General features: G+C 45.1%; 2 protein-coding genes across 32 annotated transcripts in view; both read right to left on the bottom strand.

Annotated features, from left to right (window-relative positions):
- phex (phosphate regulating endopeptidase homolog, X-linked) overlaps positions 1-5,866 on the bottom strand; it is a 26,855-nt gene extending 20,989 nt beyond the window's left edge. For 30 of the 31 annotated variants that reach the window (XR_006762758.1, XR_006762765.1, XR_006762769.1 and 27 more), the window contains exons 1-6: positions 5,377-5,866; positions 4,546-4,602; positions 4,313-4,474; positions 4,144-4,227; positions 3,704-3,930; positions 832-900 (exon numbers count right to left, since the gene is read on the bottom strand). Coding sequence is in view for 4 of the 31 variants with exons in the window: in XM_045711066.1 (XP_045567022.1) it covers positions 832-900; positions 3,704-3,930; positions 4,144-4,227; positions 4,313-4,474; positions 4,546-4,602; positions 5,377-5,500 (723 nt within the window). In the remaining 27 variants the exon portion in view is untranslated. The remainder of the gene's footprint in view (positions 1-831; positions 901-3,703; positions 3,931-4,143; positions 4,228-4,312; positions 4,475-4,545; positions 4,603-5,376) is intronic. The other variant, XM_045711065.1, reaches the window with a different exon arrangement.
- Positions 5,867-12,516: 6,650 nt separating this feature from the next.
- mbtps2 (membrane-bound transcription factor peptidase, site 2) lies at positions 12,517-70,312 on the bottom strand. The gene is made up of 11 exons (XM_045711070.1): positions 70,040-70,312; positions 60,460-60,608; positions 59,289-59,427; positions 58,960-59,063; positions 57,890-58,017; positions 57,231-57,349; positions 55,209-55,389; positions 53,214-53,305; positions 30,106-30,328; positions 29,886-29,961; positions 12,517-13,337 (listed from the first exon to the last, which is right to left on the bottom strand). Exons 1-11 carry the CDS (start codon positions 70,112-70,114, stop codon positions 13,115-13,117), a joined length of 1,509 nt encoding a protein of 502 aa, XP_045567026.1. The 5' UTR covers positions 70,115-70,312; the 3' UTR covers positions 12,517-13,114.
- Between the last annotated feature and the right edge of the window lie 1,777 nt (positions 70,313-72,089).

Below are 72,089 nucleotides of genomic sequence, written 5' to 3'. Positions count from 1 at the left end.
TCACCATGAGGGTTAGGAGAGCACTACGATACTACACACATCAACATAGGAGAGCACTACGATACTACACACATCAACATAGGAGAGCACTACAATACTGCACACATCAACATGAGGTTTAGGAGAGCACTACGATACTGCACACATCAACATGAGGTTTAGGAGAGCACTACGATACTACACACATCACCATGAGGGTTAGGAGAGCACTACGATACTACACACATCACCATGAGGGTTAGGAGAGCACTACGACACTACACACATCAACATGAGGTTTAGGAGAGCACTACGATACTGCACACATCAACATGAGGGTTAGGAGAGCACTACGATACTACACACATCAACATAGGAGAGCACTACGATACTACACACATCACCATGAGGGTTAGGAGAGCACTACGATACTACACACATCAACATGAGGGTTAGGAGAGCACTACGATACTGCACACATCAACATGAGGTTTAGGAGAGCACTACAATACTACACACATCAACATAGGAGAGCACTACAATACTACACACATCAACATAGGAGAGCACTACGATACTGCACACATCAACATGAGTTTTAGGAGAGCACTACGATACTGCACACATCAACATAGGAGAGCACTACAATACTACACACATCAACATGAGGTTTAGGAGAGCACTTCGATACTGCACACATCAACATAGGAGAGCACTACAATACTACACACAAACGTAGACATAGATCCATATGTTATACATTAATAATTTATTTCTACAGGGCACCGTTATCGGTTGAAGCATAACGTATAAATATGCAATTAAAGTTTAAGAAAGCTTTTATTGACTTACTGCCTGAGCGCTGGTGGTGTTGGTGATGTAATCTTCTCTGGAGGAGAGAGACAGAGAGGCCTGGTCCAACTACAGAGACAGAAAGATACGTTATTACAAGGCCTGGTCCAACTACAGAATAATAACCCATTACAAGGCCTGGTCCAACTACAGAGACAGAAAGATACGTTATTACAAGGCCTGGTCCAACTACAGAATAATAACCCATTACAAGGCCTGGCCCGACTACAGAATAATAACCCATTACAAGGCCTGGTCCGACTACAGAATAATAACCCATTACAAGGCCTGGTCCAACTACAGAATAATAACCCATTACAAGGCCTGGTCCGACTACAGAATAATAACCCATTACAAGGCCTGGTCCAACTACAGAGACAGAATGATACGTTATTACAAGGCCTGGTCCAACTACAGAATAATAACCCATTACAAGGCCTGGTCCGACTACAGAATAATAACCCATTACAAGGCCTGGTCCAACTACAGAGACAGAACGATACGTTATTACAAGGCCTGGTCCAACTACAGAATAATAACCCATTACAAGGCCTGGTCCAACTACAGAATAATAACCTATTACAAGGCCTGGTCCAACTACAGAGACAGAATGATACGTTATTACAAGGCCTGGTCCAACTACAGAATAATAACCCATTACAAGGCCTGGTCCAACTACAGAGACAGAAAGATACGTTATTACAAGGCCTGGTCCAACTACAGAATAATAACCCATTACAAGGCCTGGCCCGACTACAGAATAATAACCCATTACAAGGCCTGGCCCGACTACAGAATAATAACCCATTACAAGGCCTGGTCCAACTACAGAATAATAACCCATTACAAGGCCTGGTCCGACTACAGAATAATAACCCATTACAAGGCCTGGTCCAACTACAGAGACAGAACGATACGTTATTACAAGGCCTGGTCCAACTACAGAATAATAACCCATTACAAGGCCTGGTCCGACTACAGAATAATAACCCATTACAAGGCCTGGTCCAACTACAGAGACAGAACGATACGTTATTACAAGGCCTGGTCCAACTACAGAATAATAACCCATTACAAGGCCTGGTCCAACTACAGAATAATAACCTATTACAAGGCCTGGTCCAACTACAGAGACAGAATGATACGTTATTACAAGGCCTGGTCTAACTACAGAATAATAACCCATTACAAGGCCTGGTCCGACTACAGAATAATAACCTATTACAAGGCCTGGTCCAACTACAGAGACAGAATGATACGTTATTACAAGGCCTGGTCCAACTACAGAAAGATACGTTATTACAAGGCCTGGTCCAACTACAGAATAACAACCCATTACAAGGCCTGGTCCGACTACAGAATAATAACCTATTACAAGGCCTGGTCCAACTACAGAGACAGAATGATACGTTATTACAAGGCCTGGTCCAACTACAGAATAATAACCCATTACAAGGCCTGGCCCGACTACAGAATAATAACCTATTACAAGGCCCGGTCCGACTACAGAATAATAACCTATTACAAGGCCTGGTCCGACTACAGAGACAGAACGATACGTTATTACAACGCCTGGTCCAACTACAGAATAATAACCCATTACAAGGCCTGGCCTGACTACAGAGACAGAACGATATGTTATTACAAGGCCTGGTCCGACTACAGAATAATAACCCATTACAAGGCCTGGTCCAACTACAGAGACAGAACGATACGTTATTACAAGGCCTGGTCCGACTACAGAAAGATACGTTATTACAAGGCCTGGTCCAACTACAGAGACAGAACGATACGTTATTACAAGGCCTTGTCCATTTTCTTAAAAGTGGGGTTACATGTTGATCAACTTTCAAAGCAGAATAACTTTCCCATTGTTCCTCAAATGCAGTGTATGATATACCATGCTTGGTCCTTATACAGAATGGTAGGTTATACAAGGCCTGGTCCAACTACAGAGACAGAATGATACGTTATTACAAGGCCTGGTCTAACTACAGAATAATAACCCATTACAAGGCCTGGTCCGACTACAGAATAATAACCTATTACAAGGCCTGGTCCAACTACAGAGACAGAATGATACGTTATTACAAGGCCTGGTCCAACTACAGAGACGTTATTACAAGGCCTGGTCCAACTACAGAATAACAACCCATTACAAGGCCTGGTCCGACTACAGAGATAATAACCTATTACAAGGCCTGGTCCAACTACAGAGACAGAATGATACGTTATTACAAGGCCTGGTCCGACTACAGAATAACAACCCATTACAAGGCCTGGCCCAACTACAGAATAACAACCCATTACAAGGCCCGGTCCGACTACAGAATAACAACCTATTACAAGGCCTGGTCCGACTACAGAGACAGAACGATACGTTATTACAAGGCCTGGTCCGACTACAGAATAATAACCCATTACAAGGCCTGGCCTAACTACAGAGACAGAACGATACGTTATTACAAGGCCTGGTCCGACTACAGAATAATACCCTATTACAAGGCCTGGTCCAACTACAGAGACAGAACGATACGTTATTACAAGGCCTGGTCCGACTACAGAAAGATACGTTATTACAAGGCCTGGTCCAACTACAGAGACAGAACGATACGTTATTACAAGGCCTTGTCCATTTTCTTAAAAGTGGGGTTACATGTTGATCAACTTTCAAAGCAGAATAACTTTCCCATTGTTCCTCAAATGCAGTGTATGATATACCATGCTTGGTCCTTATACAGAATGGTAAGTTATACAAGGCCTAGTCCAACTACATGATAATAAGTTAATGCTATCTATGTTTACAGAAGCCTGGGAGCTGTCTTGGTTTATACAGTCAAACTGAAAACACACACATTTAGTCAGGGGGCACCTTAATTATGTAGCTGGTGGAGTTCTTGTCATCTGGGGCGATGTATAAGCGAATCAGAACACTCTTGCTGTGTTGGTTCCTAATCTGAGCCAATGTCTGCAGCAGGTCCCATCGTCCCGGTGACCAGAGCCACTCCCCCTCAAGCCCCTCCCCCAGGACGGGCCAGTGGAACTCAGGCTGCTGTAAAAGCTTCAACAGAGGACCACTGTCCACTTTCTCCAATATAGCTACACACAGAGACACACAGACACAAACACACACTTTGTACCACTATAGCACTTGTTTTTCATGTAACATCTCGGCTTCCTCGTGTGTGTGTGTGTGTGTGTGTGTGTGTGTGTGTGTGTGTGTGTGTGTGTGTGTGTGTGTGTGTGTGTGTGTGTGTGTGTGTGTGTGTGTGTGTGTGTGTGTGTGTGTGTGTGTGTGTGTGTGTAGGTTACCTTCGTCCATACAGGAGCGGTAGAACACCTTGGCCTTCCTGACAGCTTCTATCTCATCTGAGTCTGACGGAGCCTCCAGCAAGTCTACAACTCAGACAACATTTAGAGGTGGGGGGAGTGTAGTCACGGTATGAGAGTGTGTATGGGCTCATCTCGTTCTCTCTCTCACCTTTGAGTTTGATATCAACGTGCTGGCGTAACCAAGGATAGACGCCGTATGAAGAGAAGTCTTCAGGAATAGGGTTGTCTCTCAGCCAGCCACCACAGGAGAACCCATAGAAGTCATCACAGGGAGACACAGCCTGGTCCATCTTACTGAGGATAGATCCAGCTACACACACATTACAAGCTGATTGCAACATTCTACATGCAACAATTTCCTGTAAGGTGGGTGGGGCCTACCTGCTTCAATACATTCTGGAGTTAAGCAGAAGACATCCTGATTGGCTCTCTGGGAAACTGAGGAAAAGGATGAGACCTGATGAAGATTACAACACCCCCCCCCCACCCACCCAAACAGAATCATAAACAGACATATACAGTATGTCCTGAAACAATCCCACAACCACCTGACCCCTCTCTCACTCCTTCCCTGTATGGTGTCCCCCATGCCCTGAAAATCCCCCCCCCCCCCACACAGTCATCAGCTTCCCTGTATGATGTCCCCCATGCCCTGAAAATCCCCCCCCACACAGTCATCAGCTGTTTACGGTTTGAGTGTCACGGAGAAAGCTGACTCCATTTTAATAACACATATGCCAAATAGCTTACACACACATGCACGCACACGCACACACACACACACACACACACACACACACACACACACACACACACCTTAAAAAGAACCAAATTAAATCAAATAGCCATTGTCTATTCACTTGCATGACCAGAGACAGGAGTGTGTGTACTGTATCTACAGAAACATATATCATTAAAACAACATTTCACCACAAAAATGTTGGCTTCATACAACAACAAGGACATAATAGTTACCACTTCTACCCCACCCTCACACACACACACACACACACACACACACACACACACACACACACACACACACACACACACACACACACACACACACACACACACACACACACACACACACACACACACACCTCCCTCAACCACTCCAGTTACTGCAACACCAGCTTTTTCCAAGACTAAACTCACTCAGGGAAAGAGGTTGTGTGTAACTCTGTGTGAAACAGTAGTGTGTCTACTCACCCAGTATGACAGCAAGCAGCAGAGCGATGCAGAAACACACACACGCGGCCAGCGCAGCCTTTAGGACCCGACTGTTTCCTTGTTCTGGTTTAGGAACACACACACCCAGATGCTCCATCTCCATGTCTCCAAACAAAACAGACGCACACACTACCTCACTTTCAGCCACCTCTTTGTCCGTCTCCAAATCTATATCTCTCTCTTTCTCCCTCTCTCCCTCTCTGTCTCTCTCCCTCCTTCCCTCTCTGTGTCTGTCTCCGTATGTCTCTCTCCCTCCCTCTCTGTGTGTCTCTCTCCCTCCTTCCCTCTCTGTGTATGTGTCCGTATGTCTCTCTCCCTCCTTCCCTCTCTGTGTCTGTCTCCGTATGTCTCTCTCTCTCTCTCTTACTGAGTCGGCCTCTTTATCTCTCTCTCTCTCCGTAACTCTCTCTCTGTCTCCGTATCTCTCTAGCCATAATCCTCTCCAAACTGTGGTTCAACCTACTTCTGTCTGACTCTCCTGCTCAAAGTGGACTCCCCCTCCCTCCCTCCCTCTGTCTCCTCCCTCTTTATCTTTCCCACATTTCCCCTCCCTCTATGCTCCCTGAGATACTTACCAGAAACAGCTCAATCACCTTCTGCTGGAACCATGTGGAGAGTTACTCACCTTCTGCTGGAACCATGTGGAGAGTTACACACCTTCTGCTGGAACCATGTGGAGAGTTACACACCTTCTGCTGGAACCATGTGGAGAGTTACCTTCTGCTGGAACCATGTGGAGAGTTACTCCTTCTGCTGGAACCATGTGGAGAGTTACTCACCTTCTGCTGGAACCATGTGGAGAGTTACCTTCTGCTGGAACCATGTGGAGAGTTACCTTCTGCTGGAACCATGTGGAGAGTTACCTTCTGCTGGAACCATGTGGAGAGTTACCTTCTGGTGGAACCATGTGGAGAGTTACTCACCTTCTGCTGGAACCATGTGGAGAGTTACTCACCTTCTGCTGGAACCATGTGGAGAGTTACTCACCTTCTGCTGGAACCATGTGGAGAGTTACACACCTTCTGCTGGAACCATGTGGAGAGTTACCTTCTGCTGGAACCATGTGGAGAGTTACCTTCTGCTGGAACCATGTGGAGAGTTACCTTCTGGTGGAACCATGTGGAGAGTTACCTTCTGGTGGAACCATGTGGAGAGTTACTCACCTTCTGCTGGAACCATGTGGAGAGTTACTCACCTTCTGCTGGAACCATGTGGAGAGTTACACACCTTCTGCTGGAACCATGTGGAGAGTTACTCACCTTCTGCTGGAACCATGTGGAGAGTTACCTTCTGCTGGAACCATGTGGAGAGTTACTCACCTTCTGCTGGAACCATGTGGAGAGTTACCTTCTGCTGGAACCATGTGGAGAGTTACCTTCTGCTGGAACCATGTGGAGAGTTACCTTCTGCTGGAACCATGTGGAGAGTTACCTTCTGGTGGAACCATGTGGAGAGTTACCTTCTGGTGGAACCATGTGGAGAGTTACTCACCTTCTGCTGGAACCATGTGGAGAGTTACTCACCTTCTGCTGGAACCATGTGGAGAGTTACACACCTTCTGCTGGAACCATGTGGAGAGTTACTCACCTTCTGCTGGAACCATGTGGAGAGTTACCTTCTGCTGGAACCATGTGGAGAGTTACCTTCTGCTGGAACCATGTGGAGAGTTACCTTCTGGTGGAACCATGTGGAGAGTTACTCACCTTCTGCTGGAACCATGTGGAGAGTTACTCACCTTCTGCTGGAACCATGTGGAGAGTTACCTTCTGGTGGAACCATGTGGAGAGTTACACACCTTCTGCTGGAACCATGTGGAGAGTTACACACCTTCTGCTGGAACCATGTGAAGCGTTACTCACCTTCTGCTGGAACTAGGGAGGGGCATTTGAAATTATTTCACTATTCAAATAATATCAAGATTTTAAGAAATCCGGATTCTCGAAATAGATGCGTTTTAAGAAAGAAAAAACGTTTATTTAAACTTCAATGGAGACTTGCTCATGTAACTCTGGAGAGCACTGGTGCAGTGCTCTGCTTGGGACAGTCTGTGTGTGGGACAGTCTGTGTGTGGGACAGTCTGTGTGTGGGACAGAGGTAAAGAGAGAGAGAGGAGAGGAGCCGGTGTGTGTGTGACAGTCTCTGTGTGGGACAGAGGGAAAGAGAGACAAAGTAGCCAAACTGACTTGCACTAGTTAGAACCTATGACAGCAACAAGTTTGTCTATCATACCATCTGGTAGTATCTTTCTTGACTGCATCAAATTGTTGTAGAGAAGCTAGCTAGCTAGCTACAGCAGTCAGCTAGCTAGCTACAGTAGTCAGCTAGCTAATGTAGTGCCGCTAATTGAGCCATTTTAGCTGCGCTCCCGTACTTGTCTATAACAACTCCGTTCAGGGCCACCAGAAAATGTGTGGTGAGGCGGCATCATCACGTTTGATTTAGTTTAATAAAATATACTGCTCAAAAAAATAAAGGGAACACTTAAACAACACATCCTAGATCTGAATGAAAGAAATAATCTTATTAAATACTTTTTTCTTTACATAGTTGAATGTGCTGACAACAAAATCACACAAAAATAATCAATGTAAATCCAATTTATCAACCCATGGAGGTCTGGATTTGGAGTCACACTCAAAATTAAAGTGGAAAACCACACTACAGGCTGATCCAACTTTGATGTAATGTCCTTAAAACAAGTCAAAATGAGGCTGAGTAGTGTGTGTGGCCTCCACGTGCCTGTATGACCTCCCTACAACGCCTGGGCATGCTCCTGATGAGGTGGCGGATGGTCTCCTGAGGGATCTCCTCCCAGACCTGGACTAAAGCATCCGCCAACTCCTGGACAGTCTGTGGTGCAACGTGGCGTTGGTGGATGGAGCGAGACATGATGTCCCGGATGTGCTCAATTGGATTCAGGTCTGGGGAACGGGCGGGCCAGTCCATAGCATCAATGCCTTCCTCTTGCAGGAACTGCTGACACACTCCAGCCACATGAGGTCTAACATTGTCTTGCATTAGGAGGAACCCAGGGCCAACCGCACCAGCATATGGTCTCACAAGGGGTCTGAGGATCTCATCTCGGTACCTAATGGCAGTCAGGCTACCTCTGGCGAGCACATGGAGGGCTGTGCAGCCCCCCAAAGAAATGCCACCCCACACCATGACTGACCCACCGCCAAACCGGTCATGCTGGAGGATGTTGCAGGCAGCAAAACGTTCTCCACGGCGTCTCCAGACTCTGTCACGTCTGTCACATGTGCTCAGTGAGAACCTGCTTTCATCTGTGAAGGGCACAGGGCGCCAGTGGCGAATTTGCCAATCTTGGTGTTCTCTGGCAAATGCCAAACGCCCTGCACGGTGTTGGGCTGTAAGCACAACCCCCACCTGTGGACGTCGGGCCCTCATACCACCCTCATGGAGTCTGTTTCTGACCGTTTGAGCAGACACATGCACATTTGTGGCCTGCTGGAGGTCATTTTGCAGGGCTCTGGCAGTGCTTCTCCTGCCCCTCCTTGCACAAAGGCGGAGGTAGCGGTCCTGCTGCTGGGTTGTTGCCCTCCTACGGCCTCCTCCACCCTCTCCTGATGTACTGGCCTGTCTCCTGGTAGCGCCTCCATGCTCTGGACACTACGCTGACAGACACAGCAAACCTTCTTGCCACAGCTCGCATTGATGTGCCATCCTGGATGAGCTGCACTACCTGAGCCACTTGTGTGGGTTGTAGACTCCGTCTCATTCTACCACTAGAGTGAAAGCACCGCCAGCATTCAAAAGTGACCAAAACATCAGCCAGGAAGCATAGGAACTGAGAAGTGGTCTGTGGTCCCCACCTGCAGAACCACTCCTTTATTGGGGGTGTCTTGCTAATTGGCTATAATTTCCACCTGTTGTCTATTCCATTTGCACAACAGCATGTGAAATTTATTGTCAATCAGTGTTGCTTCCTAAGTGGACAGTTTGATTTCACAGAAGTGTGATTGACTTGGAGTTACATTGTGTTGTTTAAGTGTTCCCTTTATTTTTTTGAGCAGTATATATCAATGCAAAATGTTAAAATGATGAGCAAAGTGCTGTTTTGTAGACCGATTTGCCGGATGATTTGTCAACTCGCACACAATACCTCTGCCCTTCACATCGGAGTACTGCACTCCTGACAGACACAAGCAAAAACTCTTCCATAAATCTATTAGCCGACAGTATATTCATAAACACCAGCCATCTGACATGCTGGATTATTGTTCAGTCGTATCAACTGCTACTAAGAACAGCAGCTGCTGCCTAGCAGGCTCTGTTAGATGTCCCTCTGGCCAGCTCTGTTAGATGTCCCTCTGGCCAGCTCTGTTAGATGTCCCTCTGGCCAGCTCTGTTAGATGTCCCTCTGGCCAGCTCTGTTAGATGTCCCTCTGGCCAGCTCTGTTAGATGTCCCTCTGGCCAGCTCTGTTAGATGTCCCTCTGGCCAGCTCTGTTAGATGTCCCTCTGGCCAGCTCTGTTAGATGTCCCTCTGGCCAGCTCTGTTAGATGTCCCTCTGGCCAGCTCTGTTAGATGTCCCTCTGGCCAGCTCTGTTAGATGTCCCTCTGGCCAGCTCTGTTAGATGTCCCTCTGGCCAGCTCTGTTAGATGTCCCTCTGGCCAGGGTAAACCAATCGGTAATGTGTATTTATAACCCATTTGTGAGAAAATGTGAACGGGATCAAATTTGGTAATTTCTTCAAACTTGGGCTGTCTAGGCTACCTAGACCTTTTCAATCCTAAATGATTAACTGCAATGGATCAATAAACACAAAAGCAGACTGAGTTCATGTTTAGTTAGGCCTACAGTTGCATAGGGCCTGGACAACACGATGCAATCATGGATAAAGCAAGATCAGCCCTGTGAGTTTTACTGTCCAATCATGTTGCTTTCTCTGTGTATAGGAAACCCCCCTAGTCCTTCTTTAAAATATAATTCATATGAACAAGTACAAAGCTGCTGCAGTTTGACAGGCTTTTCATCCTCCCTAAGGCCAGGAGCTTTTTTTACACCATGTGACCTGATTATAAAAACCCTGGTCCCATTATTGCCCACACAATACTATCGCATAGCTAACTAAAAAGCAAACCTTTGATTCCTCTCTGATAGGACAACACTGGATTCCACATGTCTTCTTTTTAACCACTCACTGGAGAAAGAAAATCTAAATAGCTTTGGCATTCCTCTATGTCTGACAGGAAGAACACCACTCCACTAGATCCAGTATTCATTATGTCTGACAGGAAGAACACCACTCCACTAGATCCAGTATTCATTATGTCTGACAGGAAGAACACCACTCCACTAGATCCAGTATTCATTATGTCTGACAGGAAGAACACCACTCCACTAGATCCAGTATGTCTGACAGGAAGAACACCACTCCACTAGATCCAGTATGTCTGACAGGAAGAACACCACTCCACTAGATCCAGTATGTCTGACAGGAAGAACACCACTCCACTAGATCCAGTATGTCTGACAGAAAGAACACCACTCCACTAGATCCAGTATTCATTATGTCTGACAGGAAGAACACCACTCCACTAGATCCAGTATGTCTGACAGGAAGAACACCACTCCACTAGATCCAGTATTCATTATGTCTGACAGGAAGAACACCACTCCACTAGATCCAGTATGTCTGACAGGAAGAACACCACTCCACTAGATCCAGTATGTCTGACAGGAAGAACACCACTCCACTAGATCCAGTATTCAATATGTCTGAAGGCTGTTCACTACTGGAGAGGCCCAGTGGTCGATATAGGTCAAATAGAGACAATTAGACATACTGTGCACTTTTGCATTTCTGTTCTGTACACAGACATTCACTCTCACAGACATTCACTTCTCCTGTTCATTCTACTGTTTCATGCATGTTAAAGAGAGAAAGTGTTTAAACCACTTTCTCTCTCTCTCCCACACACACTCACACCCATGATCATGGGTTGCATAAAATGATGTCTAACAGCATGTGTCTGTGCGTGCAATGTTGTGTGTGAGTCTACCTTCAGAGAGTGTGTCTGTGTGTAGCATCAGAGAGTGTGTGTGTGTGTAGCATCAGAGAGTGTGTCTGTGTGTAGCATCAGAGAGTGTGTCTGTGTGTAGCATCAGAGTGTGTCTGTGTGTAGCATCAGTGTGTCTGTGTGTAGAATCAGAGAGTGTGTCTGTGTGTAGCATCAGAGAGTGTGTCTGTGTGTAGCATCAGAGAGTGTGTCTGTGTGTAGCATCAGAGAGTGTGTCTGTGTGTAGCATCAGAGAGTGTGTCTGTGTGTAGCATCAGAGAGTGTGTCTGTGTGTAGCATCAGAGAGTGTGTCTGTGTGTAGCATCAGAGAGTGTGTCTGTGTGTAGCATCAGAGAGTGTGTCTGTGTGTAGAATCAGAGAGAAACAAATGGTATTAGCAGATCATATTAACATGACATCTCCCTGTGTTTGCATGTATTTTTTTATTTGTTGTTCTGGACACTGGGATGTTCTGGTCTCAAACTTAATCAGATCTGAAAAGACAGACCAGACTGGTGTAGCCTTAGGATACTAACCATCTACAGACACTAACAGTACAAACACAATACAGAAGGGACCATGGTGTTTCTGCATGAGGGCGGCAGGTAGTTTAGCAGTTAAGAACGTTGGGCCAGTACCCTTAAAAAGACATGACTTCCCTTTGCAACTAAAACCACTCATCAAACACACCTTCAGAAGACAGAGAACTCTTTCACCCCTCTCTCTCTCTCATGTTTATACAAACCTCTATCCAGCCTGTCATGACTCTGAAGGAGGTACACCATCCCCCTACACACTTCACTGTCTGAAACACATACATACACACACACAACTAGATGTGTGCTTATCTTGACAAAGTTAAACACACAGACTGGAGACAGACACATATCTTTGTGGTTAGACAGAAGTAGAATCAGTATTTACTGACATTTGTCTGTGGGATACACACCCCAGTAAATTACACTGTATCACCTAATTAGAAACACACACACACACACACACACACACACACACACACACACACACACACACACACACACACACACACACACACACACAGTCTGGTAGGAATATGAAGAACTGAAAAGTCCATAGTGAGATCATTCCTCTTTATTTCACAGAGAGAGACGGGAGAGAGAAATATATTTCAAATGTCTTTATTCTTTTGGAACTTCTGTGAGTGTAATGTTTAATTTGTATTGTTTATTATCTATTTCACTTGCTTTGGCAATGTTAAAATATGTTTCCCATGCCAATAAAGACCTTGAATTAAATTAAATTGAGAGACAGACAGACAGACACAGACAGAAAGAGAAAGAGCGAGACAAATGGATAAAACAACAATGTATCATGAAATCCCTAGACAGAAACACATACCTCTTCACAGCGCGTGTGACGCCCCCCCCCCACACACACACACACACACACACACACACACACACACACACACACACACACACACACACACACACACACTCCAGAGAGTAGAGAAGGTGCAGCTGAACACAAAATTTCCCCAGCATCCCTTAGTCACCATGTGCACCGCAGTGCCTGATGGGAACTGGAGTCTTTCTCTCAGAGAGGAGCAGGAAGAGACCCACAATGCCTTTGTGCGGAGGCACAGCACCCCGGGAGATAGTCTCTTGGCGTTGGTTGCCATGGAGGCGTTGGTGGTTGGTAGTCATAGCTACCGTTACCGGGCAGTAACCATCCACAGCCCCAGCGCTACATTAGCAGCCAGCAGAGCACTTCCTCCCAGCAACAGGAAAAAGCCAATCAGCTCGCGGTGCTGCCGATCTGTAACCACAGTGACCAGTGTGGCCTCCAGCAGAGCGGAGAGCATCCATTGGCCGTCGAGAGCGAAGCATGGAACAGAGTTGACCACGGCTAACGCTCCAGACAGGGATATAACGTATCTGATAAACACTGGGTTAAGATATATTCAGGACAGATCGACACTACACACACTGGGTTAAGATATATTCAGGAGAGATCGACACTACACACACTGGGTTAAGATATATTCAGGACAGATCGACACTACACACACTGGGTTAAGATATATTCAGGAGAGATCGACACTACACACACTGGGTTAAGATATATTCAGGACAGATCGACACTACACACACTGGGTTAAGATATATTCAGGACAGATCGACACTACACACACTGGGTTAAGATATATTCAGGAGAGATCGACACTACACACACTGGGTTAAGATATATTCAGGACAGATAGACACTACACAAATTGCAAACCGTTCTAGCTACCTACTGTTCTGGAGGAGGCTTGTGGTCAACCCTAACAGGTTGCTAGCTAGTTAGCATGGGGTTGCTAGCGAGTTAGCAGCCATTTTAAGGGCTCCTGAACAATTGTGCAATTTTCTGTGTTTTTTTGGCGCTGATCTTAACTTTTTTTGTACATAATGTTTCCGCCATCTTTTCATATGACCGAAAAGAGCTTCTGTACATCAGAACAGCGATCACTAACCTCCATTTGGTTGAGGTTTTCTATTTCAATGAGTCAGCGGTGAAGTACAGTGCCTTGCAAAAGTATTCATCCCCTTTGGCATTTTTCCTATTTTGTTGCATTACAACCTGTAATTCAAATAGATTTTTATTTGGATTTCATGTGATGGACATACACAAAATAGTCCAAATTGGTGAAGTGAAAAAAATTACTTGATTATAAAATGTAAAAAAAAAAAAAATTAAAATGGAAAAGTGTTGCGTGCATATGTATTCACCCCCTTTGCTATGAAGCTCCTAAATAAGATCTGGTGCAACCAATTACCTTCAGAAGTCACATAATTAGTTAAATAAAGTCCACTTGTGTGCAATCTATGTGTCACATGATCTCAGTATATACACACTTGTTCCGAAAGGCCCCAGAGTCTGCAACACCACTAAGCAAGGGTCACCACCAAGCAAGCGGCACCATGAAGACAAAGGAGCTCTCCAAACAGTTCAGGGTCAAAGTTGTGGAGAAGTACAGATCAGGGTTGAGTTATAAAAAAATATCAGAAACTTTGAACATCCCACTGGGCACCATTAAATCCATTATTAAAAAGTGGAAAGAATATGGCACCACAACAAACCTGCCAAGAGAGGGCCGCCCACCAAAACACACAGACCAGGCAAGGAGGGCATTAATCAGTGAGGCAACAAAGAGACCAAAGATAACCCTGAAGGAGTTGCAAACCTCCACAGTGGAGATGGGAGTATCTGTCCATAGGACCACTTTAACCTCTCTTGGGTAGGGGCCAGTATTTTCACGTCCGGATGAAAAGCGTGCCCAAAGTAAACTGCCTGTTACTCAGGCCCAGAAGCTAGGATATGCATATAATTGGTAGATTTGGATAGAAAACTCTAAAGTTTCTAACTGTTAAAATTATGTCTGTGAGTATAACAGAACTGATATGGCAGGCGAAACCCCGAGGACAAACCATCCCCCCACCAAAAAAATTCAGCCTACCACTGTTTTCAATGGCTGTCACTTTTATTATAAGGTGAAATCCTCCCAGATTGCAGTTCCTAGGGCTTCCACTAGATGTCAACAGTCTTTAGAAAGAGTTTCAGGCTGGTTTTTGGAAAAATGAGCAAGAAATTGTAGTTTTTCTAGGTGGCTCCCATTTTGGCTGTAGTGTTTCCAAGCGCGTGGAAGAGAGCGCGTTCTTTGGTATTTTTCTCCGGTAAAGACAATAACAATTGAAACCCCACCTCTTGAAACCCCACCTGAAACCCCACCTCTTTAAGGAATACCTGGGATAGGATAAAGTAATCCTTCTAACCCCCCCTTAAAAGATTTAGATTCACTATTGTAAAGTGGTTGTTCCACTGGATATTATAAGGTGAATGCACCAATTTGTAAGTCGCTCTGGATAAGAGCGTCTGCTAAAAAAAATGACTTAAATGCAATTCTCTGTCTTAAATTGTATAATTTATTTACGTATTAGGGTACCTAAGGTTTGATTATAAACGTTTTTTGACTTGTTTGGAAAAGTTTATTAGTAATGTTTGGGATTCATTTTGTATGAAACTGGGTGGATTATTGACTGAAGCGCACCATTTAAACTGAGTTTTTATGGATATAAAGAAGAACATTATCGAACAAAAGGACCATTTGTGATGTATCTGGGACCTTTTGGAGTACCAACAGAAGAAGATCAAAGGTAAGGCATTTATTATATCGCTATTTCTGACTTCCGTGGTGCACCTGCCTGGTTGAAATAATTTTTTCATGCTTTTGTATGCGGGGCGCTGTCCTCAGATAATAGCATGGTGTGCTTTCGCCGTAAAGCCTTTTTGAAATCTGACACAGCGGCTAGATTAACAAGAAGTTAAGTTTTATTTTGATGTATTCCACTTGTGATTTTATGAAAGTTAAATATTTATAATTCTGTAGCTTGAATTTCGAGCTCTGCAATTTCACCGGGTGTTGGCCAGGTGGGACGCTACCGTCCCACCTGCCCATAAGAAGTTAACTCGTACACTCCACAGAGCTGGGCTTTACGGAAGAGTGGCCAGAAAAAAAGCCATTGCTTAAAGAAAAAAAATAAGAAAACACATTTGGTGTTCGCCAAAAGGCAAGTGGGAGCCTCCCCAAACATATGGAAGAAGGTACTCTGGTCAGATGAGACTGAAATTTAACTTTTTGGCCATCAAGGAAAATGTCTGGCACAAACCCAACACCTCTCATCACCCCGAGAACACCATCCCCACAGTGAAGCATGGTGGTGGCAGCATCATGCTGTGGGAATGTTTTCATCAGCAGGGACTGTGAAACTGGTCAGAACTGAAGGAATGATGTATGGCGCTAAATACAGGGAAATTCTTGAGGGAGACCTGTTTCAGTCTTCCAGAGATTTGAGGATGGGACCGAGGCTGGGACGGAGGTTCACCTTCCAGCAGGACAATGACCCTAAGCATACTGCTAAAGCAACACTCGAGTGGTTTAAGGGGAAACATTTAAATGTCTTGGAATGGCCTAGTCAAAGCCCAGACCTCAAACCAATTGAGAATCTGTGATATGACTTAAAGATCACTGTACACCAGCAGAACCCATCTGACTTGAAGGAGCTGGAGCAGTTTTGCCTTGAAGAATGGACAAAAATCCCAGTGGCTAGATGTGTCAAGCTTATAGAGACATATCCCAAGAGACTTGCAAATGTAATTGCTTCAATAGGTGGCTCTAAAAAGTATTGACTTTGGGGGGGTGAATAGTTATGCACGCTCAAGTTTTGTTTTTTGTGTTATTTCTTGTTTGTTTCACAACAAAAAATATGTTGCATCTTCAAAGAGGTAGGCATGTTGTGTAAATCAAATGATACAACCCCACCCCAAAAAATCTATTTTAATTCCAGGTTGTAAGGCAACAAAATAGGAAAAATGCCAAGGGGGGTTGAATACTTTCGCAAGCCACTGTACATACTGCCTATCCTGGACAAGACCCAAATCCACGACACTCGAAAAAGGAAGAGGCAGCGTTATAGAGGCAGGCGTGCGGGATACCTGACGAGACTACGTTGGCGAGCAGATAATCCACCTCTACCCTCAGTTCTATTGGCGAATGTGCAATCACTGGAGAATAAACTGGATGAGCTCCCTTCAAGACTATCCTATCAACATGATCTGAATAACTGTAATATGTTTATCTTGAGACGTGGCTGAAGAAGAACATAGTAAATATAAATCTAGCTGTTTTTTTTATATCCATCGGCAGGACAGAACGGCAGCGTCTGGTAAACTCAGAGTGTGTGTCGCTTGGTTAACAACAACTGGTGCACAATCTCTAATATTAAGGAAGTCTGGAGGTTCTGCTCACCTGAGCTAGAATACCACATGATAAGCTGTAGACCATACTATTTACCAAGAGCTGTCTATTTACCACCACAAACCGATGCTGGCACTAAGACCACACTCAACTGGCTGTATAGGGCCATAGGCAAACAAGAAAACGCTCACACAGAGGCGGCGCTCTAATTGTCCGGAGATTTTAATGCAGGAAAACTGAAATCCATTTTACCTAACTTCTACCAGCATGTCAGCTGTGCAACTAAAAGGGGAAAAAACTCGAGATCACATTTATTCCACAATTTATAACATTTTTGACATTTGTTTTTCTGGATTTTTGTTGTTGTTATTCTGTCTCTCACTGTTCATATAAACCTACCATTAAAATTATAGACTGATCATTTCTTTGTCAGTGGGCAAACGTACAAAATCAGCAGGGGATCAAATACTTTTTTCCCCCACTGTAGGCCCCTGGTTCACTCCTGACTTGACTGCCCTTGACCAGCACAAAAACATCCTGTTGCATTAGCATCGAATAGCGATATGCAACTTTTCAGATAAGTCAGGAACCAATATACACAGTCAGTTCGGAAAGCAAAGGCTAGCTTTTCCAAAAGAAATTTGCATCCTGTAGCACCAATTCCAAAAACTTTTGGAACACTGTAAAGCCCATGGAGAATAAGAGCACCTCCTCCCAGCTGCCCACTGCACTGAGGCTGGGAAACACTGTCACCAACGATAAATCTACGATAATCAAGAATTTCAATAAGCAGTTTTCTACGGCCGGCCGTGCTTTCCACCAGGCTACCCCTACCCCGGCCAACAGCTCTGCACCCCCCACAGCAACTTGCCCAAGCCTCCCCCCGCTTCTCCTTCACCCAAATCCAGACAGCTGCAAAATCTGGACCCCTACAAATCAGCTGGGCTAGACAATCTGAACCCTCGCTTTCTAAAATTATCCACAGCAAATGTTGCAACCCCTATTACTAGCCAGTTTAACCTCTCTTTCGTATCATCTGAGATCCCTAAAGATTGGAAAGCTGCAACGGTCATCCCCCTCTTCAAAGGGGGAGACACTCTAGACCCAAACTGTTACAGACCTATATGCATCCTGCCCTGCCTTTCTAAAGTCTTTCGAAAGCCAAGTTAAACAGATCACCGACCCTTTAAAATCCCACCGTACCTTCTCCGCTATGCAATCTGGTTTCTGAGCTGGTCATGGGTGCACCTCAGCCACGCTCAAGGTCCAAAACGATATCATAACCAGCATCGATAAAAGACCGTACTGTGCAGCCGTCTTCATCAACCTGGCCAAAGCTTTCGACTTTGTCAATCACCGCATTCTTATCGGCAGATTCAACAGCCTTGGTTTCTCAAATGACTGCCTCGCCTGGTTCACTAACTACTTCTCAGAAAGAGTTCAGTGTGTCAAATCGGAGGGCCTGTTGTCCGGGCCTCTGGCAGTCTCTATGGGTGTGCCACAGCGTTCAATTCTCAGTCCGACTCTTTTCTCTGTATATATCAATGATGTCGCTCTTGCTGCTGGTGATTCTCTGATCCACCTCTATGTAGACGACACCATTCTGTATACATCTAGCCCTTCTTTGGAAAATGTGTTAACAAACCTCCAAATGAGCTTCAATGCCGTACAACTCTCCTTCCTTGGCCTCCAACTGCTCTTAAATGCTAGCAAAACTAAATGCATGCTCTTCAACCGATCGCTGCCTGCACCAACCCGCACGACTAGCATCACTACTCTGGACTGTTCTGACTTGTTCTGACAACTACAAATACCTAGGTGTCTGGTTAGACTGTAAACTCTCCTAAAAGCTAAGAACCGACACTGTTTGTTGAGATTTTCAACCATGCACTGTTGAGTGGATGGTTGATTCTCCATTTTTGCAAATCTTATAATAAATTGTTGTTTGAAAGAATCTGCAGTCTCTCTTCCTATAGAATTGCTACCACAGTGGACTCTAATCAAGTTGTAGAAACATCAAGGATGATCCATGGAAACAGGACACACGTGAGCTCAATTTCCAGTCTCATCGCAGAGTGAATACGTATGTAAATAAGGTTTTTCTGTTGTTTAAAAAAAAAAAATGTTTTGCATTGTCATTATGGGGTGTGTAGATTGATGAGGGAAAAATGTATTAAATCAATTTTAGAATAAGGCTGTAACGTGACAAAATGTGGAAAAATGAAAGAGGTCTGAATACTTTCCGAAAGTATTGTACATATCCCAACCAGAAGCCTTGGATTACAGGCAACATCCGAACTGAGCTAAAGGCTAGTGCTGCCGCATTCAAAAGAGCGGGACTCTAACCCGGACACTTATAACAAATACTGATATGCCCTCCGACGAACCATGGAACCCTGACCTGTTCACTGGACGTGCTACCTTGTCGCAGACCTGCTGTTTTTGACTTTCTCTCTACCGCACCTGCTGTCTCTAACTCTGAATGATCGGCTATGAAAAGCCAACTGACATTTACTCTGAGGTGCTGACCTGTTGCACCCTCTACAACCACTGTGATTATTATTATTTGACCCTGCTGGTCGTCTATGAACGTTTGAACATCTTGGCAATGTTCTGTTATAATCTCCACCCGGCACAGCCAGAAGAGGACTGGCCACCCCTCATAGCCTGGTTCCTCTCTAGGTTTCTTCCTAGGTTCTGGCCTTTCTAGGGAGTTTTTCCTAGCCACCGTGCTTCTACACCTGCATTGCTTGCTGTTTGGGGTTGTAGGCTGGGTTTCTGTACAGCACTTTGTGACATCAGCTGATGTAAAAAAGGGCTTTATAAATAAATTTGATAGATTAATCGATCAAACAGGCAAAGCGGCAATATAGGACTAAGATCAAATCCTACTACACCAGCTCTGATGCTTGTCAGATGTGCTAGGGCTTGCAAACTATCACCAATGACAAAGGGAAACCCAGCCTTGAGCTGCCCAGTGATGCAAATCTACCAGACGAGTTAAATGCCTTGTATACTTGCTTTGCGGAAAAGCACCAGCTGTTCCGGAAGTCTGAGTCTTCACTGACATTTTCAACCTCTCCCTGACCCAGTCTGTAATACATACATGCAATACCTACTATCGCTCCGTAGCACTCACATCTGTGGCCATGAAATGCTTTGAAAGACTGGTCAAGGCTCACAACACTATCATGCCAGACCCATTCCAATTCGCATACCGACCCAACAGACCCACAGATGTCGCAATCTCTATTGCACTCCACACTGTCCTTTCCCACCTGGACAAAAGGAACAACCACGTGAGAATGCTGTTCATTTACTTCAGCTCATCGTTCAACACCATAGAGCCATCCAAGCTCAACTCTAACACAGAACCCAAACCGGCTGGGCCCGTGCGCCATCGTGCATAAATGTATTTTGTCCCCCCCACACCAAACGTAATCAAAACACGCAGGTTAAAATATCAAAACAAACTCTGAACCAATTATATTACATTTGGGGACAGGTCGAAAAGCATTAAATATTTATGGCAATTTAGCTAGTTAGCTTGCACTTGCTAGCTATTTTGTCCTATTTAGCTAGCTTGCTGTTGCTGGCTAATTTGTCCTGGGATATAAACATTGAGTTGTTATTTTACCTGAAATGCACAAGGTCCTCTACTCCACCAATTAATCCACACATAAAACGGTCAGCCGAATCGTTTCTAGTCATCTCGCATCCTTCCAGGCTTTTTCTTCTCTTGACTTTATATTGTGATTGGCAACTTTCATAAATTAGGTGCATTACCGCCACTGACCTCATTCGTCTTCAGTCACCCACATGTGTATAACCAATGAGGAGACGGCACGTGGGTACCTGCTTCTATAAACCAATGAGGAGATGGGAGAGGCAGGACTTGCAGCGCGATCTGTGTCAGAAATAGAACTGACTTCTATTTTAGCCCTTGGCAATGCAGACGCTAGTTGGCGCACGCGAGCAGTGTGGGTGCAATAATTTAATAATATAGACTTATAAATTTATTTTGAAACACTCGCAACGAGAGCGGTGTAGTCAGCCTGTAAGCTAAGGACCCTGGGACTGAACACCTCCCTCTGTAACTGGATCCTGGACTTCCTGAAGGGACACCCCCAGATGGTGAGGGTAGACAACAACAGATCTGCCACGCTGACCCTCAACACCGCGGCCCCTCAGTGGTGTGTGCTTAGTCCCCTCCTGTACTCCCTGTTCACCCACGACTCCATCACCATCATTAAGTTTGCCAACGACATGGCGGTGGTAGGCCTGGTCACCGACGATGTTGAGAAAGAGGTCAGAGACCTGGCAGTGTGGTGGCAGGACAACGACCTCTCTGTCAACATCAGACAAAGGAGCTGATCGTGGACTACAGGAATGGAGGCCTGAGCATGCCCCCATTTACATCGACGAGGCTGTAGTGGAATGGGTCAAGAGCTTTAAGTTCCTCTGTGTCCACATCACCAAGGACCTATACTACATGGAAAAGGTATGTGGACACCCCTTCAAATTAGTGGATTCGGCTATTTCAGCCACACCCGTTGCTGACAGGTGTATAAAATCAAGCACACAACCATGCAATCTCCATAGAAAATCATTGGCAGTAGAATAGCCTTACTGAAGAGCTTAGTGACTCTCAACGTGGTACCATCGATAGGATGCACATTTCCAACAAGTCAGTTGGTCAAATTTCTGCCCTGCTAGAGCTGCCCTGGTCAATTGTCTGTCCTCGGTTGCAACACTGACGACCGAATTCCAAACTGCCTCTGGAAGCAACGTCAGCATAAGAACTGTTTGTCAGGAGCATCATGAAATGTGTTTCCATGGCCGAGCAGCCGCACACAAGCCTAAGATCACCATGCGTCGGGTGGTGTAAAGCTCGCCACCATTGGACTCTGGAGCAGTGTAAACTCGTTCTCTGGAGTGATGAATCACGCTTCACCATCTGGCAGTCCGACGGATGAATATGGGTTTGGTAGATGCCAGGAGAACGCTACCTGCCCCAATGCATAGTGCCAAATGTAAAGTTTGGTGGAAGAGGAATAATGGTCTGGAGCTGTTTTTCATGGTTCAGGACCCTTAGTTCCAGTGAAGGGAAATCTTAACGCGACAGCATACATTGACATTCTAGACGATTCTGTGCTTCCAACTTTGTGGCAACAGTTTGGGGAAGGCCCTTTCCTGTTTCAGCATGAAAATTCCCCCGTACACAAAGTGGGGTCCATACAGTAATGGTTTGTCGAGCTAGGTGTGGATGAACTTGACTGGCCTGCACAGAGCCCTGACCTCAACCCCATCGAACACCTTTGGTATGAATTGGAACGCTGAAAGGAAGCCTGCCCTAATTGCCCAACATCAGTGGCCAACCTCAATAATACTCGTGACTGAATGGAAGCAAGTCCCCGCAGCAATGTTCCAACATCTAGTGGAAAGCCTTCCCAGAAGAGTGGAGGCTGTTATAGCAACAAAGTGGGGACCAACTCCATATTAATGCCCATGATTTTAAAATGAGATGATTTACGAGCGGGTGTCCACATACTTTTGACCATATAGGGTATCATGGTCTAAACACACCAACACAGTCGTGAAGAGGGCACGACAACGCTTCTTTCCCCTCAAGAGGCTGGCTGAAAAGATTTGGCATGGGCCCTCAGATCCTCCAAAGGTTCTACAGCTACACCATTGAGAGAATCTTGACCGGTTGCATCACAGTTTGGTATGGCATCTGCTTGACATCCAACCACAAGGCACTACAGAGGATAGTTCGTACAGCCCAGTAAATCAATGGGGCCGACACCCTGCCATCCAGAACCTATATACCAGGCGGTGTCAGAGGAAGGCCCTCAAAATTGTCAAAGACTCCAGCCACCCCAGTCATAGACTGTTCTCTCTGCTACCGCACGGCAAGCGGTACCGGAGCGCCAAGTCTGGGTCCAAAAGGCTCCTGAACAGCTTCTACCCCCAAGCCATAAGACTGCTGAACAGTTCATCAAATGGCTACCCAGACTATTTACATTCACCCCCATTTTTTTGTTGCGCTGGCTCTATGCACACCCACTAGACTCTACCCACACACCCACTAGACTGTACCCACACACCCACTAGACTGTACCCACACACCCACTAGACTCTACCCACACACCCCCACTAGACTGTACCCACACACCCCCACTAGACTGTACCCACACACCCCACTAGACTGTACCCACACACACCCACTAGACTGTACCCACACACACCCACTAGACTGTACCCACACACACACCCACTAGACTGTACCCACACACACACCCACTAGACTGTACCCACACACACACCCACTAGACTGTACCCACACACACACCCACTAGACTGTACCCACACACCCACTAGACTCTACCCACACACCCACTAGACTCTACCCACACACCCACTAGACTCTACCCACACACCCACTAGACACTACCCACACACCCACTAGACTGTACCCACACACCCACTAGACTGTACCCACACACACCCACTAGACTCTACCCACACACACCCACTAGACTCTACCCACACACCCACTAGACTGTACCCACACACACCCACTAGACTGTACCCACACACACCCACTAGACTGTACCCACACACACACCCACTAGACTCTACCCACACACCCACTAGACTGTACCCACACACACCCACTAGACTCTACCCACACACCCACTAGACACTACCCACACACCCACTAGACACTACCCACACACCCACTAGACTGTACCCACACACCCACTAGACTGTACCCACACACCCACTAGACTCTACCCACACACACCCACTAGACTGTACCCACACACCCACTAGACTCTACCCACACACCCACTCATACTACACAGACACCCCAACACACCATGGTTTCCGTTAGCCGGTAATAGACGGCTTTTGTCCGATTAAAAAAAGAGATCTAGAGGCAGTATTCATTTTAAAAACATAAACATATACTGCATTCTCTGAAACCTGACCTTATTAATATGATACATGTTATTTAATCATAGCACCACACTGCTCGCGCGTGTCAACGATCGTCTGAGTAGCCAGGCGCTAAAATAGAACTTGGTTATTTGAGCGTCTGCGTTTGGTTCTATTTGTGATGCGCTGCAAGTCCCGCATCTCCCATCTCCTCATTGGTTGTTAGGAGCATAGACCCACGTGGGTGATTGAAAGATGAACTGAGGTCCACACTCCAGTCCAGTTGGTGGTGGTAATGCACCTTAAAGTTGGTTGCCAACCGCCATATAAAGTCCACAGAAGAAGATTCCTGAAGGAGGAGAGATGACTAGAAATTAACTCGGTTTCCCCTTTTATCTGTGGATACATTTTAGGTGTAGAGGACCTTGTGCATTTCAGGTAAAATAACAACCCAATGTTTATATCCCAGGACAAATTACCTAGCAACAGCAAACTAGCTAGCTAAATTGCCATCAATGTTAAATGCTTTTCAACCTGTCTCCAAATGAATATAGTTGGTTCAGAGTTTGTTTTGATATTTCAACCTGTGTCCTGATGGCGTCTGGTGTGGTTGGACAAAATCAACACGCGCACAGTATCCTATTAGATCTCCTCTCTTTCTAAATTTCTAACGGATATTTTCATCTCGGTCGCATAAAACTGCTTGCATGTGAAAACACTTTTGACAATGGTGTTTTCCCACTAATTGCATTATGGAACAAACATTGGCGTGTAGCCTACTGCCTTGTGCACATTGCTGTGCTTACATTGTGAATAATAATATTTTAAGCAACATTTTATGACAATTAGCTTGGCATTAGCTTGGCATTACTAGCGAGTTAACTTGGGTTGCTAGCGAGTTAGTGTGGGATTGCTAGCGAGTTAGTGTGGGATTGCTAGCAAAGCTAGCATGGGGTTAGTAGCGAGTTAGCTTGGGGTTCGCTAATGTACAAAATCAAAGAATCTGTCGGGACTGAATGGCATGGAGGAGGATAACAAGCACCAGTAGTTCCGCTGTTTGGGTTCTCATCACTGGTTATTTAGACTATCAGGATTGGGTGAAGGCAGTGCAAAACTGCTTCGCTTAGACTGCTTCGCGCAAGCCCATATGGATAGGAGGCAGGCTTTGGCTGAGACCCCCTCCCACGGACCCCCTCTTATGCAATGCGACACCATTCTGCAGAGGACACCCAAACCAGAGTGACCACCGCAAAGCCCAAGGAGCTTGACCCTCTCTGGAAGTTCCTGTAGCCCTGCTTGGTATAATTAGCCTATACTGGCTATTGGTTGAGACGCAGGGCGCGTTCTGGGGCGGCAGGGTAGCCTAGTGGTTAGAGCGTTGGACTAGTAACCGGAAGATTGCAAGATCGAATCCCCGACCTGACAAGGTAAAAATCTGTCTTTCTGCCCCTGAACAAGGCAGTTAACCCACTGTTCCTAGGCCGTCATAGAAAATAAGAATTTGTTCTTTACTGACTTGCCTAGTTAAATAAAGGTAAAGTAAAAAAATTAATTAAATACACTATGCTGTAAGATATACAATGAAATGCCTACTCGCAACTAAAGCTCTCCTCTCAGACAGTGCAATGATATTAAGCTATACGTATCTGTATTTACATTAGGCTAACCCTAACCCTACCCCTAACCCTAACCCTACCCCTAACCCTAACCCTACCCCTAACCCTAACCGTACCCCTAACCCTAACCCTAACAATAGCTACTCTCACCACGTAAGCCTATACTGTAAATGATTGTTGTTTGTTCCTGAACTGTTCCTTCAGCACCACAAGTTGGTTCAACTTCTATAACATCATTGTGCGATTCTAGGGATGTACTTTCAGCTCCACGAAGGGCACTCCAATCTCTTAAAATAACCCTCATCAAGATCTGCTGCCTATATCTAATAGTCCCACTCATCACTTACTGTTATAATTACAAATAGAAGAGTATCACTTCTCACAGTGGTGCTGGTTTAGTAAAGTTTGATCAAAGCTAAATCAATGTATCGCAAGATCACATACTGATTCATGAATATTTTACATAACAGAATATAATAGCATAGTAGGCCTGCGATGTTACACCAACAACACCTCATTTCTACTGACATTTTAGGATGGTTAGCTGAAGCTTTTTCTCATGCGCCAAAACTCAACATAGTGGACCACTAGGCAGGATATATGCTTTGATTGAAACTAAATAGAACAAAGGCTAATAGTTAACACCATCTGTTCTAATTGGCTCCTGAAACAGCCAATCAAGAAGCTCTAAATGCCTACTTCCAGGAAACTGATTGAGATCAGATGATTTGCATGCAGATGCAGTTCTGACATTTAACTCGTGAAGAATGATCATTTATGAAAGTGATGGCCTACTTTGAAATGAAGAATACCTATCTTGGTGTTTGAGGGTATTAAAGATATAACATTTCTTGAGACAATAGACCTGTGTGGTCATAGTCAGACGTTGCAATTGGAGGATGCATTTTATGCATATTCTATAATGATAAACTATTTAATAGGCTACATCTGTCGGTACAAACTTTGATTGAGGAAATTATGATTTACATTTGAGTAATTTAGCAGATGCTCTTATCCAGAGCCACTTACAGTAGTGAGTTCATACTTTTTTCATACTGGTCCTCCGTGGGAATCGAACCCACAACCGTGGCTTTGCAAGTGCCATGCTCTACCAACAGAGCCACACAGAACATTTAAACGTAATTAAAAAATAAATAGCACTACAACACTGAACGTCACCAACAATATTTTATGTTGCTAGCTAGCTAGTTAGCTGTGGTTTGCTAGCTAGTTAGCTGTGGTTTGCTAGCTAGTTAGCTGTGGTTTGCTAGCTAGTTAGCTGTGGTTTGCTAGCTAGTTAGTTGTGGTTTGCTAGCTAGTTAGCTGTGGTTTGCTAGCTAGTTAGCTGTGGTTTGCTAGCTAGTTAGCTGTGGTTTGCTAGCTAGTTAGCTGTGGTTTGCTAGCTAGTTAGCTGTGGTTTGCTAGCTAAGCTGTAGTTTGCTAGCTAAGCTGTGGTTTGCTAGCTAGTTAGTTGTGGTTTGCTAGCTAGTTAACTGTGGTTTGCTAGCTAAGCTGTGGTTTGCTAGCTAGTTAGCTGTGGTTTGCTAGCTAGTTAGCTGTGGTTTGCTAGCTAAGCTGTGGTTTGCTAGCTAGTTAGCTGTGGTTTGCTAGCTAAGCTGTGGTTTGCTAGCTAGTTAGCTGTGGTTTGCTAGCTAGTTAGCTGTGGTTTGCTAGCTAGTTAACTGTGGTTTGCTAGCTAGTTAGCTGTGGTTTGCTAGCTAGTTAGCTGTGGTTTGTTAGCTAGTTAGCTGTGGTTTGCTAGCTAGTTAACTGTGGTTTGCTAGCTAGTTAACTGTGGTTTGCTAGCTAGTTAACTGTGGTTTGCTAGCTAAGCTGTGGTTTGCTAGCTAAGCTGTGGTTTGCTAGCTAAGCTGTGGTTTGCTAGCTAAGCTGTGGTTTGCTAGCTAGTTAACTGTGGTTTGCTAGCTAGTTAGCTGTGGTTTGCTAGCTAGTTAGCTGTGGTTTGCTAGCTGTTTGGGGCAGAGATGTTAAAGAAAGGAGGAGATAGGAATCCCAATGAATGATGGAACGTATAACGCCCAACCCAGCAGACTGTCAACCAATCGCGTTCAAGTTGTCATGCTGCGTCAGGTGGTTGCTAAGCTAATCGGAACGCAATCCCTTCTCAAAGTCAGGGTCGAGAAGGTACGTAATGTCACAAATCCAAAGCTATACCATTATTCAGAGAACACCATTGAAAATTAGACCCTGGTCTCAATTGGGTTCCCCTGATTAGATAAAAAAAAAGTTTACCTGTTTGGGCTAGGGGGCAGTATTGAGAATTTTGGAAAAAATATGTGCCCATTTTTAACTGCCTCCTACACCAACTCAGAAGCTAGAATATGCATATTATTGTTCAGGTTTGGATAGAAAACACCCTAAAGTTTCTAAAACTGTTTGAATGGTGTCTGTGAGTATAACAGAACTCCTATGGCAGGCAAAAACCTGACAAGGTTTCATGCAGGAAGTGGCCTGTCTGACAAGGAGTCGTGCATCTTGCATCTGTTTATTGAAGAGTAAGGATCTTAGCTGTAACGTGACAATTCCCAGGGCTCCAATAGGCTTTCAGAACCCGGGAAAATCATGAACGATTACGAGGCAGCCTCAGGCTGAAACAGATTATCACCTTATCCAAGTGTCCCATTAGGTGACAATGGAATGAGGCGCGTGCGCGATTAGCCCCCCGTGGAGTATTTTCATTAGGCTGTTTAGCTTATTGCAGATTCCCGGTCGGAATGTTATCGCTTTTCTACGAGATAAATTGCATAAAAATTGATTTTAAACAGCGGTTGACATGCTTCGAAGTACGGTAATGGAATATTTAGACATTTTTTGTCACGTTCTGCGCCATGCGCACGACCGTGGTTTACCATTTCGGATAGTGTCTAGAACGCACTAACAAAACGACGCTATTTGGATATAAAGATGGATTATTTGGGACCAAACCTACATTTGTTATTGAAGTAGAAGTCCTGGGAGTGCATTCTGACGAAGACAACAAAAGGTAATCAAACTTTTATAATAGTAAATCTGATATTGGTGAAGGCTAATCTTGCCGGGTGTCTAAATAGCTAGCCCTTGATGGCTGGGCTATGTACTTAGAATATTGCAAAATGTGCTTCATCCGAAAAGCTATTTTAAAATCGGACATATCGAGTGCATAGAGGAGTAATGTATCTATAATTCTTAAAATAATTGTTATGCTTTTTGTGAACGTTTATCGTGAGTAATTTAGCAAACTGTTAGTAAATTCCCCGGAAGTTTGCGGGGGTATGCTTTTTCTGAACGTCACATGCTAATGTAAAAAGCTGTTTTTTGATATAAATATGAACTTGATTGAACAGACATGCATGTATTGTATAACATAATGTCCTAGGGTTGTCATCTGATGAAGATCATCAAAGGTTAGTGCTGCATTTAGCTGTGGTTTGGGTTTATGTGATATTATATGCTAGCTTGAAAAATGGGTGTCTGATTATTTCTGGCTGGGCACTCTCCTGACATAATCTAATGTTTTGCTTTCGTTGTAAAGCCTTTTTGAAATCGGACAGTGTGGTTAGATAAACGAGAGTCTTGTCTTTAAATAGCTGTAAAATAGTCATATGTTTGAGAAATTGAAGTAATAGTATTTCAAACGATTCAAAAATCGCGCCACTGGATACAAGTGGCTGTTACGTAGGTGGGACGAATTCGTCCCGCCTAGCCCATAGAGGTTAAATCAAAAATAAAATATGATATTACAGAGAACAAGTTAATTATCTCACATCTTGGAAAAGATTTGTAATGTTGTACTTCTTGTTCACGAAATTCATGCTGATGTTGGGTTTTTGAGCTAGCACCCAATTGGTTCCCATTCACTCCTTGAAGGAGTGCTCTCCTTGTCGTAGAATGCACTGCGTGGCCCATTGACAATGCATCGGTAACGTAAACAATGGCCGTTCATTTGATTCCAATGGAGTTTCTCATCTCCCCCAAAGTAGATCTGCTCTGGGTTGCTAACTAGTTAGCTGCGGTTGCTAGCATGTTAGCTGTGATTGCTAGCGAGTTAGCTGTAGTTTCCTAGCCTCTTCAGGTTTGTTCATTTCCAACACTGCCATAATATGGAGTCTGAATGTACAAAAGGATACTTGCAGAAGGTCTCCATGACAACAGGGAGGTCCAGGTTCAGGAAGCCGAAGCGAGGAGCAAAGTTGGTCAGACTGACTGAGGAGGACAGGACAGGCATTAAGACAGACAGACAGACAGACAGACAGACAGACAGACAGACAGACAGACAGAAAGACAGAGGACAGTGTTATGGTTAGTTGATCAGACAGGAAGTCAGGAGGGACAATAACACACACTGACCTGCATATTGGAGGTGAGGAGGGTACCCCACAAACAGCATCTGTGTATTGGGTGGATGAGTGAGGCGGATCAACCTGGTCTGGTTCTCCAGCGAAGGTGTGACACAGACACTGGGTGAGTGTGTGTCAGGGTCTGTGTCAAGATGCGTGTGTGTGAGGCAGTCTGCGTTGCTGCGACACACACGGCTGCCAGACAGTATCTTACGAGCCGGGAGACACGCATACTGAAACACAACCAGCAGTTAGTCCAATATCTGTGTGTGTGTGTGTGTGTGTGTGTGTGTGTGTGTGTGTGTGTGTGTGTGTGTGTGTAGGGCTGTACCCCACCCTCAAAAATTCTGGCTCGACCGAGAGTCTTTTGTTCTTTCGACCAATCGATTGGTCAACATTTTGAAACGTGTATTTTGCCATATATAGACACACCCTGTGTTTGATTAAATTAACTATATGCACTGAGCTGGTCTGATGCTTTAAGCACTGTGTGAATCAAATCAACTATATGCACTGAGCTGGTCTGATGCTTTAAGCACTGTGTGAATCAAATCAACTATATGCACTGAGCTGGTCTGATGCTTTAAGCACTGTGTTGGATTAAATCAACTATATGCACTGAGCTGGTCTGATGCTTTAAGCACTGTGTTTGATTAAATTAACTATATGCACTGAGCTGGTCTGATGCTTTAAGCACTGTGTGAATCAAATCAACTATATGCACTGAGCTGGTCTGATGCTTTAAGCACTGTGTGAATCAAATCAACTATATGCACTGAGCTGGTCTGATGCTTTAAGCACTGTGTGAATCAAATCAACTATATGCACTGAGCTGGTCTGATGCTTTAAGCACTGTGTTGGATTAAATCAACTATATGCACTGAGCTGGTCTGATGCTTTAAGCACTGTGTTTGATTAAATTAACTATATGCACTGAGCTGGTCTGATGCTTTAAGCACTGTGTGAATCAAATCAACTATATGCACTGAGCTGGTCTGATGCTTTAAGCACTGTGTGAATCAAATCAACTATATGCACTGAGCTGGTCTGATGCTTTAAGCACTGTGTGAATCAAATCAACTATATGCACTGAGCTGGTCTGATGCTTTAAGCACTGTGCGAATCAAATCAACTATATGTACTGAGCTGGTCTGATACTTTAAGCACTGTGTGATTAAATAATTAAGACATGGAGCCACAGATGAAGATGAGCAGAAAATAAAACCTGGACCATCCATCGTCCTTCCTTTACGCTCATTAAGTTACTAGTAATAGGCTAGCTCTTCCATCAGCCACTGTATCTTATCATTTCTAGCGATCTGTGTGCCAGTTATGATTTTCATGGAACAGTATTATTTCAACTATAATAACATCTTCGTATCTCAATATCACTGTCGTGGTTAAGCTAAATTATATCCAAATGAAAATTATACAAATGTAAAAGCTAAAATGTATAATTTGAGCTAACCTTTTTCCTAACCTTCCAATTGGCTCATTCAACCCCCTCCTCTCCCCTGTAACTATTCCCCAGGTCGTCACTGTAAATGAGAATTTGTTCTCAGTCAACTTACCTGGTAAAACAGGGATATAAAAAGTATAAAATAAAGACCAAGTTCTCCTAACCTGCTACGGAAAAGTACATTCCAGTCGTAGCTGTACTCCACCAAGTGAGAACTATGCATGGTTTATATTATCACCTATAGTCTAGTTAAATAAAGGTTAAATATCACCTATAGTCTACTTAAATAAAGGTTAAATTAATTTATTAAATCACCTATACTCCAACTGATGCAGCATAGTGGCTATAAATCCATGGGCTGAAGCATGGGGTTGCTGCATTTACACTACTGGACACTGGAGACATGGACTGTTCTCCATGATCCCGTCCTGCAGGCGGTACCGGTACATCAAGGCTTAGACAAATAGACTCCAACACAGCTTCTATCCCCTGGTCATAAGCTACAGGACTGTTTTGCTGCACAGACTGGAATATGTTCCGGGATTCCTCAGATGGCATTGAGGAGTACAGCAGATCAGTCACTGGCTTCATCAATAAGTGCATCGACGACGTCATCCCCACAATGACTGTATGTACATACCCCAACCAGAAGCCATGGCTTACAGGCAACATCCGCACTGAGTTAAAGGCTAGAGCTGCTGCTTTCAAGGAGCAGGACTCTAACCGGGCGCTTATAAGAAATCCCGCTATGCCCTCCGACGAACCATCAAACAGGCAAAGCTGCCCAGTGACACAAGCCTACCAGACGAGCTAAATCACTTCTATGCTTCGAGGCAAGCAACACTGAGGCGTGCATGAGAGCATCAGCTGTTCTGGACGACTGGGTGATCATGCTCTCCGTAGCCGACACGAGTAAGACCTTTAAACAGGTCAACATACACAAGGCCGCAGGGCCAGACGGATTACCAGGACGTGTACTCCGGTCATGTGCTGACCAACTGGCAGGTGTCTTCACTGACATTTTCGAAATGTCCCTGATTGAGTCTGTAAACCAACATGTTTCAAGCAGACCACCATAGTCCCTGTGCCCAAGATCACTAAGATAACCTGACTAAATGACTACAGACCCGTAGCACTCACGTTCATAGCCATGAAGAGCTTTGAAAGGCTGGTAATGGCTCATATCAACACCATTATCCCAGAAACCCTAGACCCACTCCAATTTTCATACCACTCAAACAGATCCACAGATGATGCAATCTCTATTGCACTCCACACTGCCTTTTCCCACCTGGACAAAAGGAACACCTATGTGAGAATGCTGTTCATTGACTACAGCTCAGCGTTCAACACCATAGTGCCCTCAAAGCTCATCATTAAGCTAAGGACCCTGGGACTAAACACCTCCCTCTGCAACTGGATCCTGGACTTCCTTACGGGACGCCCCCCAGGTGGTGAGGATAGGTAACAACACATCCTCCACGCTGATCCTCAACACTGGAGCCCCTCAGGGGTGCGTGCTCAGTCCCCTCCGGTACTCCCTGTTCACCCACGACTGCATGGCCAGGCACAACTCCAACACCATCATTAAGTTTGCAGACGACACAACAGGCCTGATCACCGACAACAACGAGACAGCCTATAGGGAGGAGGTCAGAGACCTGGCCGTGTGGTGCCAGGACAACAACCTCTCCCTCAACGTGATCAAGACAAAGGAGATGATTGTGGACTACAGGAAATGGAGGCCCGAGCACGCCCCCATTCTCATCGACGGGGCTGTAGTGGAGCAGGTTGAGAGCTTCAGGTTCCTTGGTGTCCACATCACCAACACACTAGAATGGTCCAAACACACCAAGACAGTGGTGAAGAGGGCACGACAAAACCTATTCCCCCTCAGGAAACTGAAAAGATTTGGCATGGGTCCTGAGATCCTCAAAAGGTTCTACAGCTGCACCATCGAGAGCATCCTGACCGGTTGCATCACCGCCTGGTATGGCAACTGCTCGGCCTCCGACCGCAAGGCACTACAGAGGGTAGTGCATACGGCCCAGTACATCACTGGGACCAAGCTGCCTGCCATCCTGGACCTCTACACCAGGTGGTGTCAGAGGAAGGCCCTAACAATTGTCAAAGATCCCAGCCACCCCAGTCATAGACTGTTCTCTCTACTACCGCATGGCAAGCGGTACCGGAGTGCCAAGTCTAGGACAAAAAGGCTTCTCAACAGTTCTTACCCCCAAGCCATAAGACTCCTGAACAGGTAACCAAATGGTTACCCGGACTATTTGCATTGTGTGCCCCCCCAACCCCTCTTTTACGCTGCTGCTACTCTCTGTTTATCATATATGCATAGTCACTTTAACTATACATTCATGTACATAATACCTCAATTGGCCCGACCAACCAGTGCTCCCGCACATTGGTTAACCGGGCTATCTGCATTGTCTCCCATGTGAGGGAAAAATTATGTATTCACCTTATTTGTTGGATATGTAACAATTATTTACTTAACGAACAGTAAGATATTTCTGTCCTGCTAATGCTGTGTTTTATGTTCTCCACTCTAACACCCTGCAGTCTGGGTGTTGAGGATGTGAGTTCTACTAGAGAGAACTTGAAGCTGACAATTGACTAGCATTCTATAGACAAGATGTGGCATGTGTGACTCGAGATAGAGAGAGCCTGGAAGAGTTAAAAACAATGCCTCATTGTCTCATCTTCCTGGCATCTGGGAAGTAAAAGACCATCCTGTGTAGATAACCAAGGTGGCTTATGGGAAGGTTAGAAGTGACTGACTAAGCAATCTTGGTATTAGCTATTTAAAAACTGTGCATTGTCTGTAAAGGCTAGACTCTCAGCCTAACAGTCAGTCAAGACTAGTGGGCTGACGGTCTCATTGTTGCAATAATTAATCGATATTAAATAAAGATGATTGTTTGAAGAAAATGACCAAGACCAAGTCTCTCTGTAATGAACTTCCACGGCACCCACCACCCACCAACCCCTCTTTTTACGCTACTGCTACTCTCTGTTCATCATATATACATAGTCACTTTAACCATATCTACATGTACATACTACCTCAATCAGCCTGACTAACCGGTGTCTATATGTAGCCTTGCTACTGTTATTTTCAAAATGTATTTTTACTGTTGTTTTAGGTCTTTACTTACTTACACACACACACACACACACACACACACACACACACACACACACACACACACACACACACACACACACACACACACACACACACACACACACACACACACACACACACACACACACACACACACACACACACACACACACACACACACACACACACACACCTTTTTTTTGCACTATTGGTTAGAGCTTGTAAGTAAGCATTTCACTGTAAGGTCTACTACACCTGTTGTATTCAGCATTTCACTGTGAGGTCTACTACACCTGTTGTATTCAGCATTTCACTGTGAGGTCTACTACACCTGTTGTATTCAGTATTTCACTGTGAGGTCTACTACACCTGTTGTATTCAGCATTTCACTGTGAGGTCTACTACACCCGTTGTATTCAGCATTTCACTGTAAGGTCTACTACACCTGTTGTATTCAGCATTTCACTGTGAGGTCTACACCTGTTGTATTCAGCATTTCACTGTGAGGTCTACTACACCTGTTGTATTCAGCATTTCACTGTAAGGTCTACTACACCTGTTGTATTCAGCATTTCACTGTGAGGTCTACTACACCTGTTGTATTCAGCATTTCACTATAAGGTCTACTACACCTGTTGTATTCAGCATTTCACTGTGAGGTCTACTACACCTGTTGTATTCAGCATTTCACTGTGAGGTCTACACCTGTTGTATTCAGCATTTCACTGTGAGGTCTACTACACCTGTTGTATTCAGCATTTCACTGTGAGGTCTACTACACCTGTTGTATTCAGCATTTCACTGTAAGGTCTACTACACCTGTTGTATTCAGCATTTCACTGTGAGGTCTACTACACCTGTTGTATTCAGCATTTCACTGTGAGGTCTACTACACCTGTTGTATTGAGCATTTCACTGTGAGGTCTACTACACCTGTTGTATTCAGCATTTCACTGTGAGGTCTACTACACCTGTTGTATTCAGCATTTCACTGTAAGGTCTACTACACCTGTTGTATTCAGCATTTCACTGTAAGGTCTACTACACTTGCTGTATTCGACGCATGTGACAAATAAACTTTGCTTTCATCTTTATTAGGCCTACTACGGGGGATAGAAGATTGACATAGGATAGTGACTTTGCTGTTTGAGAAAAAGTAAAATGTGGTACCATATTGAATAATACAGTAAGTTCTCTTCAAAGTACGCCTCGGGATTCGATCATGACGCACACAGTTGCATTAGTGATGTGCAGTTGGCGAACGATTCGTTCTTTTTTTAACAAATATTTTTACTGACTCGAGAGTCATGATTTGTTTTTCTGAGCGACTCATTCATTTCAGTCTTTCGTTTGACCTGCTAGTGCTGGCTCCAATGAGTCCTACAGCAGGATTAATACACGCTCCTAGTGATGGGAAGGTAAGGTTAGGAAAAGGGTTTGGGTTAGCTTAAATGCACACGATTGTCAAGAGAAAACTGATTACCAGTCTTTGCTTTGGGCAAAGGACGAACACAGTCCACCAGAACCCTGCTGAAATGTTAGTCAAAAGTAGGAATAGGCTGCAAAGGTGCGACCGGTACAGCCCGGTTCGGGTTTACCCGTCCGCTGGCAAACGCGACAGGATTTACAGTAAGCCACAACATCCTGTTTCAGATCAGACCAGAAGAAGTTAAGTAAGATATGGTCATACATCTTGTTGAGCTCAAGAGGGCCTGCCATACTACCATCGTGAGCCAACCTCTGTATCTCTTGTTGAAGTGCAATTGGAACGACAATTTGAGATACACTGGGACAATCGCCCTGCCTAGACGTGTCGCTATTTCCTTATTAGAACGTCAAAGAACCCCCCCCCCCCCACGAACTTCATCAAACTCGTCCTCTGGCCAGAAAGAGGGAAAAGGAAAACATATTTACTCTGTTCAGCAATCAGCTGCTTTCTAGAAATTGAAGTGTCAGCTGTAGGGTTCTACAAACGGTTCTACAAACTCGCTCACCTTTGAGGTTTTCAAAGGGGAGGTCAGCTCAGGAGAATTTCCCGAAATCAGGATCACCTATAAACGTCTCAGACAGATCGACCATGGTGGGATCGCTGACATCCTCAACATTAGACTTGCTTCTGGTGACTTTCTTAGACATAGCACGTGTAACGGCACATGATGGGAACACGCTAGTAGAGGTCGACCGGCATGGCCGATTAATTAGGGCTGATTTCAAGTTTTCATAACGATCGGTAATCGGCATTTTTGGACACCGATTATATTGCATTCCACAAGGAAACTGCGTGGCAGGCTGACCACCTGTTACGCGAGTGCAGCAAGGAGCCAAGGTAAGTTGCTAGCTGGCATTAAACTTATCTTATAAAAACAATCAATCAATCATAATCACTAGTTAACTACACATGGTTGATGATATTACTAGGTTAACTAGCTTGTCCTGCGCTGCATATAATCAATGCGGTGCCTGTTAATTTATCATCGAATCACAGCCTACTTCGCCAAACGGGTGACGATTTAACAAAGGCGCATTCGTGAAAAAAGCACAATCATTGCACGAATGTACCTAACCATAAACATCTTTTGCCTTTCTTAAAATCAGAAGAAGTATATTTTTTTAAACCTGCATATTTAGTTAAAAGAAATTCATGTTAGCAGGCAATATTAAACTAGGGAAATTGTGTCACATCTCTAGCATTCATTGCACGCGGAGTCAGGGTATATGCAACAGTTTGGGCCGCCTGGCTCGTTGCAAACTAATTTGCCAGAATTTTACATAATTATGACATAACATTGAAGGTTGTGTAATGTAACAGGAATATTTAGACTTATGGATGCCACCCGTTAGATAAAATACGGAACGGTGCCGTATTTCACTGAAAGAATAAACGTTTTGTTTCCGAAATGATAGGTCATTAATATGGTCAAATCCGGAAACTAAGGCTTGTATTTCTGTGTGTTTATTATAATTAAGTCTATGATTTGATATTTGAGAGCAGTCTGACTGAGCGGTGGTAGGCAGCAGCAGGCTCGTAAGCGTTCATTCAAACTTTACTGCATTTGCCAGTAGCTCTTAGCAATTTTTATTTTATTTTATTTATTTCACCTTTATTTAACCAGGTAGGCAAGTTGAGAACAAGTTCTCATTTACAATTGCGACCTGGCCAAGATAAAGCAAAGCAGTTCGACAACATACAAAAAACACAGAGTTACACATGGAGTAAAACAACATACAATCAATGAATGCAGTAGAAAAAAATAAAAAAATTAAAATAAATAAAAAATAAGACTATATACAATGTGAGCAAATGATGTGAGATAAGGGAGGTAAAGGCAAAAAAATGCCATGGTGACAAAGTAAATAAAGTATAGCAAGAAAAACACTGGAATGGTAGATTTGTAGTTTGAAGAAAGTTCAGAGATAAAATATAAATAATATGGTGCAAAGGAGCAAAATAAATAAAATAAATAAATACAGTAGGGGAAGAGGTAGTAGTTTGGGCTAAATTATAGACGGGCTATGTACAGGTGCAGTGATCTGTGAGCTGCTCTGACAGCTGGTGCTTAAAGCTAGTGAGGGAGATAAGTGTTTCCAGTTTCAGAGATTTTTGTAGTTCGTTCCAGTCATTGGCAGCAGAGAACTGGAAGGAGAGACGACCAAAGGAGGAGTTGGCTTTAGGGGTGACCAGAGAGATATACCTGCTGGAGCGCGTGCTACAGGTGGGTGCTGCTATGGTGACCAGTGAGCGGAGATAAGGGGGGACTTTACCTAGCAGGGTCTTGTAGATGACCTGGAGCCAATGTGTTTGGCGACGATTATGAAGCGAAGGCCAGCCAACGAGAGCGTACAGGTCGCAGTGGTGGGTAGTATATGGGGCTTTGGTGACAAAACGGATGGCACTGTGATAGACTGCATCCAGCTTGTTGAGTAGGGTATTGGAAGCTATTTTGTAAAAGACATCGCCGAAGTCGAGGATTGGTAGGATGGTCAGTTTTACGAGGGTATGTTTGGCAGCATGAGTGAAGGATGCTTTGTTGCGAAATAGGAAGCCAATTCGAGATTTCACTTTGGATTGGAGATGATTGATGTGAGTCAGGAAGGAGAGTTTACAGTCTAACCAGACACCTAGGTATTTGTAGTTGTCCACAAATTCTAAGTTAGAACCGTCCAGAGAAGTGATGCTTGACAGGCGGGCAGGTGCAGGCAGCGATCGGTTGAAGAGCATGCATTTAGTTTTACTTGTGTTTAGGAGCAGTTGGAGACCACGGAAGGAGAGTTGAATGGCATTGAAGCTCGTCTGGAGGGTTGTTAACACAGTGTCCAAAGAAGGGCCAGAAGTGTACAGAATGGTGTCGTCTGCGTAGAGGTGGATCAGAGATTCACCAGCAGCAAGAGCGACATCATTTATGTATACAGAGAAAAGAGTTGGCCCAAGAATTGAACCCTGTGGTACCCCCATAGAGACTGCCAGAGGTCCAGACAGTAGGCCCTCCGATTTGACACACTGAACTCTGTCAGAGAAGTAGTTGGTGAACCAGGCGACGCAATTGTTTGAGAAACCAAGGCTACTGAGTCTGCCGATGAGGATATGGTGATTAACAGAGTCAAAAGCTTTGGCCAGGTCAATGAATACGGCAGCACAGTATTGTTTCTTATCGATGGCGGTTACGATGTCGTTTAGGACCTTGAGCGTGGCTGAGGTGCACCCATGACCAGCTCTGAAACCAGATTGCATAGCGGAGAGGGTGCGGTGGGATTCGAAATGGTCGGTAATCTGTTTGTTGACTTGGCTTTCGAAGACCTTAGAAAGGCAGGGTAGGATGGATATAGGTCTGTAGCAATTTGGGTCAAGAGTGTCACCTCCTTTGAAGAGGGGGATGACAGCAGCTGCTTTCCAATCTATGGGAATCTCAGACGACACGAAAGAGAGGTTGAACAGGCTAGTAATAGGGGTTGCAATAATTTCGGCACATAATTTTAGAAAGAAACGGTCCAGATTGTCAAGCCCAGCTGATTTGTAGGGGTCTAGATTTTGCAGCTCTTTCAGAACATCAGCTGAATGGATTTGGGAGAAGGAGAAATGGGGGAGGCTTGGGCGAGTAGCTGTGGGGGGTGCAGTGCTGTTGAATGCAGTAGGGGTAGTTAGGTGGAAAGCATGGCCAGCCGTAGAAAAATGCTTATTGAAATTCTCAATTATAGTGGGCTTATCGGTGGTGACAGAGTTTCCTATCCTCAGTGCAGTGGGCAGTTGGGAGGAGGTGTTCTTATTCTCCATGGACTTTACAATGTCCCAGAACTTTTTAGAGTTGGAGTTGCACGAAGCGAATTTCTGTTTGAAAAAGCTAGCCTTGGCGTTTCTAACTGCCTGTGTGTATTGGTTTCTAACTTCCCTAAAAAGTTGCATATCGCGGGGGCAGTTCGATGCTAATGCAGAACACCATAGGATGTTTTTGTGTTGGTTAAGGGCAGTCAGGTCTGGGGAGAACCAAGGGCTATATCTGTTCCTGGTTCTAAATTTCTTGAAAGGGGCATGCTTATTTAAGATGGAGAGGAAGGCATTTAAAAAAAATAACCAGGCATCCTCTACTGACGGGATGAGGTCAATATCCTTCCAGGATACCAGGGCCAGGTCGAATAGAAAGGCTTGCTCGTTGAAATGTTTCAGGGAGCGTTTGACAGTGATGAGTGGAGGTCGTTTGACCGCTGACCCATTACGGGTACAGGCAATGAGGCAGTGATCACTGAGATCTTGGTTGAAAACAGCAGAGGTGTATTTAGAGGGCACGTTGGTTAGGATGATATCGATGAGGGTGCCAGTGTTTGCAGCTTTGGGGTTGTACCTGGTGGGTTCATTAATAATTTGTGTGAGATTGAGGGCATCAAGCTTGGATTGTAGGATGGCTGGGGTGTTAAGCATGTCCCAGTTTAGGTCACCTAGTAGCACGAGCTCTGAAGATAGATGGGGGGCAATCAGTTCACATATGGTGTCCAGAGCACAACTAGGGGCCGAGGGGGGTCTATAGCAGGCGGCAACGGTGAGAGACTTGTTTTTGGAGAGGTGGATTTTTAAAAGTAGAAGTTCAAATTGTTTGGGTACAGACCTGGATAGCAGGACAGAACTCTGCAGGCTATCTCTGCAGTAGATTGCAACACCGCCCCCTTTGGTCGTTCTATCTTGTCTGAAAACGTTGTAGTTAGGGATGAAGATTTCAGAGTTTTTGGTGGACTTCCTAAGCCAAGATTCAGACACAGCTAGGACATCCGGGTTGGCAGAGTGTGCTAAAGCAGTGAATAAAACAAACTTAGGGAGGAGGCTTCTAATGTTAACATGCATGAAACCAAGGTTATTACGGTTACAGAAGTCATCAAAGAGAGCGCCTGGGGAGTAGGGAGTGGAGCCAGGCACTGCAGGGCCTGGATTCACCTCTACATCCCCAGAGGAGCAGAGAAGAATAAGTATGAGGGTACGGCTAAAAGCTATAAGAATTGGTCGTCTGTGACGTCCAGAATAGAGAGAAAAAGGAGCAGGTTTCTGGGGGCGATAAAATAGCTTCAAGGTATAATGTACAGACAAAGGTATGGTGGGATGTGAGTACAGAGGAGGTAAACCTAGGCATTTAGTGATTATGAGAGAGATATTGTCTCTAGAAACATCATTGAAACCAGAAGATGTCATAGCATGTGTGGGTGGAGGAACTGAGAGGTTGGATAAGGTATAATGAGCAGGGCTAGAGGCTCTACAGTGAAATAAGCCAATAAACACTAACCAGAACAGCAATGGAGAAGGCATATTGACATTAAGGAGAGGCATGCTTAGCCGAGTGATCAAAGGGTCCAGTGAGATTCAGACAGCTAGCCGGGCCATAGGTAGCAAGCTGGTGGAAGATGGGAGGGAGGTCTGTTTTTAGCCACCTCGTGCGTTTCCGTCTGTGGGTTAGTGGGGTTCCGTGTGGAAGGGGGGACCAGTCCAAGTTGGCAAAATAGTTAGTTATAGTGGCCCAAGAAAAGTGTCCGATAGACCTATTCAGATCGCAGCCGAAAAGACAGCTTAACGATTAGCGGGCCGCAGATGGGCGATCAGGTTACGTCGTGACGGAGGGGCCAGTTGGATAACTCCCTCGGGCAGATAACGTCGGTGGTCCAGTCGTGAAGACCCGATGGGGCTCCGCATCGGCAGTAAAACGGGTCAGGATAGGTGAGTTGTAGCCCAGGAGACACTTCAGCTGGCTAGCTCAGGAATAGCCCAGGAGTGGCTGACGGAACTCTTCAGCTGGCTAGCTGGCTAGCTCCGTAATAATGTGTGTTAATTCCGTGACCGACGTTGCCAATAGTCACTCAGGTAGCAGCTAGTTAGCTGCAAGATCCAGGTGTAAATGTCCAGAGCCTGCGGTAGAAATCGGGGAAAGGAGAGAGAATAGGTCCGGTATGCTCTGGTCTGAGTCGCGCTGTACAAAAACTGCCGATAGCTATTCGAGCTAATGGATAGCTGAGGACAGCTAACCGTGGCTAGCTGAACTTCAACGTTAGCCAGTGAAAATGGCTAAAGACTTGCTAGCTTCTGTTGTGGAATTTAGATGAGGTAAATAATACTTTATTTTTTAAATTGGTGAGGCGGGTTGCAGGAGAGTGCTTTGAGGTTGAGTATTTAGAATTTAAAAAAAAATATATATATATATATATATATATATATATATATATATAAAGATAAGTGAAGAAAAAAAAAAAAAGTAAATATATATATATACACGGGACACGACAAGAGGAGGGTAGAGGACGTCTGAACTGCTACGCCATCTTGGAAAAAAAGTTTGATGTTTGATGTACAGAGCTGTTTATAACTTATGACAAGCCTATCAACTCCCGAGATTAGGCTGGCAATACTAAAGTGCCTATTAGAACATCCAATAGTCAAAGGTATATTGAAATACAAATGGTAGAGAGAACTAGTCGACGCGTCATAATTCCTATTATAACTGCAACCTAATATTTCTTTGATGGGAATATTGAATCACCAGCTTTCATATGTTCTGAGCAAGGAACTTAAACGTTAGCTTTTTTACATGGCACATACTGCACTTTTACTTTCTTCTCCAACACTGTGTTTTTGCATTATTTAAACCAAATTGAGCATGTTTCATTATTTATTTCAGACTAAATAGATTTTATTTATATATTATATTAAGTTAAAAATAAGTGTTCATTGTTCATTCAGTATTGTTGTAATTGTCATTATTACAAATAAAAATAAAAATACATTTTTAATAAAAATCATCCGATGAATCCGTATAGGCTTTTTTGGTCCTCCAATAAATCGGTTTCGGCGTTGAAAGACCATAATTAGTCGACCTCTACACGCTAGGGTTCTGATAACTCTGGGTTCCATACAAACAACAAGATTTGGCACAAACTTCCCTCCAGCCAAATCGTTTCCGAAAACGAATGAGAGCCCCCCTTCACCGTTAGAAAATGACTGATAGCTTGCAGTAGGAGGTGACTTATCTTGATTGCTTTTTGCGTAGGGATAACTACTGGGTGCCTTGTTATGTGAAAGTAGTTTTGTGTGTCAACACAAACTCATCTGCAAGAACTATAGCTTTATCAAGAGTGAGATCATTGTGCTCAAAAAAGTAGGTAGGAAGCCTTTTCATGAAGCCAATTCTAGAACTGCTGGAGAAGTGTCTTTAAATCCTCAAAGTCCTTGACCTCTTGAGAACACCAAGCAATGATCAAAAAGACATGCTAATTCTCTTGCGAACTCAACATGGCTTTGTGATTGTCTTTCGTAATTTACGGAACTATTGTCTGTAAGCCTCTGGGATCAACTCGTAACCCAAAGGATAGCAGCTTTAACAGTGTCATAATCTTAAATCTGGTCAACAGATAAAGCAGATTATACTTTCTGAACTTTTCCCACAAGAACACTTTGGAGGACGTGGCAATCCGCTCAAACAGTAAAATATACATCCATCTCCTTCTCGTTGAAAGGTGGTACAAGCCAGCTGTTCTGATCAAGATCAAACTCTGTTGAGGGTGCAGCATGGCCTGACTGGGTTCAGAGTGCAGCATGGCCTGACTGGGTTCAGAGTGCAGCATGGCCTGACTGGGTTCAGAGTGCAGCATGGCCTGACTGGGTTCAGAGTGCAGCATGGCCTGACTGGGCTCAGAGTGCAGCATGGCCTGACTGGGTTCAGAGTGCAGCATGGCCTGACTGGGTTCAGAGTGCAGCATGGCCTGACTGGGTTCAGAGTGCAGCATGGCCTGACTGGGTTCAGAGTGCAGCATGGCCTGACTGGGTTCAGAGTGCAGCATGGCCTGACTGGGTTCAGAGTGCAGCATGGCCTGACTGGGTTCAGAGTGCAGCATGGCCTGACTGGGTTCAGAGTGCAGCATGGCCTGACTGGGTTCAGAGTGCAGCATGGCCTGACTGGGTTCAGAGTGCAGCATGGCCTGACTGGGTTCAGAGTGCAGCATGGCCTGACTGGGTTCAGAGTGCAGCATGGCCTGACTGGGTTGAAACGTTCTTGTTGTTCTAGTGTGGCTGCACGTTCCCTTTCCATCCTCCTCCACCAAAGCAGTAAAGACTAACTTCTTGACTACTGCTTTCTAGTCAGCACCTGCAACTTTGATGTCATAATGCTTTGCAATGACGAGCAGAGTCACCTTCATACATTCATCTAGCATCTCCCATGTAGAGTTTTCACAAATGCTTCCAACTTAAAGTCCATGGTTTTTATTTATTTTATAAGCCTGTGTGTTTATGCAAGATGATTCCACCCATCTTGTAACCCTTCAAGGTGGATGTCAGTGACAAACTCTACCACAAAAGTGTATTTTGAACACTCAAATATCTGAGCACAGCAGAGCTTCAGAGAAGGTGATTAGAGATATTAACATACTAATGGGAAACAATTCCCGGATGAGCCCCCATTTTGTTACGCTCCCCAACAAGAAAACCAAATAATGTCACTGAAACAGAAGGGAGAAATAACACAGACTCACTGACAACAACCACCATGAAACAGGTGGGGTTGTAGGTGTTCTGAAAGACACTATGGGGGGGGGGTGTCCCCTGTTCTGAGAGACACTATGGGGGTGTCCCCTGTTCTGAGAGACACTATGGGGGTGTCCCCTGTTCTGAGAGACACTATGGGGGTGTCCCCTGTTCTGAAAGACACTATGGGGGGTGTCCCCTGTTCTGAAAGACACTATGGGGGGGTGTCCCCTGTTCTGAAAGACACTATGGGGGTGTCCCCTGTTCTGAGAGACACTATGGGGGTGTCCCCTGTTCTGAGAGACACTATGAGGGTGTCCCCTGTTCTGAGAGACACTATGGGGGTGTCCCCTGTTCTGAAAGACACTATGGGGGTGTCCCCTGTTCTGAAAGACACTATGGGGGGGTGTCCCCTGTTCTGAAAAACACTATGGGGGGGTGTCCCCTGTTCTGAAAGACACTATGGGGGGGTGTCAAGTTCTGAAAAACACTATGGGGGGGTGTCCCCTGTTCTGAAAGACACTATGGGGGTGTCCCCTGTTCTGAAAGACACTATGGGGGTGTCCCCTGTTCTGAAAGACACTATGGGGGTGTCCCCTGTTCTGAAAGACACTATGGGGGTGTCCCCTGTTCTGAGAGACACTATGGGGGTGTCCCCTGTTCTGAGAGACACTATGGGGTGTCCCCTGTTCTGAAATACACTCATGGGGGTGTCCCCTGTTCTGAAATACACTCATGGGGGTGTCCCCTGTTCTGAAAGACACTATGAGGGTGTCCCCTGTTCTGAAAGACACTATGGGGGTGTCCCCTGTTCTGAAAGACACTATGGGGGTGTCCCCTGTTCTGAGAGACACTATGGGGGTGTCCCCTGTTCTGAGAGACACTATGGGGGGGGTGTCCCCTGTTCTGAGAGACACTATGGGGGTGTCCCCTGTTCTGAGAGACACTATGGGGGGTGTCCCCTGTTCTGAAAGACACTATGGGGGGGTGTCCCCTGTTCTGAAAGACACTATGGGGGTGTCCCCTGTTCTGAAAGACACTATGGGGGTGTCCCCTGTTCTGAAAAACACTATGGGGGGTGTCAAGTTCTGAAAAACACTATGGGGGGGTGTCCCCTGTTCTGAAAGACACTATGGGGGGGGGTGTCCCCTGTTCTGAAAGACACTATGGGGGGTTGTCCCCTGTTCTGATAGACACTATGGGGTGTCCCCTGTTCTGATAGACACTATGGGGGGTGTCCCCTATTCTGAAAGACACTATGGGGGGGTGTCCCCTGTTCTGAAAGACTATGGGGGTGGTGCCCCTGTTCTGAAAGACACTATGGGGGGGTTGTCCCCTGTTCTGATAGACACTATGGGGTGTCCCCTGTTCTGATAGACACTATGGGGGGTGTCCCCTATTCTGAAAGACACTATGGGGGGTGTCCCCTGTTCTGAAAGACACTATGGGGGTGTCCCCTGTTCTGAAAGACACTATGGGGGGCTATCCCCTGTTCTGAAAGACACTATGGGGGTGTCCCTTGTTTTGAAAGACACTATGGGGGTGTCCCCTGTTCTGAAAAACACTCTGGGGTTGTCCCCTGTTCTGATAGACACTATGGGGGGTTGTCCCCTGTTCTGATAGACACTATGGGGGTGTCCCCTGTTCTGATAGACACTATGGGGGGGTGTCCCCTGTTCTGATAGACACTATGGGGGGGGTGTCCCCTGTTCTGAAAAACACTATGGGGGTGGTGTCCCCTGTTCTGAAAGACACTATGGGGGGGGTGTCCCCTGTTCTGAAAGACACTATGGGGGTGTCCCCTGTTCTGAAAGACACTATGGGGGTGTCCCCTGTTCTGAGAGACACTATGGGGGGGGGTGGTGTCCCCTGTTCTGAAAGACACTATGGGGGGCTGTCCCCTGTTCTGAAAGACACTATGGGGGGCTATCCCCTGTTCTGAAAGACACTATGGGGGTGTCCCTTGTTTTGAAAGACACTATGGGGGTGTCCCCTGTTCTGAAAAACACTATGGGGTTGTCCCCTGTTCTGATAGACACTATGGGGGGTTGTCCCCTGTTCTGATAGACACTATGGGGGGGTGTCCCCTGTTCTGAAAAACACTATGGGGGGTGGTGTCCCCTGTTCTGAAAGACACTATGGGGGGTGTCCCCTGTTCTGAAAGACACTATGGGGGTGTCCCCTGTTCTGAAAGACACTATGGGGGTGTCCCCTGTTCTGAGAGACACTATGGGGGGTGTCCCCTGTTCTGAGAGACACTATGGGGGGTGTCCCCTGTTCTGAGAGACACTATGGGGGGGTGTCCCTGTTCTGAAAGACACTATGGGGGGGTGTCCCCTGTTCTGAAAGACACTATGGGGGTGGTGTCCCCTGTTCTGAAAGACACTATGTGGGTGGTGTCCCCTGTTCTGAAAGACACTATGGGGGGCTATCCCCTGTTCTGAAAGACACTATGGGGGTGTCCCTTGTTTTGAAATACACTATGGGGGTGTCCCCTGTTCTGAAAAACACTATGGGGGTGTCCCCTGTTCTGAAAAAACACTATGGGGGGGGGGTGTCCCCTGTTCTGAAAGACACTATGGGGGGTTGTCCCCTGTTCTGATAGACACTATGGGGGGTGTCCCCTGTTCTGAGAGACACTATGGGGGGTGTCCCCTGTTCTAAAAGACACTATGGGGGGGTGTCCCCTGTTCTGAAAGACACTATGGGGGGGGGTGTCCCCTGTTCTAAAAGACACTATGGGGGGGTGTCCCCTGTTCTGAGAGACACTATGGGGGTGTCCCCTGTTCTGAGAGACACTATGGGGGGGTGTCCCCTGTTCTGAGAGACACTATGGGGGTGGGTGTCCCCTGTTCTGAAAGACACTATGGGGGTGTCCCTTGTTCTGATAGACACTATGGGGGGGTGTCCCCTGTTCTGAAAGACACTATGGGGGGGTGTCCCCTGTTCTGAAAGACACTATGGGGGGGGTGTCCCCTGTTCTGAAAGACACTATGGGGGGTGTCCCCTGTTCTGAAAGACACTATGGGGGGTGTCCCCTGTTCTGAAAGACACTATGGGGGTGTCCCCTGTTCTGAAAGACACTATGGGGGTGTCCCCTGTTCTGAAAGACACTATGGGGGGGTGTCCCCTGTTCTGAAAGACACTATGGGGGGGTGTCCCCTGTTCTGAAAGACACTATGGGGGGTGTCCCCTGTTCTGAAAGACACTATGGGGGGGTGTCCCCTGTTCTGAAAGACACTATGGGGGTGTCCCCTGTTCTGAAAGACACTATGGGGGGGTGTCCCCTGTTCTGAAAGACACTATGGGGGGGGTGTCCCCTGTTCTGAAAGACACTATGGGGGGGTGTCCCCTGTTCTGAAAGACACTATGGGGGGGTGTCCCCTGTTCTGAAAGACACTATGGGGGGGTGTCCCCTGTTCTGAAAGACACTATGGGGGGGTGTCCCCTGTTCTGAAAGACACTCACCATGAGACCCACTAAGAGGAAAACAAAAGAAAAACCCATAAACTTAAAGACAGGAAGCAAATCAAAAAGGTGGAGCAAAACGAAAAACAGGGAAGATCAGATAAAGGATTGTTTTTCTAGAAATCAAATGGGGAGAGCCAACTAAAGATGGTGACCTTCTACCTCTCTCAAGGCAACTGGAGCACTGGGCCAGCCAATAGAAACCTGTGGCAGCACAGCTGAAACACCTTCCGACGAAAGAGATGGACAAGCCAGCACAGGTGTAGCATTTACTGACTAATGAGGTGACACCAATCAGTGTGCTAAAACCTGTAACAGCTAGGAGGAGGGAATTATAATATTATATTCTGCCCAAGGGCACAGCGGCAACTTTAGCAGCAAGCTAAAGCTACCCCTACAGACATCCCCTGCATGCCGAGGTCTACCCCTACAGACATCCCCTGCATGCCGAGCTCTACCCCTACAGACATCCCCTGCATGCCGAGGTCTACCCCTACAGACATCCCCTGCATGCCGAGGTCTACCCCTACAGACATCCCCTGCATGTCAGGTAGCCGAGGTCTACCCCTACAGACATCCCCTGCATGTCAGGTAGCCGAGGTCTACCCCTACAGACATCCCCTGCATGTCAGGTAGCCGAGGTCTACCCCTACAGACATCCCCTGCATGCCGAGGTCTACCCCTACAGACATCCCCTGCATGCCGAGGTCTACCCCTACAGACATCCCCTGCATGTCAGGTAGCCGAGGTCTACCCCTACAGACATCCCCTGCATGTCAGGTAGCCGAGGTCTACTTCTATGCGTAATCAGGTGCGTGTCCTGACTCAATACTAGCAGGAGCGCTACAAACAAAACACAATGAATAAATTGACAACTTGTAAATGGAATGAAATAAACCAAAACTTGTTTCTCACAAGGGTAGCCTAGGTTGTGAGCTCTCACAAACAACCTGTCCACTCCTACAATGACAACGGTAAACGACTGTAATAATAATAATAATAATAATATATTGAATGCATTAACAGAAATTACCATAACCAAACAAACATTGTAGAGAAATGACGGTGATTAAGGCTAAATGTAATACTGCTGATGTACACGGAGTGGACAAAACATTAAGAACACCTTCCTAATATTGAGTTTCAACCCCTTTTGCCCTCAGAACAGCTTCAATTTGTTAAGTTACGAACTCTACAAGGTGTTGAAGCGTTTCCACAGGGATGCTGGTCCATGTTGACTCCAGGGAAGCTGGTCCATGTTGACTCCAGGGAAGCTGGTCCATGTTGACTCCAGGGAAGCTGGTCCATGTTGACCCCAATGCTTCCCACAGTTGTGTCCAGTTGGCTGGATGTCCTTTGGGTGGTGGACCATTCTTGATACATACAGGAAACTACCGAGCATGAAAAACCCAGCAGCGTTGCAGTTCTTGACATAATGCGGTGCACCTGGCACCTACTACGATACCCCGTTCACCTACCACCATACCCCGTTCACCTACTACCATACCCCGTTCACCTACTACCCCGTTCACCTACTACCATACCCCGTTCACCTACTACCCCGTTCACCTACTACCATACCCCGTTCACCTACTACCATACCCCGTTCACCTACCACCATACCCCGTTCACCTACCACCATACCCCGTTCACCTACTACCATACCCCGTTCACCTACTACCATACCCCGTTCACCTAATACCATACCCCGTTCACCTACTACCATACCCCGTTCACCTAATACCATACCCCGTTCACCTAATACCATACCCCGTTCACCTACCACCATACCCCGTTCACCTACCACCATACCCCGTTCACCTACCACCATACCCCGTTCACCTACTACCCGTTAACCTACTACCATACCCCGTTCACCTATTACCATACCCCGTTCACCTACTACCCCGTGACCCTACCACCATACCCCGTTCACCTACCACCATACCCCGTTCACCTACATACCATACCCCGTTCACCAACTACCATACCCCGTTCACCTACTACCATACCCCGTTCACCTAATACCATACCCCGTTCACCTAATACCATACCCCGTTCACCTAATACCATACCCCGTTCACCTATTACCATACCCCGTTCACCTACTACCCGTGACCCTACCACCATACCCCGTTCACCTACCACCATACCCCGTTCACCTACATACCATACCCCGTTCACCAACTACCATACCCCGTTCACCTACTACCATACCCCGTTCACCTAATACCATACCCCGTTCACCTAATACCATACCCCGTTCACCTACCACCATACCCCGTTCACCTACTACCCGTTCACCTACCACCATACCCCGTTCAACCTACTACCATACCCCGTTCACCTACCACCATACCCCGTTAACCTACTACCATACCCCGTTCACCTATTACCATACCCCGTTCACCTACTACCCCGTTACCCTACCACCATACCCCGTTCACCTACCACCATACCCCGTTCACCTACCACCATACCCCGTTCACCTACCACCATACCCCGTTCACTTACCACCATACCCCTGTTCACCTACCACCATACCCCGTTACCTACCACCATACCCCGTTCACCTACTACCCCGTTCACCTACCCCCATACCCCGTTCACCTACTACCCCGTTTACCTACTACCCCGTTTACCTACCACCATACCCCGTTCACCTACTACCATACCCCGTTCACCTACCACCATACCCCGTTCACCTACCACCATACCCCGTTCACCTACTACCCCGTTCACCTACTACCATACCCCGTTCACCTACTACCCCGTCTCACCTACTACCCCGTTTACCTACTACCCCGTTTACCTACCACCATACCCCGTTCACCTACTACCATACCCCGTTCACCTAATACCATACCCCGTTCACCTAATACCATACCCCGTTCACCTACCACCATACCCCGTTCACCTACCACCATACCCCGTTCACCTACTACCCGTTCACCTACCACCATACCCCGTTCACCTACCCACCATACCCCGTTCACCTACCACCATACCCCGTTCACCTACTACCCCGTTAACCTACTACCATACCCCGTTCACCTAATACCATACCCCGTTCACCTACTACCCCGTTACCCTACCACCATACCCCGTTCACCTACTACCCCGTTCACCTACTACCATACCCCGTTCACCTACTACCCCGTTCACCTACTACCCCGTTTACCTACTACCCCGTTTACCTACCACCATACCCCGTTCACCTACTACCCGTTCACCTACCACCATACCCCGTTCACCTACCCACCATACCCCGTTCACCTACCACCATACCCCGTTCACCTACTACCCCGTTAACCTACTACCATACCCCGTTCACCTATTACCATACCCCGTTCACCTACTACCCCGTTACCCTACCACCATACCCCGTTCACCTACTACCATACCCCGTTCACCTACCACCATACCCCGTTCACCTACCACCATACCCCGTTCACCTACCACCATACCCCATTCACCTACCACCATACCCCATTCACCTACCACCATACCCCGTTCACCTACTACCATACCCCGTTCACCTACTACCCCGTTCACCTACTACCATACCCCGTTCACCTACTACCATACCCCGTTCACCTACCACCATACCCCGTTCACCTACTACCCCGTTCACCTACCACCATACCCCGTTCACCTACTACCCCGTTTACCTACTACCCCGTTTACCTACCACCATACCCCGTTCACCTACTACCATACCCCGTTCACCTAATACCATACCCCGTTCACCTAATACCATACCCCGTTCACCTACCACCATACCCCGTTTCACCTACCACCATACCCCGTTCACCTACTACCCCGTTCACCTACTACCATACCCCGTTCACCTACTACCCCGTTCACCTACTACCCCGTTCACCTACTACCCCGTTTACCTACTACCATACCCCGTTAACCTACTACCATACCCCATTCACCTACTACCATACCCCGTTCACCTACTACCCCGTTAACTTACCACCGTACCCCGTTCACCTACCACCATACCCCGTTCACCTACCACCATACCCCGTTCACCTACTACCCCGTTCACCTACTACCATACCCCGTTCACCTACTACCATACCCCGTTCACCTACTACCATACACCGTTCACCTACTACCATACCCCGTTCACCTACTACCCCGTTAACCTACCACCATACCCCGTTCACCTACTACCCCATTCACCTACCACCATACTGTGCCTATTGGACTGTTCCTATTGGACTGTTCCTATTGGACTGTACCTATTGGACTGTACCTATTGGACTGTGCCTATTGGACTGTACCTAAATGGGGTCAGCCCTATGTGTGTGTGTGTGTTTGTTTGCTTGCTTGTGCGTCTGTTTGTGCGTCTCACCTCCTTGTCCTGTAGTTTGGTGTAGGAGAAGCAAAGATCAGACTGACTGTTGTTACTACTACCCCGTTCACCTACTACCATACCCCGTTCACCTACTACCCCGTTCACCTACTACCCCGTTTACCTACTACCCCGTTTACCTACTACCATACCCCGTTCACCTACTACCATACCCCGTTAACCTACTACCATACCCCGTTAACCTACTACCATACCCCGTTCACCTACTACCCCGTTAACTTACCACCGTACCCCGTTCACCTACCACCATACCCCGTTCACCTACCACCATACCCCGTTCACCTACTACCCCGTTCACCTACTACCATACCCCGTTCACCTACTACCATACCCCGTTCACCTACTACCATACACCGTTCACCTACTACCATACACCGTTCACCTACTACCATACCCCGTTCACCTACTACCCCGTTAACCTACCACCATACCCCGTTCACCTACCACCATACCCCGTTCACCTACTACCCCATTCACCTACCACCATACTGTGCCTATTGGACTGTTCCTATTGGACTGTTCCTATTGGACTGTACCTATTGGACTGTACCTATTGGACTGTACCTATTGGACTGTGCCTATTGGACTGTGCCTATTGGACTGTACCTAAATGGGGTCAGCCCTATGTGTGTGTGTGTGTTTGTTTGCTTGCTTGTGCGTCTGTTTGTGCGTCTCACCTCCTTGTCCTGTAGTTTGGTGTAGGAGAAGCAAAGATCAGACTGACTGTTGTTACTGCAGCATTCTATAGAAGTATCCAGCCTCCTGTAGACTACAGGGAGAAATCAGACCAGACTGTTGTTACTGCAGCATTCTATAGAAGTATCCATCCTCCTGTAGACTACAGGGAGAGATCAGACTGTTGTTACTGCAGCATTCTATAGAAGTATCCATCCTCCTGTAAACTACAGGGAGAAATCAGACTGTTGTTACTGCAGCATTCTATAGAAGTATCCAGCCTCCTGTAAACTACAGGGAGAGATCAGACAGACTGTTGTTACTGCAGCATTCTATAGAAGTATCCAGCCTCCTGTAAACTACAGGGAGAGATCAGACAGACTGTTGTTAATGCAGCATTCTATAGAAGTATCCATCCTCCTGTAGACTACAGGGAGAGATCAGACTGTTGTTAATGCAGCATTCTATAGAAGTATCCAGCCTCCTGTAGACTACAGGGAGAAATCAGACCAGACTGTTGTTACTGCAGCATTCTATAGAAGTACCAACCTCCTGTAAACTACAGGGAGAAATCAGACCAGACTGTTGTTACTGCAGCATTCTATAGAAGTATCCAACCTCCTGTAGACTACAGGGAGAAATCAGATTGTTGTTACTGCAGCATTCTATAGAAGTATCCAGCCTCCTGTAAACTACAGGGAGAGATCAGACAGACTGTTGTTAATGCAGCATTCTATAGAAGTATCCATCCTCCTGTAGACTACAGGGAGAAATCAGATCAGACTGTTGTTAATGCAGCATTCTATAGAAGTATCCAGCCTCCTGTAAACTACAGGGAGAAATCAGATCAGACTGTTGTTAATGCAGCATTCTATAGAAGTATCCAGCCTCCTGTAGACTACAGGGAGAGATCAGACAGACTGTTGTTAATGCAGCATTCTATAGAAGTATCCATCCTCCTGTAGACTACAGGGAGAGATCAGATCAGACTGTTGTTACTGCAGCATTCTATAGAAGTATCCATCCTCCTGTAAACTACAGGGAGAGATCAGACTGTTGTTACTGCAGCATTCTATAGAAGTATCCAGCCTCCTGTAGACTACAGGGAGAAATCAGACTGTTGTTACTGCAGCATTCTATAGAAGTATCCATCCTCCTGTAGACTACAGGGAGAAATCAGACTGTTGTTACTGCAGCATTCTATAGAAGTATCCAGCCTCCTGTAAACTACAGGGAGAGATCAGACAGACTGTTGTTACTGCAGCATTCTATAGAAGTATCCAGCCTCCTGTAAACTACAGGGAGAGATCAGACAGACTGTTGTTAATGCAGCATTCTATAGAAGTATCCATCCTCCTGTAAACTACAGGGAGAGATCAGACAGACTGTTGTTAATGCAGCATTCTATAGAAGTACCAACCTCCTGTAAACTACAGGGAGAAATCAGACCAGACTGTTGTTACTGCAGCATTCTATAGAAGTATCCAACCTCCTGTAGACTACAGGGAGAAATCAGATTGTTGTTACTGCAGCATTCTATAGAAGTATCCAGCCTCCTGTAAACTACAGGGAGAGATCAGACCAGACTGTTGTTACTGCAGCATTCTATAGAAGTATCCAGCCTCCTGTAAACTACAGGGAGAAATCAGACCAGACTGTTGTTACTGCAGCATTCTATAGAAGTACCAACCTCCTGTAGACTACAGGAAGAGGAGGGAGAGGACAGAGACAAACAGAGGAAGAGGAAAGTGAGAGAGCGAGAGGAGAGAGTGAAAGAGAGGCATTAGTAACATTGGTGTGTGTGGGGACACAGTATTCAGTGTGTGTGTGTGTGTGTGTGTGTGTGTGTGTGTGTGTGTGTGTGTGTGTGTGTGTGTGTGTGTGTGTGTGTGTGTGTGTACCTCGACCGTGGGCCCAGCTGGGTTGCAGTGTGTGTGTGGGGACACAGTATCCAGTCTGAGGTGTGTGTGTGTGTGTGTGTGTGTGTGTGTGTGTACCTCGACCGTGGGCCCAGCTGGGTTGCAGGGTGTGTGTGGGGACGCAGTATCCAGTCTGAGGGGTGTGTGTGAGGGTTGTGAGACAGGAGTTCCAGTCCTCTACTGTTCTGACGTCACAATCCTCCAGCCCCGTCACCATGTCACCTACTGACAGACCTCTAGGACCATCTGCAGGAGAGCCCTGACACACACACACACACACACACACACACACACACACACACACACACACACACACACACACACACACAGAGTTAAACACTAGATTGTTACCTTACAAGAGGGCTAAACCAGCTTGTTCACACAAACACACTAGAGCTGGGACAATTAACTGAAAATGATCGACACAGGAATTTTGCTGATATGGTTCATTAGAAGTAGTCGATACTAGAGAAATGTCAAGTTTGAAATGAAATACGTTTGCTAATCTGGGGAATTGTTAAATGGGACAAATGATGGCTTCACACTACCAGTAGTAGTTCAAAGGATAATAAAAACCCTGGTGCACATTCATGTTAGAAACTTAACGTTCTATTTATTATTATCGTATCAATTCAGCTCTTAACCTGTTAGGGCTAGGGGGCAGCATTTGCACGTCTGGATAAAAAAAATGTACCCGATTTAATCTGGTTACTAATCCTACCCAGTAACTAGAATATGCATATACTTATTATATATGGATAGAAAACACTCTAAAGTTTCTAAAACTGTTTGAATGGTGTCTGTGAGTATAACAGAACTCATTTGGCAGGCAAAACCCTGAGACATTTTCTGACAGGAAGTGGATACCTGATGTGTTGTATTACCTTTAAACCTATCCCATTGAAAAACACAGGGGCTGAGGAATATTTTGGCACTTCCTATTGCTTCCACTAGATGTCACCAGCCTTTACAAAGTGTTTTGAGTCTTCTGGAGGGAGATCTGACGGAACAAGAGCCATGGAACGATGATGTCCCATTAGACACCTGGCGCGCGAGTTCATGTTGGGTACCCTCGTTCCAATACGTTATAAAAGAGTATGCATTCGTCCACCTTGAATATTATTCATGTTCTGGTTAAAAAAGGCCCTAATGATTCATGCTATACAACGTTTGACATGTTTGAACGAACGGAAATATATTTTTTCCCCTCGTTCATGACGAGAGTCCGGCTGGCTTAGATCATGTGCTAACAAGACGGAGATTTTTGGACATAAATGATGAGCTTTTTTGAACAAAACTACATTCGTTATGGACCTGTGATACCTGGAAGTGACATCTGATGAAGAGAATCAAAGGTAATGGATTATTTACATAGTATTTTCGATTTTAGATCTCCCCAACATGACGTCTAGTCTGTATCGCAACGCGTATTTTTCTGGGCGCAGTGCTCAGATTATTGCAAAGTGTGATTTCCCAGTAAGGTTATTTTTAAATCTGGCAAGTTGATTGCGTTCAAGAGATGTAAATCTATAATTCTTTAAATGACAATATAATATTTTACCAATGTTTTCTAATTTTAATTATTTAATTTGTGACGCTGACTTGACTGCCGGTTATTGGAGGGAAACGATTTCCTCAACATCAATGCCATAGTAAAACGCTGTTTTTGGATATAAATATGAACTTGATAGAACTAAAAATGCATGCATTGTCTAACATAATGTCCTAGGAGTGTCATCTGATGGAGATTGTAAAAGGTTAGTGCATCATTTTAGCTGGTTTTATGGTTTTGGTGACCCTGTCTTTGACTTGACAAAACATTACACACAACTCTTGTAAATGTACTGTCCTAACATACTCTAAATTTATGCTTTCGCCGTAAAACCTTTTTGAAATCGTAAAACGTGGTTAGATTAAGGAGATGTTTATCTTTCAAATGGTGTAAAATAGTTGTATTTTTGAAAAATTTGAATTTTGACATTTATTTGGATTCAAATTTGCCGCTCTTGAAATGCACCTGCTGTTGATGGAGTGCACCACGGGTGGCACGCTAGCGTCCCACCTAGCCCATAGAGGTTAACACTACTGTCCCACACTAACCTGCACCACCTCGGAGACGAGGGCTCCAGCCCCAGTGTAGTAAACAGGAAACAGTAAGACAGGCAACAGGAAGAGGAAACACAACGCTGCTACACACAGCACAAAGTTATGCCACACCCCTAGAGAGAGAGAGAGAGAGAGAGAGAGAGAGAGAGAGAGAGAGAGAGAGAGAGAGAGAGAGAGAGAGAGAGAGAGAGAGAGAGAGAGAGAGAGAGAGAGAGAGAGAGAGAGAGAGAGAGGAAGGAAGGAAGGAAGGGAGAAAGAGGGGAGGGGAGAGAGAGGAAGGAAGGGAGAGAGAGGAGGGGAGAGAGAGAGAGGAGAGGGAGAGAGAGAGAGAGAGAGAGAGAGGAGAAAGAAGGGAGGGAGAGAGGAGGGAGGAGAGAGAGAGAGAGAGGGAGGGAGGGAGGGAGGGAGGGAGCAAGAGAGGAGAGGGGAAGAGTGAAAGGGGGAGAGAGAGAGGCGAGTTTTGAAGATGGTTAGTTAAAACATGTTCACCGTTAGAGAGTGGTGTCTTAGTGATCACCTGCCAAGTGGACGAACAGATTTGATTCAACATGAACAGAAAACAACGGACGATGTTCTGGTTAGAAGCTACCCAATAGTACACACGCTCTCGTGTGTTTGCTCTCCTAGTTTAGATGTGTGTGTGAGAATCTTACCTGCACAGAAGATGCGTAGCTGTTGGGCAGGTGAGATGAGGTTGAGATGTGTGGTGAAGAGATCTACGAAAGCTCCGGGATAAACCACGAACACAAACACACCGAAACCGTTCACACGTACCTGCTCCCTACACACACACACACAGAGAGACAGACACACACCACACACCACACCACACACACACACAGAGAGACAGACACCACACCACCACACACCACACACACACACACCACACACAGAGACAGACAGACACACACACACACACACAGACAGACAGACACACACACACACCACACCACACACACACAGAGACAGACAGACACACACACACACAGAGACAGACACACACACACACACACACACACACACAGAGACAGACACACACACACACACACCACACCACACACCACACACAGAGACAGACAGACAGACAGACAGACAGACAGACAGACACACACACACACACACACACACACAGAGACAGACAGACACACACACACCACACACACACAGAGACAGACAGACACACACACACCACACACACACACCACACACACACACACACCACACCACACACACCACACACACACACACACACACACACACAATTTTAAAGGTACCATTTTTTCCATGTGTACAACATCTAAAAACCTGTCTCACAATACTGAGAGCATTTACATTTCCAAAAATAGGTATTTGGTGTTTATTGGTGAAATAAAATAATATTTTTTCAGAGCCCCCGTACTACACAACGACGATGAGGAAGTGAATCGCTGGTTGGAGTACGTGAAAGTTAAATCGCAAAAAAAAAAAAGATCCTTAAACATTTGAATTATTTGATTTGCTTTCTGAAGTGATGGGGTGTAAATGCACTTTAATCTCAAATTAATTTAATCCTTGTAGTCTGGTGCATATCTGTTTTATCCCAGTTCAGTTACAGCATGGTCCAGTTAGTGACTCAGTTCAGTTACAGCATGGTCCAGTTAGTGACTCAGTTCAGTTACAGCATGGTCCAGCTAGTGACTCAGTTCAACATGGTCCAGTTAGTGTGTGTGTGTATATATCTTACCGTATTGCTGCCACGGCATGGCCCAGTTCGTGTATGACCCCACTGACCAGCAGAGCAGAGAAGAAGTAGGCCAGCTGACTGACTGGCAGGTTTATACCTGGGACCTGCACACACACAGCAGTCAGTACACACACACACACACACACACACACACACACACCAGTCAGTACACACACACACACACACACACACACACACACACACACACACACACACCAGTCAGTACACACACACACACACACACACACACACACACACACACACACACACACACACACACACACACACACACACACACACACACACACACACACGTTCTTTGTACGTACCACCACCTGAAGTGTCTGTTGATTGGCTCCCTGAGGGTGGTCTGATGTCATCTGATGGACAGTCTGCTGCAGGGTTCTAATTAGCAGCACCACCGAACCACACATTGACACCAGCCCAAACACTAGACCACTGGTAAACCTGCACACACACATAGACACCAGGCCAAACACTAGACCACTGGTAAACCTGCACACATACATAGACACCAGGCCAAACACTAGACCACTGGTAAACCTGCACACACACATAGACACCAGGCCAAACACTAGACCACTGGTAAACCTGCACACACACATAGACACCAGGCCAAACACTAGACCACTGGTAAACCTGCACACATACATAGACACCAGGCCAAACACTAGACCACTGGTAAACCTGCACACACACATAGACACCAGGCCAAACACTAGACCACTGGTAAACCTGCACACACAGTGGAACCAGGCACAAGTCTTACCAGAGGTAGAGGATATGAGGGTTAAGGGTCAGAGGTCAGGGATTAGAGGTCAGGTCTTACCAGAGGTAGAGGGCGTGGGGGTTAAGGGTTAGAGGTCAGGTCTTGGTAGAGGGCGTGGGGGTTAAGGGTTAGAGGTCAGGTCTTGGTAGAGGGCGTGGGGGTTAAGGGTTAGAAGTCAGGTCTTACCAGAGAGGTAGAGGATATGAGGGTTAAGGGTTAGAGGTCAGGTCTTGGTAGAGGTCGTGGGGGTTAAGGGTCAGAGGTCAGGTCTTGGTAGAGGGCGTGGGGGTTAAGGGTCAGAGGTCAGGTCTTACCAGAGGTAGAGGGCGTAGGGGTTAAGGGTCAGGTCTTGGTAGAGGGCGTGGGGGTTAAGGGTCAGAGGTCAGGTCTTACCAGAGGTAGATGGCGTGGGGGTTAAGGGTCAGGTCTTGGTAGAGGGCGTGGGGGTTAAGGGTCAGGTCTTGGTAGAGGGCGTGGGGGTTAAGGGTCAGAGGTCAGGTCTTACCAGAGGTAGAGGGCGTAGGGGTTAAGGGTCAGGTCTTGGTAGAGGGCGTGGGGGTTAAGGGTTAGAGGTCAGGTCTTGGTAGAGGGCGTGGGGGTTAAGGGTCAGAGGTCAGGTCTTACCAGAGGTAGAGGGTGTGGGGGTTAAGGGTTAAGGGTCAGGTCTTGGTAGAGGGCGTGGGGGTTAAGGGTCAGAGGTCAGGTCTTACCAGAGGTAGAGGGCGTGGGGGTTGATGCGAGCGCAGCGTGAGAAGAGGCGGTTGAAGAGGGAGGTCTGCCAGCGGATGTGGAACGGAGAGAGAGACAGACCCTTTGACCCTAGCCACATCTCATAACAATGACCATATGACTCAGACAACTGAGGGAGAGGAGGAGAAAGAACGTGTTATAACATCCTCTGCCATTATCCTACACACAATATTCCAAATACCGGTATCGCAAGAATTAAGGTTTTGTGCTTTTTTATTTTATATTTCACCTTTATTTAACCAGGTAGGCTAGTTGAGAACAAGTCCTTTATTTAACCAGGTAGGCTAGTTGAGAACAAGTCCTTTATTTAACCAGGTAGGCTAGTTGAGAACAAGTCCTTTATTTAACCAGGTTAGGCTAGTTGAGAACAAGTCCTTTATTTAACCAGGTAGGCTAGTTGAGAACAAGTCCTTTATTTAACCAGGTAGGCTAGTTGAGAACAAGTCCTTTATTTAACCAGGTAAGCTAGTGGAGAACAAGTTCTCATTTACAACTGCGACCTGGCCAAGATAAAGCAAAGCAGTTCGACACAAACAACAACACAGAGTTACACATGGAATAAAGAAACATACAGTCAATAACACAATAGAAAAAAAGAAAGTCTATATACAGTGTGTGCAAATGGCATGAGGAGGTAAGGCAATAAATAGGCCATAGTAGCGAAGTAATTACAATTTAGCAGATTAACACTAGAGTGATAAATGAGCAGATGATGTGTAAGTAGAGATACTGGTGTGCAAAAGAGCAGAAAGTAAATAAAAACAATATGGGGTTGAGGTAGGTAGATTGGGTGGGCTATTTACAGATGGCCTATGTACAGCTGCAGCGATCAGTTAGCTGCTCAGATAGCTGATGTTTAAAGTTAGTGAGGGAAATATAAGTCTCCAGCTTCCGCGATTTTTTGCAATTCGTTCCAGTCACTGGCAGCAGAGAGGAAAGGTGGCCAAAGGAGGTGTTGGCTTTGGGGATGACCAGTGAGATATATCTGCTGGAGCGAGTGCTACGGGTGGGTGTTGTTATCGTGACCAGTGAGCTGAGATAAGGCGGAGCTTTACCTAGCATAGACTTATAGATGACCTGGAGCCAGTGGGTCTGGCGACGAATATGTAGCGAGGGCCAGCCGACTACAGCATACAGGTTGCAGTGGTGGGTGGTATAAGGGGCTTTGGTAACAAAACGGATGGCACTGTGATAGACTGAATCCAGTTTGCTGAGTAGAGTATTGGAAGCTATTTTGTAGATGACATCGCCAAAGTCGAGGATCGGTAGGATAGTCAGTTTTACGAGGGTAAGTTTGGCGGCGTGAGTAAAGGATGCTTTGTTGCGATATAGGAAGCCCATTCTAGATTTAATTTTGGATTGGAGATGTTTAATATGAGTCTGGAAGGAGAGTTTACAGTCTAACCAGACACCCAGGTATTTATAGTTGTCCACATATTCTAAGTCAGAACCGTCCAGGGTAGTGATGCTAGACGGGCGGGCGGGTGCAGGCAGCGAACGTTTGAAAAGCATGCATTTAGTTATACTAGCGTTTAAGAACAGTTGGAGGCCACGGAAGGAGAGTTGTATGGCATTGAAGCTCGTTTGGAGGTTAGTTAACCTCTTGGGGCTAGGTGGGACGCTAGCGTGCCACCCGTGGTGCACTCCATCAACAGCAGGTGCATTTCAAGAGCGGCAAATTTGAATCCAAATAAATGTCAAAATTCAAATTTTTCAAAAATACAACTATGTTACACCATTTGAAAGATAAACATCTCCTTAATCTAACCACGTTTTACGATTTCAAAAAGGTTTTACGGCGAAAGCATAAATTTAGAGTATGTTAGGACAGTACATTTACAAGAGTTGTGTGTAATGTTTTGTCAAGTCAAAGACAGGGTCACCAAAACCATAAAACCAGCTAAAATGATGCACTAACCTTTTACAATCTCCATCAGATGACACTCCTAGGACATTATGTTAGACAATGCATGCATTTTTAGTTCTATCAAGTTCATATTTATATACAAAAACAGCGTTTTACTATGGCATTGATGTTGAGGAAATCGTTTCCCTCCAATAACCGGCAGTCAAGTCAGCGTCAGAAATTAAATAATTAAAATTAGAAAACATTGGTAAAATATTATATTGTCATTTAAAGAATTATAGATTTACATCTCTTGAACGCAATCAACTTGCCAGATTTAAAAATAACCTTACTGGGAAATCACACTTTGCAATAATCTGAGCACTGCGCCCAGAAAAATACGCGCTGCGATACAGACTAGACGTCATGTTGGGGAGATCTAAAATCGAAAATACTATGTAAATAATCCATTACCTTTGATTCTCTTCATCAGATGTCACTTCCAGGTATCACAGGTCCATAACGAATGTAGTTTTGTTCAAAAAAGCTCATCATTTATGTCCAAAAATCTCCGTCTCGTTAGCACATGATGTAAGCCAGCCGGACTTCTCGTCATGAACGAGGGGAAAAAATATATTTCCGTTCGTTCAAACATGTCAAACGTTGTATAGCATAAATCATTAGGGCCTTTTTAACCAGAACATGAATAATATTCAAGGTGGACGAATGCATACTCTTTTATAACGTATTGGAACGAGGGTACCCAACATGAACTAGCGCGCCAGGTGTCTAATGGGACATCACCGTTCCATGGCTCTTGTTCGGTCAGATCTCCCTCCAGAAGACTCAAAACACTTTGTAAAGGCTGGTGACATCTAGTGGAAGCAATAGGAAGTGCCAAAATATTCCTAAACCCCTGTGTTTTTCAATGGGATAGGTTTAAAGTCAATACAACACATCAGGTATCCACTTCCTGTCAGAAAATGTCTCAGGGTTTTGCCTGCCAAATGAGTTCTGTTATACTCACAGACACCATTCAAACAGTTTTGGAAACTTTAGAGTGTTTTCTATCCATATATAATAAGTATATGCATATTCTAGTTACTGGGTAGGATTAGTAACCAGATTAAATCGGGTACATTTTTTTTATACAGACGTGCAAATGCTGCCCCCTAGACCCAACAGGTTAACACAGTGTCCAAAGAAGGGCCAGAAGTATACAGAATGGTGTCGTCTGCGTAGAGGTGGATCAGGGAATCACCCGCAGCAAGAGCGATATCATTAATATATACAGAGAAAAGAGTCGGACTGAGAATTGAACCCTGTGGCACCCCCATAGAGACTGCCAGAGGTCCGGACAACAGGCCCTCCGATTTGACACACTGAACTCTATCGGATAAGTAGTTAGTGAACCAGGCGAAGCAGTCATTTGAGAAACCAAGGCTGTTGAGTCTGCCGATAAGAATACGGTGATTGACAGAGTCGAAAGCCTTGGCCAGGTCGATAAAGACGGCTGCACAGTATTGTCTTTTATTGATGGCGGTTATGATGTCGTTTAGTACCTTGAGCGTGGCTGAGGTGCACCCATGACCAGCTCGGAAACCAGATTGCACAGTGGAGAAGGTACGGTGGGATTTGAAATGGTCAGTGATCTGTTTATTAACTTGGCTTTCGAAGACTTTAGAGAGGCAGGGCAGGATGGATATGGGTCTATAACAGTTTGGGTCTAGAGTGTCACTTCCTTTGAAGAGGGGGATGACCACGGCAGCTTTCCAACCTTTAGAGATCTCGGACAATACGAAAGAGTCTTATGACCGTTTCTGTCCGCTTGTTCTCATGTTGTCTTTTTGGTCTGTCTCCTTCACTCCTACTGTGACTGCACTCTCTCATTCACACACACACACACACACACACACACACTCAACAATAAAGATAAGAGCACTTTCACTCTGACAAGCGGTTTGAACTCGCTACTTGCATTTTAGGTTTGGTCCAACAGAATCAGTCTTATGGACATCGAAACATTATTTTACTGTAATAGAGGAGAAAACCTTCCTAACGGTACCCTATTTACATCTCAACTCCTCAAATCGCACACAGAGCAGACACTATTAGAACCAACATTGAATATGGAAAATGAATGCTCAGTTTGTCGAACGCGGCATTATGGTAACACTTACAGCTAGAAGGATTTTACCCAAAGACTGTATTACCAGCCGTCTAGTTTTATAAATGTGCAATAAGCATCAAACAATTATATAAGGAATTGGCAAGTTCTTCTCATTGTGAAAAATAAGGTAGGCCACTTGATTTCAACACTTGAACAAAGTGGACTGGATAGCATGCTGCTCAAACAGTTGAAGACGGACAGAAGGATGTGTTCATAACAATTCAACTAACTTTCTATCAAGCAAATAGATCCAAGTTGGCTAGACTTTAAATAGAAAGACTAGCTGGCTAATCACTAACACGTTGTGTTTGGGAGATGTGTTTATAGAAAGACTAGCTGGCTAATCACTAACACGTTGTGTTTGGGAGATGTGTTTATAGAAAGACTAGCTGGCTAATCACTAACATGTTGTGTTTGGGAGATGTGTTTATAGAAAGACTAGCTGGCTAATCACTAACACGTTGTGTTTGGGAGATGTGTTTATAGAAAGACTAGCTGGCTAATCACTAACACGTTGTGTTTGGGAGATGTGTTTATGAGACCTGGGTTAATTTTCTATAATAATATATATAAATATATAAATATATATATATATATAAATAATAACTGCTACAAGATGTTGGTCATTAGTAGTAGATACGCATAGTTCTGGTTCAATTTGTTACAAAAAAGTCATTTTCATAGATAGTCGCTGATATGGATTTCATGTCTGTCTATTGCAAAAAAAAACTGGTAAACTATTTTGATAAAATAATTAAAATGACCAATGGTTCTTGTGTTGGTGGAAGGTTTATACTGAATTTAGCCTAGGTATAAAAACACAAGCCCCGTTTGAAATGCAGTGTATTTCACCTTAACTAAGCTTATATAGAGAAAACACACACACACACTATACACCTGAAGTCAGAAGTTTACATACACTTAGGTAGGAGTCATTAAAACTCGTTTTTCAACCAGTCCACAAATGTCTTGTTAACAAACTATAGTTTTGGCAAGTCGGTTAGGACATCTACTTTGTGCATGACACAAGTAATTTTTTTAACAATTGTTTACAGACAGATTAATTCACTTATAAATCACTGTATCACAATTCCAGTGGGTCAGAAGTTTACATACACTAAGTTGACTGTGCCTTTAAACTGCTTGGAAAATTCCAGAAAATGATGTCAAGGCTTTAGAAGCTTCTGATAGGCTAATTGACATCATTTGAGTCAATTGGGGGTGTATTTGTGGATGTATTTTAAAGCCTACCTTCATACTCAGTGCCTCTTTGCTTGACATCATGGGAAAATCAAAAGAAATCAGCCAAGATCTCAGAAAGAAAATTGTAGACCTCAACAAGTCTGGTTCATCCTTGGGAGCAATTTCCAAACGCCTGAAGGTACCATGTTAATCTAAACAAACAATAGTACGCAAGTATAAATACCATGGGACCTGCAACCGTCATACCTCTCAGGAAGGAGATGCTTTCTGTAATCGGTATCGGCGTTAAAATCATAATCGGTCGACCTCTAGTTTGTACACATGCATGTACACACACTCTCATTCAAATAAACACATACAAGAACACACACATACATGTAATAGTGCCAGACATGCACACAAACATATACAGTTGGCATTGCTGTTATGATTTCAGTTATCCATGATGTCCATTGTTTTAAATGTATTATTTTGTTTACATTTTTTTGCATTGTTGTTTGCTGTTTTCTTCTATGTTTTCGTTTTTTCTCTTTAGTTTATTCTCTTGGTTGTTGGTGCGTTGGGGGGTTCTTGGGGGGAATAGAATTAATTGGATTTTTTATTTTCCTCCGGGGGGACTGTGGGGGGGTCTTGGAGGGTTGAGGGAGCAGCTATTGGGGAACTGTGGGGGGGATCTTGGAGGATTGAGGGAGCAGCTATTGGGGAACTGTGGGGGGGATCTTGGAGGTTTGAGGGAGCAGCTATTGGGGAACTGTGGGGGGATCTTGGAGGAATCGGGTTTCACTAGATTGTGACCATGAAAAAGGACACTATGACATATTTTATATCACTATCATGCACCCTCACACATAAGGATGGCTCTGATGCAGAAAGACTGATACATGTTTGATGGTGTCTTGATGCTGTATTGTTTGTCCTTCATGTTCTAATACTTTAATGTTACCCCTTCCTTGTGTTTTTAGTAATATATATATATATTTTTTTAAACGAGTCCTACATCAACATAACCTGAGAGGCCGCTCAGCAAGATAGAAGCAACTGCTCCAAAACCGGCATAATAAAGCCAGACTACGGTTTGCAACTGCACATGGGGACAAAGATGGTACTTTTTGGAGAAATGTCCTCTGGTCTGACGAAACAAAAATAGAACCGTTTGGCCATAATGACCATTGTTATGTTTGGAGGAAAAAGGGGGAGGCTTGCAAGCTGAAGAACACCATCCCAACCGTGAAGCACGGGGGTGGCAGCATCATGTTGTGGGGGTGCTTTGCTGCAGGAGGGACTGGTGCACTTCACAAAATAGATGGTATCATGAGGGAGGAAAATTATGTGCATATATTGAAGCAACATCTCAAGACATCAGTCAGGAAGTTAAAGCTTGGTCGCAAATGGGTCTTCCAAATGGACAATGACCCCCAAGCATACTTCCAAAGTTGTGTCAAAATGGCTTAAGGACAACAATGTCAAGGTATTGGAGTGACCATCACAAAGCCCTGACCTCAATCCTATTGAAGATTTGTGGGCAGAACTGAAAAAGTGTGTGCGAGCAAGGAGGCCTACAAACCTGACTCAGCTACACCAGCTCTGTCAGGAGGAATGGGCCAAAATTCACCCAACTTATTGTGGGAAGCTTGTGGAAAGCCAGCCGAAACGTTTGACCCAAGTTAAACAATTTAAAGGCAATGCTACCAAATACTAATTGAGTGCATGTAAACTTCTGACCCACTGGGAATGTGATGAAAGAAATAAAACCTGAAATAAATCATTCTCTCTAGTATTATTCTGACGTTTCACATTCTTAAAATAAATTGGTGATCCTAACTGACCTAAGACAGGGAATTTTTACTAGGATTAAATGTCAGGAATTGTGAAAAACTGAGTTGAAATGTATTTGGCTAAGGTGTATGTAAACTTCTGACTTCAACTGTATATACAGTGAATCGCCCATAAGTTTGAAAAAATGTAGATATGAATTTTAGGCCATATCATTCTGCCATTTACACCGATCGTCCTAGCCCCCGTACGCACACTGATCGTCCTAGCCCCTACAGGACTGTAACTACCCATTGGATATCATGAAATTGGGGATAAAAAAGGGGAAAACATTTTTAAATTAAAATTCATAAAAGATAAAGTGGTTGTGAGATCAAAAAACCTGAAGAAAAAAACTTGGGGAAATCAGTCTTTTTGATTTTGGGGAAATCAGTCTTTTGGATTTTGGGGAAATCAGTCTTTTGGATTTTGGGGAAATCAGTCTTTTGGATTTTGGGGAAATCAGTCTTTTGGATTTTGGGGAAATCAGTCTTTTTGATTTTGGGGAAATCAGTCTTTTGGATTTTGGGGAAATCAGTCTTTTGGATTTTGGGGAAATCAGTCTTTTGGATTTTGGGGAAATCAGTCTTTTTGATTTTGGGGAAATCAGTCTTTTTGATTTTGGGGAAATCAGTCTTTTTGATTTTGGGGAAATCAGTCTTTTGGATTTTGGGGAAATCAGTCTTTTGGATTTTGGGGAAATCAGTCTTTTTGATTTTGGGGAAATCAGTCTTTTTGATTTTGGGGAAATCAGTCTTTTTTTGCTGTGGTATCAAGTATTGATTTTTCTAATTCTTCCCTCTAGAAGATTTAGCAGAAAATTACAAATGGCACTGAAATCTGCAATAAATAAGTGTTGTACTTCATTTTAAGTCTCTTTTTGAACTTTAACAGCTACAATAAATCTATCCAAATCAATGTAAAATTCAAATCAAACTTTATTCGTCACGTGCGCCGAATACAACAAGTGTACACCTTACCGTGAAATGCTTACTTACAAGCCCTTAACCACCAGTGCAGTTCAAGAAAGAGTTAAGAAAATATTTACTAGATAAACTCAAGTAAAAAATAAAAAACACAATAAAATAACAATAACGAGGCTATATACAGGAGGTACCGGTACCGAGTCAATGTGCGAGGGTTTAGTTTAGTCGAGGTAATTTGTACATGTAGGTAGGGGTGAAGTGGCTGTGCATAGATAATAAACAGAGAGTAGCAGCAGTGTACAATATAAATGGGGGGGGGGGGGGGGTTAAATGTAAATAGTCCGGTGGCCATTTGATTAATTGTTCAGCAGTCTGATGGCTTGGGGGTAGAAGCCTTGGTGCCCTGGTACCGCTTTCCGTGCGGTAGCAGAGAAACAGCCTATGACTTGGGTGACTGGAGTCTCTGACAATTTTTGGGGCCTTCCTTTGACACCGCCTGGTATATAGATCCTGGATGGCAGGCAGCTTGGCCCCAGTGATGTACTGGGCTGTACGCACTTCCCTCTGTAGCTCCTTACGGTCAGATGCCGAGCAGTTGACATACCAGGCAGTGATGCAACCTGCTCTCGATGGTGCAGCTGTAGAACTTTTTGAGGATCTGGGGACCCATGCCAAATCTTTTCAGTCTCCCGAGCGGGAAAAGGTGTTGTCGTGCCCTCTTCACGACTGTCTTGGTGTGTTTGGACCATGACAGTTATTTGGACTATGAACACAAGGGCATGCTAATTTAAAAGATGGCTAGTCATTATTAGCCTGGTTCTGTATGGAATGCAGGAACATTATGGAACACTAACGAAATGGTGCAACTAAATGACGTTCTGGTGCCACCAAATGAAAAGGTTGGTAGGACAGTAGTAATGTTACGGTTGTTTCCGAAGCTCCGAGGCATGCATCGACATTGCTAAGCAGTTTGCCTCGAAACAGTGTGCTGATGCTTGTATCACTTTATCAGAAATATGTGATCAATGACGTCCGATGCTTAGTTTTGTCGAACAACCATTGGTTTGGTAGAAGACAAAAGGCTACCCTGTGATACGGAATATGCGACGTTATTTATAATTATTTGGCTGTTCTAAATTCTTTTCACCAGCAGGTGCGACTAGCCCCTATATAGCAGTGACCCCAACACCATTTCTGAGTCCTAACTAGCCCCTGGCCATCTTTTACCCCAGTTTAATCAGCTGTGTTTGTTAGGGATGTGGGAAAGTGTAACCCAGCTCTGGATCCCTGGTCTAGACACTTCACTGCCAGGCCTGGACAGAGCAGACTGTATACAAATCCTACTACATGCATCGTTCTGTACATGGATCACCATGTGACCATAACACGTTTCTAGCTATTACAGGAAACACATTCTACTATGTCAGATGGAAACATAGCGGAATAGTGAACTAGTTAGTTAACGTTAGTTAATTACATAACAATACATTACTCGTTAGATCTGGTCCGTCGTGCAGATAACTTGGTCGAGGGACCGGATCTAATGACTAACGTTAGCGAGCATATAGTCAGTAAAACGTTACCTTCAGAAGCACGTCTGTTAGATAGACGAAACACCAGCCGCCCAAAACACACACGACGAGCGGCACGGGAATCATGGCGAGAGAAAGAACAGACACATACAGCGGGAAATAAATATAACTCAATCTCTACACGGTTAGAGACCAGCTCATGATTCGGTATTGTTGCTAACCGACTGTTTACTGAAACCTTCACCACTGTGCGACGCCACTTCCGGGTTGCTGACGTAAGGCCAGAGCAGTCGATAAGGTCAGACAGTAAACGATCGTCCCGGTAAACCAGAGCAGTCGATAAGGTCAGACAGTAAACGATCGTCCCGGTAAACCAGAGCAGTCGATAAGGTCAGACAGTAAACGATCGTCCCGGTAAACCAGAGCAGTCGATAAGGTCAGACAGTAAAAGATCGTCCCGGTAAACCAGAGCAGTCGATAAGGTCAGACAGTAAAGTGGAGAAGGATCGTCCCGGTAAATGACGGTGTTGTGCTGAAAACCTGCTGCCAGAATCCCTGCACACACTCAGTTCTTCATTGCTGCGACTTGCTTGCTAGTTGAAATTTCTGCTCTTCACTCCGTTGTCAGTTTAGCCAACATTTCACTGATCTTAGTAGCAAAAAGCATTTTTTATTTGTGTCCTTCAAGGCAGCTGTCAATGATCACGTTAGGCTGCGTTTCATTTCATTTTTATGGCGGTTTGATTGTGGGGGAGGCACTAGTAATGTCTCCAGTTTTCGGTTTGGCCATTTGTTTCAAGTGTATTAGTCTATAAATACATTTATTTGTTTCAAGTGTATTAGTCTATAAATACATCTATTTGTTTCAAGTGTATTAGTCTATAAATACATCTATTTGTTTCAAGTGTATTAGTCTATAAATACATTAAAATCATGGGAAAATCAAAATAAATCCGCCAAGACCTCAGAAAAAAAATTGTAGACCTCCACAAGTCTGGTTCATCCTTGGGAGCAATTTCCAAATGCCTGAAGGTACCACATTCATCTGTACAAACAATAGTACGCAAGCATAAACACCATGGGACCACGCAGCCATCACACCGCTCAGGAAGGAGACGCTTTCTGTCTCCTAGAGATGAACGTACTTTGGTGCGAAAAGTGCAAATCAATCCCAGAACAACAGAAAAGGACCTTGTAAAGATCCTGGAGGAAACAGGTACAAAAGTATCTATATCCACAGTAAAACAAGTCCTATATTGACATAACCTGAAAGGCCGCTCAGCAAGGAAGAAGCCACTGCTCCAAAACCGCCATGAAAAAGCCAGACTACGGTTTGCAACTGCACATGGGGACAAAAGATCGTACTTTTTGGAGAAATGTCCTCTGGTCTGTTGAAACAAAAATAGAACTGTTTGGCCATAATGACCATTGTTATGTTTGGAGGAAAAAGGAGGATGCTTGCAAGCCGAAGAACACCATCCCAACCATGAAGCACGGTGGTGGCAGCATCATGTTGTGGGGGTGCTTTGCTGCAGGAGGGACTGGTGCACTTCACAAAATAGATGGCATCATGAGGGAGGAAAATTATGTGGATATATTGAAGCAACATCTCAAGACATCAGTCAGGTCGTTAAAGCTTGGTCGCAAATGGGTCTTCCAAATGGACAATGACCACAAGCATACTTCCAAAGCTGTGGCAAAATGGCTTAAGGACAACAAAGTCAAGGTATTGGAGTGGCCATCACAAAGCCCTTACCTCAATCCTATAGAAAATGTGTGGGCAGAACTGAAAAAGCGTGTGCGAGCAAGGAGGTCTACAAACTTGACTCATTTACAACAGCTCTGACAGGAGGAATGGGCCAAAATTCACCCAACTTATTGTGGGAAGCTTGTGGAAGGCTACCCGAAACATTTGAGCCAAGTTAAACAATTTAAAGGCAATGCTACCAAATACTAATTTTGTGTATGTAAACTTCTGTAACGGCTGTCTTCATAAATGGACCAAGGCGCAGCAGGTATGTGAATACTCATCTTTAATTAAAAATAAGGAGTAAAGCATCCACTTAACAACACAAAAAGGTGACAACAGCTACAGTTCTGC

Source organism: Salmo salar, chromosome ssa29 (genome assembly GCF_905237065.1).
Source record: "Salmo salar chromosome ssa29, Ssal_v3.1, whole genome shotgun sequence".
NCBI lineage: Eukaryota > Metazoa > Chordata > Actinopteri > Salmoniformes > Salmonidae > Salmo > Salmo salar.
The sequence above is the reverse complement of the archived record's forward strand: the minus strand, read 5'-3'. Positions and strand labels throughout refer to the sequence as shown.

What these genes read in the sequence shown, in the direction of transcription:
- mbtps2 (XM_045711070.1), bottom strand. Translation starts at nt 70,114, where the DNA reads ATGATTCCCGTGCCGCTCGTCGTGTGTGTTTTGGGCGGCTGGTGTTTC. An exon ending in TAACAGACGTGCTTCTGAAG is followed by an intron (nt 60,609 to 70,039) that starts GTAACGTTTTAC and finishes CCTCTCCCTCAG; the next exon opens with TTGTCTGAGTCATATGGTCA. An exon ending in CCAAACTACAGGACAAGGAG is followed by an intron (nt 30,329 to 53,213) that starts GTGAGACGCACA and finishes GTTGTGTTTCAG; the next exon opens with TATGCGTGTCTCCCGGCTCG.